Raw genomic sequence first — 72089 nt, 5'->3', positions numbered from 1 at the left:
GCTTGACCTTTGATGCTAATTCTCGTGGGCAAGAGGTTTAGCATCGCGTTCAGAGCTGCTTGTGGTGTACTTCTAAAAGCTCCAGTTATCAGGATCGAGGCTGCCCTTTGCACCTTGTCTATGCTGCCCGAGTTCGATTTATGTCGAAGCGCATGCCACCAGACAAGACATCCGTAGGATAGGATGGGTCTCACCACAGTATTATACAACCAGTGTATAATAGCTGGATTTAGACCCCAACTTTTCCCAATCGAATTCTTACATGAATAGAGTGCGATCATACCTCTCTTCGTCCGTTCCTCGACGTTCCTTTTCCATCTCAGTTAAGAATCCAGGATTGTACCTAGGTATTTGGCCTCAGGAGATAGATGCAACTGCACTCCATCCAATGTTGGTGGTATGAAGTCGCCAAGCTTACGCTTTCTGGTGAACAATACCAGTTCTGTTTTCGTTGGATTTACACCAAGGCCATTTGTGGTGGCCCAACGAGACAGCTTTGATAAGGCTCCTTGCATAAGCTCCGAAATAGTGGACAAGAATTTGCCAGTTATTAGTAAAACTACATCATCCGCGTATGCGACAACCTTGATGCCCTGATTGTCGAATTCCGCCAAAATATTGTTTATCACAAGTAGCCACAGCAGCGGTGAGAGTACACCTCCCTGGGGAGTACCTCGTGTTACTGTCTTCCTTGTTGTCAACTCCCCAATACTGGAATTTATGATCCTGCTCTCCAGCATTCTCTTTATCCAGCAGATCAGGGTTTCCGGGGTGTTGACCGATCTAAGCGAGAGATGAATGGATTCAAGTTTTACGTTGTTAAAGGCTCCTTCTATATCCAGGAAAGCCGCCAAGGTAAAGTTTGAGTTCTCCATATTTCTCTCAATGAAACCCACGACCTCATGAAGAGCAGTTTCGACAGATTTACCTTTCATGTAGGCATGCTGCGAGTCGCTCAGCGAGGCAGTGTCTACAAAGCTCCTAATCTCCAGATCGATCAGTCGTTCGAGTGTCTTGAGGAGAAAGGAGGATAGACTAATAGGTCTGTAGTCTTTCGGTGCAGAGTGACTGGCTTTCCCCGCTTTGGGGATGTAAGTTACCTTTACCTCTTTCCACAGATCTGGTACGCAGGAAAGAAACAAACAGGCCCTAAAGATCTCCAGAATTTGGTATATCTGCGGTGCAGCAAAATGAAGCATTGCAGGAATTACTCCATCTGGACCAGGTGACTTATAGGGTTTGAATGTACTTACTGCCCACTTTATTTTGTTTCTGCTTACAACCTTATCAATGAGGCTCTCGTCCACTGACTCTTGGACTTGGAAGTTGTCACATTCAATGTGAAGGTTACTGGCATCCGTGCAGTCAGGGAAGTGGGTCTCAGCTAGAAGGTTTAGAGTCTCAAGACCTGAGTCTGTCCACGTGCCGTCCGGTTTTTTGACACTACCGATGGATTTGGGGTCCTTCGAGAGTATCTTACGGAATCTGGCAGCGTCGTTTACCCCTTCTACAGACTCACAGAAACAAACCCATGACTTCTTTTTGGCGCGCTTGATTTCACTCTTGTATTTGGTGAAACTCGCTTTATACGATTCCCAGTCACTGTCAAGTTTCGTCGAGTGCGCCTTGTTGTACAACTTTTTGGTGTTTTTCCGTAGTTCGCCAAGATCCTTGTTCCACCACACCGGTTGGGATTTCTTCCCAGGATAAGTTAATGGACAGGCATCCTTATGGCAGCGAAGAAGGATTTCTGTTAGGTTGGACACCTTACTGTTAAGCTCAGCAACTGTTTCTATCCTTCCGGGGAGTGTCAGTTGATGGTTCGTCAGATCAGTGAACCTTCCCCAGTCCGTCCTTCTCGGGTTCCTATAAGGATTTTGGCGGACTCCGTCGAAAGAGATTTCAAAGTATATCCTCATATGATCCGAAAAGGAGCATTTGTTGGATACCCTCCAGTTCCTGACGACAGAATCATCTAAATTAGACAGGGTTAGATCAATGACCTCCTCCCTGTCTCTAATTTTAAAGGTGGGATCGTTTCCTATATTACATATTCTTAGATTGTAAGATAATATAAAATTGAAAATCGACTCACCTCTAGTGTTTGTGTCTTTGCTGCCCCAGTGAAAATGGTGGGCGTTGGCGTCACATCCAAGGATAACGTTACAAACGCCCAGGTTCTCCTTCAGCAGCCTGTGTACCCCCTGATTTGGTGGATCAGGGTCCTCATACGGCATGTAGATTGAGGACAGGAGAGTGGCCTTCTCCCTGCCGTTCTCCAGTCGCACCGTGCACATGTCTCCATTACTGTAATTAGATAGAAAGATTAGATTGAGGTTCTTCCTACCTACCACACAGGTCCTCACCTTGTCCCCTTCGGACGATGCGAAGACCTCGAAGTTGGCATTGTTCAGTCCAGAGACCTTATTTTTATATATATAAGGTTCCTGGACTAGAACAATGTCTACCTCTGAGTTCGTGAGGGACAGGAGTAGTTCGGCGGCAGCTGCTTTACAATGATGCAGATTAATCTGCAAAATGCGTAGCACCTGCCGCCTGCCTACTCCTACTGATTTCCGCGAGGTGGACTCAGTCGGAACCGAACCCATCCTGAACCGAAGTTCAGTTTTCCCTCACGAATCTTAAGGTACTCCTCTCCTGAGGAGTCTTCCGCCATCTTGATGTCCATCCCTCCATTCTCCTTACAAGGGGTGAGACTCATTACAGTCCAGTCCTTAGTAAGGAGACCTGGGTTCTGGAGCTCCAGCATCCTCAGCAGAAGTTCCTTATCCACGGTAGGTGGGGGAACCCATGCTGGGAATACCTTCCTGGACGGAATCTCCGTTATAGACACCGCAGCAATTTTTGCCCCCTCCCAAAGTTCATCAAAGCCATTAACTGTCTTCTTAAGGTACTCTTGCGAGCTCCTATTGAGACATTTAATGACTTTAACTCCCTTGTGAAGGAAGGCGCCACCAAACTGGCGGTCACCCTGGTTCGCCTCAGTGGACACAATGGCTAAACGAAGCCGAGTCTCGAAGAGCAACCAGTGACTTTCGCTGATTTTCCCGAAGGGGTCAGCTCGGTCGATGATTGCAACTAGGAGCTCGTCATCGTTTGCCACCGTGGCCGTTTTGGCGTAGGGTTTCCTACGTCCTCGCTCACGTGCCTTTGTAACAGCTTTTCCTGAGGAGGTGGACGCCTTCTCAGTACTGGTGCTGCTTCCCTTGGCTTTGTGAGCAAGGACACCAGCATAGGAGTTCGCCGTGTTGACCGTCTGAGAGATCATCGTCTTCTTTGGCGAAGGCTGTGGGCCTTCTGAAGAGCGAACTCGCTTCACAGTCTTTGACTGCGAGGACTTGTTCTTCTTCTCCGAAGTCGATGGTGTCCCAGTCGATCCACCCGTCGTTACCCCCGAGTGGCTTGCGCAGGTCTTAGACACCTTCTGTTCGTCCGCTTTACCCTCATCAGTTGGGGTAGGATCCGGATTTGGGACAGTCACCTTCTCCAGTTGACTACTCTTACGAGAATCATTTGGAGTCGGATTATGCCCCTTATCCTTTTCCAGTCCCTTCTGGCTCGGGTTCGGCTTCGGAACAGCTTTAGGTTCCACCTTGCTGTCAGAAGCAGCAGGCTTTACCTCCACCTTTTTGCTTGTCGCCGCAGTCTCTACTGAGTCTTTGGCTGAAGCTGAAGCAGGGTTCGGGAGAAAGATTTTGTCCACCAGGAGCTCGCATCTGGGTGCATTTGGATAGATTCTTTGGAATTTCCGCATGTACTTGAGCTTGCTCTTGATGAACATGATCTCTCTCCTGGTATGCGAGCTCGCGTCCCTTCCCACGAACTTGCGCAGATACGAAGCTGCACGCTTGTAGTGCCTCGTATCTGAAGCCTCTTTGGCGGAAATTGCGACTGCGTCGGTGTCCGTCGATGAGGTTTCCTTGGATTCCCCAACGCAGGCCGGAGACTCAGAGTCAGTGGCAATTGTTGGAGCTTCCGTTGATTCCCCCTCGATGGTCATCGACTTAGAGTCAGTGGCTGTTGATGGATCATCTCTAGATTCTCCATCAACATCCATTGACTCCGTGGCAATCTGCCTTCGAAGCTTAGTATCGGCTGGTGCCGATACAGGACCAGACTGGTTGCGACTTGTCTGTGGTTGCGAACCCAGGTTCACAACCTCTTCGACCACATCACCGTCAGTGGACATGTCGTCATCAGACCTTCTTGTTGACTCAGCTGGGATCACCGTAATGTCCAGTTCGTCGTCAGTGAGGGTGAGATTGTTGAGCATGTCCTCTGGTGGTATGGTCGGAACAAGTCTCTCCAGTTGGTCAAGGAGTTCCCTACTCTGTCTCTCCAGACTGTCCCCAATCACTTTGAGATGTAGGTCGTCCCCGCCCAAAACTTCGGTCCTGTCAGCCGTGGACTGATTAACACCAGTTTTGGCTAAAGCATTATCCTTTTGAAAAACCGGTCCGTCAACAATATTTCGGGTTGTATATTCTGCACTTGTAGCAGTTACGGCTGTAGGTGCCAAGGCATCCACACCTGAGACAGCCGGATCACAATCGCTTGATCTCGACGGTACGTGGCTTGTGATCTCACCAACGCTTACCGCCGGTACTGGGTTATTAACTCCCTGCACCGTAACTTTACTCCTTTTACGTCTTTTACCCATCTTAGTTGATTTATTTAAGGGAACTACCCCGATCCAATTTTGGTCCACGGGGGGTTTGAAAGAGAAACAAACCCCCAGGGTTTCTGAGATATGTGGAGACAGTAAACACCTTCAGTTTCCCTCGGGCGCTGCCGACCCCGCATATCTCAGAAACCCCCTTCCCATCCGCCACCCGGGAAGACGCGCCCAGTAGAAGATTGGCAACTCCCGTGGGGCAATACATGGTTGGAGACGGGATAAAAAGCACTATCTGTGGTAATATTTTCATAATTTGCGCGCTGGTTTGCCAACATTTTATACTAGGGCCTATGTGGAGTTTTGGAGGCCCATATCTCAGGAAGTATACATTTCCGCAACATCACGAAATTTATCTTATGCAAATTCAACAGCGAGCCACATTTGGTGAGGTATTTTAATTAGGGGTTTCAGTCCTAAGAAGGTAACAATTTTTTTCTAAAAAATGCACCCATGACTAATTTTAGTACCATTTAGTGCGTTTTCGTAGCTTTATTGTAGGTATTTCCAATACGATTTCAGCCCTCAGCGACCTTCATACCAAATTTCAGAATTTGTACGCATTAAAAAAACTTTTTATATTATCGTTTATGCAATACCATCATTTCCATTTCCATCTCTCTCAGTTCCCCCGAAACCAATTACATTAGTACGAAACCTCCTTCTAATATTTCAAAATACCTGCTAAACCCTTTACACAATAACAAATTGTACAAAATTCTGTACCATTTAGTACTCTTCGTAGTATTTTCAAAGCCATCTCCATACCTTAACCCCACATACCAACAGTGACTCTAAGAAAAAATGTCAGAATTCCAGCTACACCCGATAACAAATTTAGACCGTTTTAGTACTTTATAAATTGATGGTAGGTATTCCTTAAAACGTCCATATATGTACTAACGTTACACACCAATACTCACACCAACTCCAAAAAATACAGATTTCAGATCTGTCCCTACACTCAACAACCAATTGAGTACCATTTAGTAATTTTCGTATATTTATCAAACGTACACTGACCTTAGTCGATGGTCAGACTAGCACGATTTCAACATGGCGACGTCAAGTTTATAGGCGAGGGGTATGAAGTAGTGAAACCCATGTACATGGTTTTCTGTGTTTGTTGTGTTGCCTCTTCTTGTTCTTCGTTGCAAGATTTTTTCTTCAATTTTCTTTCATTTTTATTTTCTCAAGCAAACGTTAACAACAAAACAAACATAAATATATTTAATAAAAACATTTCATAAATGAAATAGTGAAAATTTAACTATTAATATTAATTTAATTATTAATATTAATTATTTTGTGTTGTTTTTGGTTTATTTATGTCTTTTTTTGTTTTTATTGCTATGAGAAACACAACAAACGCGAATGGTAAAATAAAGAGGACATGCAAAAATCTTAAATTTCACGTTAACGTGTGTGGACATTAACGAAATTTGAAAAGAAACTTTAACGAAATTGGTTTCAAGAAACCTTACTAGTCTGACCATCGACTTAATAAGAACAGAAATCTTAATTCCAAACCTCAGCACCATTTAGTACTCTTCGTACCCATAACTACGAATTTCCAAAACTAAGTGAGTCCTGCACCCAAATCCACAAAACTACCTCAATCTTAATTCAACATTTCAGGATTCCAGCTCTGGTCATTCACTCAAATCCAAATTTAGTGCCAATTAAGGTACCAATAAGTAAGAATGGCTGACTTCCGTATCGAAATGCGTTGAAAATGCGTATTTTTGATATTTTGAAACACGTAGCTTCGTAGTTGTTAATTGCAACGTCGTTATGAAACATAATGATTCGCACATTTTCAGTCATTTGTAATGCAACTGACGAAATGGAAGTCAGCCAATTTCCAATGCTACCTCAATCCTACACTCCAACAGTAATCTTGGGCCTAATTATGTGATTCGATATCGAGTTGTTTCGACCTGAGTACTCAAAGTTGGGATGACAACATTCGTTATCGAGTAAAATTATCGAGTAATTGAGCATAAATTTGCGAGTAATTTCTCGAGGCCAAATTACCTATCGTAAACAAATAAATGAACGGTTTCTTATTGTCTTTTTGTTTAAAATGTAAAAATTGTTGTTTGTTGTCGTTTTATAGAAGAAAAACGATGTTAGTAAATAATTGGCAGCATTTTGTAGACAATATAACATGAGATATTGGGAAAAGTCCTTTGCAGTCGTTTTTAGAAATTGTGATAAATTTAGAATTAAAATGCAAGCAATCATTAACCAAAAATTAGTTTTGCAGTCGTTAAAAAATAAGTTGAAAAATAAGCATTTCTGCAAAACATTTCATTTTAAACATTTCATTGCCCGTTGTTTACCAAAGGAAATATTCTCTCAGAGAGGCTAATGCAAAACACCCACCAAACTCTCTCTCATTTATTTTGAGAGAGGATCATTAAGGTAGATGTATTAGCAATCCGTTGCAACAATGTCAAAAAGATTTTGCAAGAATTATTAATTTTCTTATCACAACTTCATTACGAAATTATTATTCAATATATTGTTCAACAACTTCCACAAATATATAAATTTTTCATTCATAATTTTGTTTTTTTTTGGTTCTTGCTTTCATAAAAACACTTTTTTTACATCTACCTTCATAATACTCCCTATAGTACACATAGGTTTTCATAGTTCGATTACCGGTTACTCTCGAAACATTCGATCAACGATTTCGATCGAATCTCGTCATGCCGCTTTTTTATCGTGTCGAAATCTTTTTCACGAGCAAATACTTGATCGAATCGAATAACGTAATTAGGCCCAAGGATTCAGGATTCCTTCTTTCTCCGTCCACCACAAAAACGTTTAATAAATATTCTTTAAATGACTTTTTGATTTTTGATGAAAGCTCATTGAAAATATGTTGTATTTTATTTTATTTTTATTTATTTATTTCAAAATTCATACATGATACAAAGCCTCAATGGCCAAATAAACGTATCTCAAGACAAAAAACCTGAGTTATAAAATAATAAATTCAATTTAATTTACTTGAATACATTAATATATAACAATTAATTATTATTTAAATGCAGATATATATATATATATATTTTCGGCTCCCCAGCCATAAAATATTAAAGAAAAACAATAACAAAAAAAAAAGATGTCCAAAGAGTAGTAACTCAACATGTGCTGATTTTTTAAAGAGTGATATATATATATATATATATATATATATATATATATATATATATATATATATAATATTATTGTTCACGTAGCCCTTGAATGTATCTAAGGATTTTCAAAAGAAAAGAATTATTGGTGTGAGAAAAAATACGTAGTTCTAGTGGTAAATAGTTCCAAAACCGTGCAACTCTGACTAAGAAAGACATAGAATACACATCTTTCCAAATCAAAGGAATAAAAATTTGGGGATTTCTAGTAAAATGTAATAAAGTAAATCTTCTCCTTAGGGCACTAGGTATACCATTCTTTATAAGGTTATAAAAAAGCAACATACAACGGTACTTTATGAACATATCGAAGGAGCAACCTAGAAACCGAATGACATGACCTGATACATGACTACTTCGAGGAAGATTAAACAAAAAACGTGTAATAGTATTGACAATACACCTCAATTTGTCAATATTGCCGCCAATAGTACCAGAATACACCTCAAGTCCATACAATACTTGGGACATCAAAAGAGAATTAGCCAGCAATAACTTTATTCGGTGAGAAAGATATAAATTAGAACCATAAATCCTACGCAATATGCCCCAAACTTTACCAGACAAAGAATCAATGTGGCTTTTGAATGAAAGATCAGAATCGATAATTACTCCCAAGCATTTATGTTGTTGTACGAAGTCAATTTTAGTGTGACCCAAGAAGATATCAATGGGTGGTAAAGAACAGTTATGATTGAAAAAAGCTAAAGACTTGGTCTTAGAAGGATTCACCTTTAATGAGTTTCTTGTAGCCCAACGAACAAAGCAACTTAAGTTTGAATTTATATTATATTCAAGCATCTTAGAGGCGTTACGTCTGCCATTAAAAAGCAAGAATATATCGTCAGCAAAAATAAAAGGTATGCATCCAGAAGAATTAGTACAAAGAGGAAAGTCATTCATATATAAGATAAAGAGAAGAGGACCAAGAACAGATCCTTGCGGCACACCAGAGAATAAAGGTAGACAACTAGACTCACAACCATTCATTACAACAAACTGACTCCTGTCACATAAGTAGGAAAAAATTAGTTTGCAGGCAGATTTCGAGAAGTTAAACTCATCTCTTAACTTAATTACAAGATAGGTATAGTCTATAGAATTGAAGGCCTTTGACAAATCTAGGGATATAAGAATACTCAACATATTATCATTTATGGCTTCGCGAATAGTGTCAGTAAGTTGAAGCAATAAGTGAGTAGTATTATGCCCCTTGCGAAAAGCAAATTGACACTCATTTATTCGACTTGAACAAACCTGAAGCATTTGATCTTTAATGATATGTTCCATAATCTTAGAAATAGCAGGTAAAATAGATATGGGTCTTAAGTCATCTGAATCCCTAACCGACCGGACTTTAGGAATGGGCACCACTCGAGCAGTTTTCCATGCAGATGGAAAAACTGAAGTAGTTAAAATAGTGTTCATAAGATTTAAAATAAGTCCTGAAATATACGGAAACACTAATTTGATGAAATATATAGGTATGCCATCAATACCAATAGATTTAGATTTAATCTTACTCATTGCTTCAATCAATTCCCCTTCATTTACACAACGAAATGAAAATGACAAATCAGAATCTGTGATGTCATCAATATTGAAGAAAATATTATTAGTTCTATCCGAAGAATTAGCAAATGACTGATTGATAGTATTCACATCAATATTGATCCCTTCATTGTCATTTCCCACACAACCATGACTTTTTAGAACCCTCCAAAGCCTGCAAGAATCCATATTTCCATAAAGTTTCAAATAATGAACTCTTCTCTCTTTGCGTATAACAGACTTAGCCTTATTTCTGTATTTGCAATAGATTCGCCAGTTTTGCTGAGATGGGTTTCTTTGGAATGACAAGAAAGCTAAATCCCTGATTGATGTAGCAAACCTGACTCCTCTACACTCCATCCAGGGATCACCAGAGCACCTAATTTCTTTCCTAACAATAGGAACAAAGGAAAAGAGGGAATCAAAAAGTGAACAAATATAGGAACATTTAACATCCACGTCAGGACTTTCTAAAACCAAATTATTATCAAAAGAAGCAAGGAATGAATATAAACCGTCCCAATCAATGTTCCTATAATCACGGAACTGAATATAATCTGGTAAACGATTATAATTAATAGAAACCGAGGCAAATATAAGAGCATGGTCTGAAATTGCAGGACACTGAACCTGATTCGTGTAGTTTAAGAGAGTGCAGTCACTGACCAACATGAAGTCAATAAGAGATGTCGAACGACTACCTAAGTCAAAGTGCGTAGGACTAAAGTTGTGTGCAATACCTAGATTCAATCTAGTGCAAAGTGACCGAAAAATGTTCGCTTTTGAAGGATTATGTAAATTACAGTTGAAATCTCCAACAGTTAATATATTTATATATTCAGCAAAAATTTCGCAATGAAGACTTTCAAAAACGTCTATATTACCCGAAGGCAAATATACAACACCGAAAAGAAGCTTTGTACCCGAAAATTGCAACTCTATAAAAAGAGATTCACAATGCAAAACCGATGTCTTAAAAACACATTTGTATCGAAGACCACTGGAAACATATACTCCAACACCGCCGCCTCTACTGGATACTTGACGGTCATTACGGCACACGTTAAAACCCGGAATAGATACAGCAGAATCCAGTATGTCAGAAGACAGCCATGTCTCGGAAAGAGCAAAAATGTCGAAAGTATTATTATTTAAAATACATCTTATTTCATCCAATTTAGTAGCTGGCTTTATGCTTCTACAATTAAGATGAGCAATTTTCAAATTATTTTTATAAGGATGAAGCAGACTTTTCAGATATGAGTTACCACTCACTATTGGACCGAGATTTTCGTTAAAAGACATCAAAACCATTGTAGATAGGGAGCCAAGAAAAGAAATATAAATGCGAGAATTTTTTGCAAACACTACGATTCATTATAAACAAAAATTCAATCAATGAAACAGCTCATCGCAAAGAATAAAAAAAAAATGAGATCAAACAATAAAATATCAACATATTCATCTGTATACAAATGCAAATGAAATAAATGAACCAGGATCCAACTGAAAAAAAAAATCTCAGAGGCAAAATGTAAATTACAAAACAGTTGCAGTTGTATCCAGGTTTTACATTATGTGAAAAAGTACAAAAAAAAAAAAGATCAATTATTACTCGTGAGTAGTAAAGAACAACCAGAAGCATCACGTTCAATCTGTTTACCATCAGGCAGTGTAATTTTCGCTCTCGCTTTATCCCCATTAACGATTCTATACTTGGAAATAATATTCTGCCGACGAAGTTTATTACAAACAGCATTCAAGTTACTAGCCTCAGGGGAAAAGTGGTCATTCAAAAATACCCTTCTCGCAACATCTCCGCAATCAGCTGGCAGAATATCAGATACCTTTAAGGATCGACTCTTAAAATATTGTCGCATGATCTCATCACGAAGTTCTGCACAGTTAAGCTTAACTAAAATATGCTTCCTGTTATTAATGTAGCAGGCTAAACCGACATCACGACGTTCCACATTCACATTATAAAGAGCTGCTATAGTAATAACAATTGCAACCAGATCACTTAAACCATCAGGCAGTCCAGTTATAAGAAAGTCAGCACGATTCAACCTACGGTGCAAAGCATTATTTTCCGCTTTCAGGTGTTTATTTTCATCTTCTAGTGCTTTAACACACGTCTCAACAGCAGTAACTTTTTCATTGCACCTAGCGATATCACTCTTTATTTCATTGAGGCAGGACGTCATTTGCGCACTCATATTTTCAATAGATGCCTTAATCGAACTCAGCTCTCCCTGATGTATAGAAGTGAACGAATCCAGCTTCTTGTTAATAGCTTTTAAGTCATCTGATGTTGCACCACGGCTATTACGATTGTTAAGGTTGGATTCACACGCGTTGCATATATAGGCACTGGCGGTAATTGCCTTAAGTGCAGCAAGATCTTTTTCAGTTAAATTTGCACAAGGGCCATGCACCCATTTACCACAAAGATTGCACTCTATAGAGCCTGGGATTTTAGTTACAGGTTCATTACATTTACCACACAATGTTTGCTTCTTTGGTGCAGGCATATTGTTTAACAACAACAGATGAGTGACAGAAAACAGCAACAACAGCAACGCACTTCCAGTCAAAGGAAAGAATAGCGGGAGAATAGCAGGAATAAAAAAAATTGCGTAACTCAGACCAAGTTTATATTCTGAAACCACAGTATTTGGCTTAGATATTCTTTAGATTTTAATTTATCCGTATAAAATAACTTTTCCGCAAAAGCACTGAATTGTTTACAAAAGCCAATTGTTGATATTTAAGATAATAAACAATTATGCGATCAGCTGCAACCGAACAAACGTTTACTCAGGCATAGGGTTGCCAATCAACCTAGCTCAAGTTTCATTTTTAACTATCCTTGCAGTACAAATTTAAGTATTATCATGCTCACAACTCCATCATAGTTGACCACATGTATCATAAATGTTCGAAAATGGGTCTGGAAGAATGTCTCTACGTAGAAAATTGTAATTAAAATTTAACTCAAAGGGGTCAAAGGGGCATGATATCCCTGACTTTTATACTGCTGTATAACCTCTGTAGTCCATTTTTTTATACTTATTCGAGTTTTTTCATGTTTATAATGGTTTATGAGTCTTTTTTCAGACGAAAAAAATAAAAGAATTTTTTTTATTCTTCTTTGTTTTTTGTTTCGTTCCTTTGTTTTGTTTTCTTTTCTGTTTGTTGAGACTTAATTGTTTACCCCTTCAGTATACTGTTTCTTCATTTCACTTGGCAAAACCTGAACATGTGTTGTCTTTGTCAATATTCATAAAATTATACGTGATATATATCGTCACCATAAATGCCCGAAGACGTAACCCACAAAACCAAAACTTTACAGGAGAAGCAAAAAACGTTATAAAATTAAAAACTGTTTTATGGAATATTAATCTTATGAAGGCGATTATATGGCATATTATCGATCATATACGAAGGGGAATAAGTAGTGAAACCAAAACCGCTGAAGTGCTTAGTTTTGAGATCCTCCATAACAACAAAATCTGCAATATTATCCCATTTTTCGAAATGCCATTTCTTTAATAGGATCGTTGTTTTTGAACGTAGAAGCTTGAAATTTTGCCAGAGCATGTATTTTAGCTCTATATATCAGATTACGTCAAAAAACGAATTTTGATTTTCATGTCGGTTACGTCTTCGGGCATTTATGGTGACGATATATATGATATACGAGAATTATATAGAATCAAACCGTTATGTTTGGAAAAAAACAATCAGTGCTTAATCACCTAGCTGTTCAAAATATGATCATTCTAATCACTTTTCAAACACATACATGACCCTTTTTTGATTAAGCCATTTTCAATCATCAGATGATCAAAATGTGACAATAAATAACGAAAAAATAGTCACATTTTAAACACCTGTTGTATTTTAAATTGAACTCTTTTTAGTCATTACAGGGAGCCACTTTGGAGTCCCTTTCTGATCATACAAGCTACTTAATCAGTTTTTGATCACCAAAAAGGACTCTAAAAAGACTCCGCAATGTGATTTTCGAAAAAAAAAAACAATTTTCCAAATGCTAGCTGGGTACCTATTATAAAAAAATAAATGCTTATCATTTTAGATTTCTAATTAATATGGGTGTATATTTTAGTTATATTATACTTTCCAATATAAAGCAAATTTTCAACATTGATGATTTTCTTTCTTTCTTTATCATCATCAGAACATTAATCGATATCTTAAATATAAAAAGTGCTTTCGCTTGAAGTTGTATTAATTTTAATAATTCTTATTATGGAATTATATATGTATGTATATATGTCATTCACAGGAAACGTCAAATAAACAGAAAGAAGACTAAAGCGACATCACAAATCAAATAGGAGAATATTTAGAACGAAAAGGCATGTTCGAAGGAAATAAGATGCATAATACATTTAATCATCATCCTGTAATTCCAAAAATTGAGTACAGACATCGCGACTACATTCACCTTTGCTATTGAAAAGGAATTTGTAATAATGACCATCGGCACATATAGCTGAAAATACGAAAAACGAAGTTAACACAACGTACATATGTAAGTATATATGTTAAAACTTCAAACATTACCTATTACAGAATTTGAATCTGAGCCAAAAGCACAAATACATGGTGGTTCTTTTGGTATGGAAAATTTTACAAAACTCCATTGGCTTGAAAAGTACTTGGGAACAATTGGTAGCGATGATTCTTTTGGTTTAGTATCATCCAAATTAAATACATGTATGGTTCCATGATCAGATGACACCACCAACATAGTGGATGCATGGTTGAAATTAATGCAATATATTGTGGCTTGATTACTGCCGCGTCGTAGTTCGTTGACCTTTTTACCAGTTTCTGTGTCAAATATACGTATCAAAGTTCCCTTTTCACTAGCTGTGGCCAATCTTGTTCCCTGTAGATTGAAAGCAATGCAGCAAATGTTGGCTTCGTGTGCCACAATTTCCAACGCAGCTCTTTCGGTATTGCCCAAATCAACAATCTGAAATTAAAAAAATCTATTATTTATAACAAATCGGGTATGCAAACATAGTATGGACATTTACCTGTACATGTCCGGTACGACGAGCTGGGAATGCCAACAAACTTTTATTGCTATGCGGACACAAAACACATAGTCCGTGTGGATTAGAATTTGTTTCAAAGACATGCAACTGTCTAGGTTGTTGGGTAAAAGTAAAAACCTTTATAAAACCTGCGAATACAACAACAATGCGATCTCGTCTTAAACGAACCGCCTTAACTGGCTGATTAAAGTCTAAAGAAATTGCTGGAGCTTTTTTTAGGTCATCCCAAATAATGAGTTTATTTGGGGGATACAATGGACGTATTCCTCCACCAACAACGGCCAAATAGTTACATCGAAACAACATTTCAACATAACTGAGACCTCCTTCTGGATAATATTGTCGTTCTTTTTCTTTCAAAGGGTCACTATTGAAAACTCTAAATCCCGAATCCGTGGCACAGGCGAAACATCCTTAAATCGAAAATTAAAAAAATTGAATCAAAATAACTCAATCTAGAACTACGAGAACTGTTGACCTACCCTGATCTTGATTAAATCCCACATACTGCAACCCATTTCCGTACGGATTGTGATCCACCAAATCCATGACTTTCCCTTTCCGTTTGCTGCTGATATATTTTTGCTATTCTTTTTGCGTACTTTGATGATAATTTGTTTATCGATTATGAGGTCAAATCTAAAAAAATTCATATAACTACAAATTCCACTTGTTAAAAACAACTTTCTTACATATTCAATATTTCTGGTGATTTCTGATACTGCTCCAGTTCCTTTTTTCCTTAAATCATTCCAAAACAAATACAAATATTCAATGTTTTTATCTCTTTTATGAAAAAAATGTATATTTTCTGTTAGGGATACGCAAGTCGACTTTTGATTAATCGATTCGATTTTTGTTTCAAAGACAAAAGCTCTGTTCCAGAACCCGCAAGAAGCTACTATTTTTACTACGATAACATTTTTTTCCTTTATGTTATCGAAAATAATAGTAAAAATTAGTAGATTCTTGCACTTCTAGAACAGGCCAATATGCTCTGTACCAGAACCTGCACGAATCTACAATTTTTTTACTACGATAACAATTTTTCTTTTATATTATCGAAAAAATAGTAAAAATTTTGTATGTTCCAAAATGCAAGAATCTACCAACTTTTACTGTTTTTTCGATAACATAAAGGAATTATCGTAGTAAAAAATTGTAGATTCTTGCAGTCTGTAACATATGCTCCGTTCCAAAACCAGCAAGAAGCTACTATTTTTTACTTCGATAACATTTTTTCCTTTATGTTATCGGAAAAAATAGTAAAAATTAGTAGATTCTTGCAGTTCTGGAACTGACCCATACAAATAAATACAAAAAGTGGTCTGTTCCAGAACTGCAAAAATCTACTAATTTTTACTATTATTTTCGATAACATAAAAGAAAAAATGTTATCGTAGTAAAAAATTGTACATTCTTGCAGGTTCTGGAACAGAGCAAAGATTTAACGCTATCATTCATCAGTGAATGGCTTTTGAATTCAAATATGTGTGTTCGTTTACTCAAAATTTGTACAAATTGTTACTGGATGTTGTTCGTTTACTCTACAGTACAATACAAAAGAGCTTAGTCGATTGCAAGAAGTTACTGGTACAAATTTGTACAAATTATCGACTAAACGAACACACCTAATGTCATGTTCACACGAGCTCTTTGTTCGTCTGTCGAAATACATACACGAATTAACACGTTTCCACGACACCATTCGTCATTCACAGTAACGTACTTAATTTCTTCTCACTTTTTGTTTCCTGTAGTGGAATCATGGCACAATAATACAGGTACAACGGCAAAAACTGCTGATTATCTCATTAGTTGTCAAAATGCATTATTGTGAATAAAATTACATACAAAAGTTAAACAAGCAAATTCACAGTAATGCGTTATTTTGACGCTTGGTGTGGTAAATGGCCCGATTATTGTTATAGATGTAAAGGCCTGCGTACATAAGCTGCCTTGCCTGCTTACCTAGCTTACTTCTGATAAAAGAATAAAAAAGAAAAGGGCAACCCAGTTCGAAATTTTCTCGGCCTTCTTTATTCTTTTATTTTTATTATGTCAAAAATGAAGCAGGAAAGCAAGGCAATCAGGCAGAGCAGCTTATGTACGCAGGCCTTTACACCTTCTTATTCCGCCATGAGTGGAATTCTGTAACTTAGGGGTCGATTTGCATTGAAACAATGATTTCATCATATCCACAATTCGATTATGTGGAGAAACGTTGACACTTCATTCAAACCCAATTGTTGCTCTTTGGTCTGTTCCTTTACTTTTAAAAATGGTAAAACCGGCAATAGTAGTAAAAGTTGTAAATTGATCCCATATGAATTGTATGGTGCCTGAAGTAAAGCAACGCTTTTCGAGTAAGGCTTGGTTTACATTTACGAAATCCACTCGATTTCAACTGTCATTTCCATTGCTCAAACGTCAAATAAAATCCATTCGATTTCAGATGAGTTTTCATTTGACGTATACACAAAGGAATTGACAGATGAAATCGAGTGAATTTCGTAAATGTAAACATAGTCTAAAAAGTTGTAAAACCTGAAGATTCTTGCACGTAAAGGAACAGAGCTCTTGTGTTAAGTGATGTTGACGTTTTATGGGTACTTTACACAATATGTTTTTTGCATATGAGTTGTCACTTCTCCCATACAAACTGTATATGCAAAGTGACAACTCATATGTTAAAAACATATCGTGTAAAGTACCCATTAGGAATTCAGGAAAAACCAGGGTTCTAGAATTTGCTTTTATCTAGATCTACCTCTTTACTTATACCCCGTTTATATATAACCGGATTTAACAAACCGACTGGGTTTTAAATGTCAATTCCATTGCTTATATTTCAAACAAATCCTTATAAAGAAGGTTAACCCTGCAAAAAGCTGTAATATTAACAGCATATTATACCATGAATAAAACAATAGTTTGAAATATTTGGTCTGTTCCAGTACTGCAAGGATCTACTAATCTTTACTATTTTATTCGATAACATAAAAATATTTTTATGCCTGTTTTTTAATAAAATAGGATCTCAAAAAAAAAAAAAATAATAATAATAATAATAATAATAATAATAATAATAATAATAATAATAAAATGAGTTTTATTATTAAGAAAAAACATCGTTTTTAGGTTGTAAAATTCGTTTGTTTATTCTGTCAAAAACCTTGTTTGTTTGGCTAGGTTTACTACGTTTCCGACGTATGTAATATACGTCAGAAATTTATGTCAGATACGTCATAATTGCAGACAGACCATCTCTGAACAGCACACACACATACACAGATTGTGTATATAATTTTAAAGTTTTAGGAACACTCGAAAGAAAAAAATTAAAATGACAGATAGCTTTAGCTAACCTTTTTAATTAAACCATGTCCTCCGACAATTTCGAAACGATCCAATTTTGGGCACACTTTGTCCTCTATCAAGTGGGCAAGTTTGTCATGGGACTTTTGGAAACTTCCCTCCGCAAAAAATCTCAACGCAGCGCACACTTTTAAAAGTGGGGGTATTGCTGTTGATCTGTAACTTACTTTGAAGTCATCATTTAACGTTTCCACAATGTAAACTACGGCATCCTTTTCAATCGAAAAATGGATTCGACTTGTCCCTTATATGTCATGTCCTGTACATTTTCTTCATCATCAAAAAATAATTCCACTGAACTTATCATTTTAAAATAGTTTTTTTTGGCGAATTGTGCCTTTTGGATTAACCCACTTAGCGCCGAGAATTTTTTTTGCGAGAAAACTTAAAATTGTTTATGAAAAATATATTTTTGAGGGTTTTTAAGCATTTTTTAAGAAATAACTTTTTTCTCTAAAACGTATAGTTTTCCTGCAATCGAGCCTTCTTTTGAACGTGCCAAAAACTTTGGAGCGTAATATTGGTGTATCCTTACATGCCAATCCCTTGGTTTTTGATTGAGAAAATACTCTTACTATATTCCTAACAAATCCCTGACTTTATATGATTCTAACATTTATGATTAAATTTGTATCGCATATTTAAATTTTTCATCAAAAGTCGAAAATTACAAAAAAGTCGATTTTTTTGAATAGCTTGGGTTTTAGGTCAATTGCGTGGAAATGCGTAGGTCAAATGAAGCTCGATTGCAGGAAAACTATACGTTTTAGAGAAAAAAGTTATTTCTTAAAAAATGCTTAAAAACCCTCAAAAATATATTTTTCATAAACAATTTTAAGTTTTCTCGCAAAAAAAATCTCGGCGCTAAGTGGGTTAATATAAGCTTTGCTCCTTTACTTTTTAATGGTAAAAATGGTAAAGGAGAAAACTGTCAATGAACAGTTTTACCAGAAAAGTAAAGGAAGTAAAGGAAATAATGATAATTCTGGTAGCAATGTCAAAAAGAAACAAAAAGTAAATTTTTTTATTTTACAGTTTTTAATTTTGTTTTGTGAGCGTTCGCCTTCTTCTTCTGCTTTTTGTTCACTTTTTACCTTCATTGTCAAATAATCGTCAAAAAATATCGAAAAAAACAGTTCTGCCATTTTTTACCTGAAGAAATTCGGCTGTGGTAGAAGAGAAAGGTATTTTTGCTCTTAAAATCTATATTATCGATTGTGCCATCGATTTTTTGCCAGCTCTAGTTCAGGGCCTTCATTCTGTTTCTATGAAAACGTGAAATGAAAACTTTTATAAAGGAAAAACTGTCAAATGAAAAAAATATATAAAGGTAATATTTTTCATTTAAAATTTTCATAGAACAAGAATTCATCCCCAATTATTATGTCGTTTCGGTTACTTTTCCAGTACAAATTATCTTGTAAGCGAGAAGGGTGTTATACTGTTTGTAAAATATAACTGTTTGAAAAATAATCACAAAGTATAGAGTAAACGAACACGCCTATTAATAGCATTACTAAAAGTTGATTGATGTAAACATGAGCTGTGTTCCTTTACTTACCTGAGGTAACCATTTTTCCCATTTTTAACCTGCAAAGCGTTCCTTAACCCCGAAAAGTGGCAAAACTGAAGCAATTTTTAAGAGAGTGAGAGTGGAGAGAGAGCGAAAATGGCTTTCTCTTCTACCACAGGCTACCAGCAAAATTTCTGCAGGTAAAAAATGGCAGAACTGATTTTTCGACTTTTGTTTGACGATTATTTCACAAATAGACGATAAACAGAAGAAAAAGTCGAAAACTAAATTAAAACCTGTGAAATAAAAGACGAAAATTGATTTTTCCGTTCCTTTACTTTTCTGGTAAAAATGTTCATGAGAGAGCAATTTTGAGCAACTTTGACACTTTTCTCTTTTACCACCCTTACCATTAAAAAAGTAAAGGAACAAAACTATGGCTAATCGCCCGTTTCCACAGTACGTCGTTCGTAATTAAAGGGCTGTTTACACCATTTATCAATGTCATATGAGCTGTCATTTCTTTCACCAATTCGACATTCTCTATGTTTGTCAAAATTGACGTCATCCATACAACTTTCAATTTGTGCGTTCATACCTACAAGTGTTATTTTCCTATGACGTAGCCTACAAATATAAAAACAGCTGTTTTTGTCATTGTTTACATTTATTGTTGAGTTGCAAATTTGCGCAAATTTTAATTTTGGTTGAAGGAAAATGAATATCTAGCATGTCTGTTGTGGTAGAATAGGTTTTTGGGGTTATAGAGGCATTCATGTTTTTGCCACAAAGCAATCATTTCCAAGACTGCTTCTTTCGACCAATCGATCTGAAAATAACATTATAAACACCATTTATTTACTTTTTGTAAATATTTAAATATACATAACTTTCCATTTTCTTTTTTAAAAGATTTTGTTTTTCAATTTTTTTTTGGGAATGCCAGAAAACAGCTGATAAATTTATGTTTACATACGAGAATGTCGTATCAAATAGAGCGCCCCCTAAATGAAAAATTTATAATGCCTATTTTTCTGTATGGCCTCGAAGTGTATAGTGGTAGTTGTGGTTATGTGTTGCGTAAATTGCGGTTGCTGTTCAATAGAGTTATACGTTATGTTTACTCTTTAGGTTGGCGTCAGCATGTTTCGTCCTTTGTACGAGAATTTCTTGGTTGTAGTTTTAAAAATTTTGTAAATGTTAGGAATCTTTGTTTCTTTTATAAAATGTTTAAATTGCAAGTGCCTAAGACTGTTGTGAATTTATTCTCTGTTGGTAGATCGGTCAGAAACTTACAATTTGTGATTCCAAGGATGACACCGATTTTGGAAAAGATTTTTTTTGTAAGAATTGCGCGTGTGTTTAATGTCCTACCGCCTGAGCTTAAAACGTTTAGTTTTTCTTCCTGTACTTTTAAGAGGAAGTTTGTTGCTTATGTTCGAGCTAATGAAATTCAAATTTAACTGTGTTTTTATTTTTTTCTTTACGTTGCAAAACTGGGATTTTAAAGTTAACATTTTTATTGCGTTGTAATGTTAGGGAAATCGTATAAGTCTGAATTGTTTCAATTTTCATTAATGAATATTGTGAGTAGTTTAAGTGAAATACTGGGATTATATCCCCTTTTCATTTTTGCTAATATTTAATAATTTTCAATGCAATTTACTCTTATTATATTTTTAAATTTTATTATTTATTTTACTATTAAGTTTCATTATTTTCAATTCAATTTATTAGTAGCATATTTCTAAATTTTATTTTTTATTATATTATAAAGTTTTTTGATCTCAGAGTAGTATAATTTCTGTTGTTTTGTGTAACTAGATGGCAAAATGTGCTTTGTTACTATAACGTTAAATAAATAAATAAATAAAATAAATAAATAAAATTTACATATGAGTTGCCAAATCATTTTGATAGATGAAAATTTTCATAGTGGTCACACTATGTGTACATCATTCGCAGGTAGAAAGTTTGACATCTCATACGACATTGATAGATGGTGTAAACAGCCCTTAAGCTGGATGTGTTTTCAGCTTAAATTAATTATGACAAAGTACAAAATTTAAAAAATATAGGGTTTTTTTAGAAAAACTGCAAAACATGAATGAAAAGTAAACGGTTCAACGAATAGTATACATTCAAAGCATAGCAATTTTTCTATTCTCTTTCATTGCAGTTACATTTTTTGCCCATTGTTTCAAATTCGCATACAAATCTAGAAACAAAAGTCAAATACCTGCCTGAAAGCCTGTATACACAAATATTGTTTTGACATGTCTCTCTCTCATTAATTTTGTAAATAGAAAGATATAAAAATGTACAGAATCTACCAAAATGTTCAGTATTAATGGAGAATATGAATGAAAAGTGTGCAATTAAATGCAAAATATACATTCGCAGGAAAGGTTAATGTTTTTCCTGCTGATTTAATATACGTTACACGTGTTATGGGTACTTTGCACGATATGTTTTTTACATATGAGTTGTCACTTTGCAATACCGTTTGTATGGGTGAAGTGACAACTCATATGTAAAAAACATATCGTGTAAAGTATCCATTATGTGTTAAAATTCTCATGAAAAATAAATTACGAATGGTGTCGTGGAAACGGGCTAATACGTATTCTGAGAGGCGAACAACGTACTTCAAACGCTCGTGTGAACATTACATAAGGTTTAATAGTTGATTCATTAGATCCCTACGACTGGTAACTAACGCCGTTATTCATTCAAGCATATCGGCTTTGTTTTCGCATTCTTCAGTTCTTGATTACATTTTGTTTAGCGTTTTAGTTTTTATTTTATTAAATTTATTTATTTTTGTAGTTGTTTTAATCAATAGAAATGTGTGAAATCAAAAGATAAACAACGGCTGCATTGGAATACATACAAATCGAATGAATACTGATAATATTTTATTGGAAAATATTGGGTGAAAAAATAGTTTGCATCTCGGTAATCAATTTACGAGAGAAGAAAAATCGAAAAAATCAAAATCCGCCTTCTAGAAACGCGTTTTCTGTGTGCCAGCATTGTCGTTCGTCGTGGTTGTTGTTGTGGTCTTAAAGTTATCTCGGGACGTTGTTGTGTGGTGGTGTTTAACTTGTGGCTGGCTTCAATGTTTTCATGTGTTTGTTGTTGGTGGATTTATTTGTTGGCCAAAACAAACCTAGCGTAAGCCGACTTTTTTCCTATATTGTTGTTTTTGTATTATTCTCGTCGTCCGTTGTCGTCACTAGAGGAGCAAGCCCAACTAAGCTACATCAATACAGCTACTGGGGAGAAAAACAGGATCAAGATTAGTGTGACCGCAGAAAAATCAATTTCAAGTTTACGTCTCCAACTATTGCAACTCACCTGTGCATACACACATCTTCATAAGCCAAAATACCGCAAACCTAGAGTGGAAAAGTTGCACTCTATCTTTTGCTGTTTGTTTGTATTCTTGAGACATGATTTGTCGCATCAACGTTTACTTTGCCAAGAAGCTAGACTAAAGCAAAAACATTAAATATTGTTCATTTGCTATTGGCAATCTTCTGAGCAAGGAAAAAAGTGGAAAGTGATTTAACAAAGATTCGCATAAGCAGTAAAAGCATTATTCAGAGTATCGACAAACTCTATTCCTATGTGTGAAAAAAGTCTCAAACCAAAAAACAACATTAAGCAATCAAACGCTAACATCATTAGCTGCTTCACCTTTGACGTTTGCCTTTGCCTCACTCATCGTTCATTGTCTTCGTTTTCTTCATTGCCGTTCGCACACAATTAAGTAGATTTGGTTGGTTTTCTACACACTCTCTCTTGGCTTGGTACTTTGTCATCATTGCAAGCAAGCATCATTATCACCACCATCACCAGCCAACGCTTGTACTACCAATATGTTGCGATTCTTAAGTCGACGTAAAGCTCGTAATAATTATGTGGAAACTGCTAGTGCAGATAATGCAAATGATCGTACCGATGGACGAGGAGGAGTTGGCGGTGCTAATTCCTCGCAGATTAAACCGCAAAGAATACCGGTCAATAAGAACAAAATCGATTGTCGAGTTATACTTTTGGATAACACTGATCTGTCTATTGAATTGTCGGTAAGTGAAAACAATTGGTGGTGCATGAATTACGTGATATTGAATAAATTCCAAGTATTTGGCTAAGCTGGGAAAAGTTGTAACGAATATCTGACGCCCCCTTTTTACATATAACTATACAAAGTGATGAAAATTAAAACCATAGAATGTTAATAACGAGCATAACAGTGATTTTTTTCATTTTTGTTGTTGTGAATATACAACACGTATATCCTCTCCTTTTGTCGTTAAAAAGTAAAATGATTGTATGTTGAAAGACGGGGAATAGATCAATGCAGAACACGGAACATACAGAATGTAACGTCAATGATACAATTTGGCATCACACGTCGAATTTGCTTGCAAAGGGAAGTTCATTAAAATATTTTTTGACATTTTGGTTGCAAATTCGGCCTAAAGTCCACATTTCCCGAGATATGGGTGCTGACATTTTTGTCTTGAGATACGTTTATTTGGCCATTGAGGCTTTGTAGCATGTATGAATTTTGAAATAAATAAATAAATATTGGTTTTAAAGCTTATGGAGAGTTGCTGAAGGCCGGCTACTTAAGAAAGTTTCGAAAAAAAGTTTCAATCGTGTAACTTTAAAAGAAGATATTATTATTTATTGGTGGCATTGAAAAGTACCCCTCGTGAGCTTTAACACGAGTCCCATATTGCATAGGTTTTAGTAAAAATGGTGATAAAAGTAAAAAAGTCAAGACCCATATCTCGGGAGTGTGGACTTCACCACAGAAACTTATATATCATTGTGATCAGAGTCGCAAGGGCTACCTATGGTAAAAATTTCAGTTCGATCCGAGAGGTGCACATAAACAACGTATTGGTGTTAATGTACAACATTTCCGAAATGTAAAGACCCATACCTCGGGGAAGCATGGACTTCCTCCCGGAAAACTATACATCGTTGTGATCAGGGTCCCTATGGGAAAATTTTCAGACCGATCCGAGATGTGCCCTAAAACGACACTTGTTCCTAATAACGGTGTCTTTTAAGTTATAATTTGTAATCAAAATTTACTGAATGTAGTCTCATTACTCAAACTTTATTTTTTTTTATTTATTTTCTTTGTAAAAAGTCAATAGGCATTTGAATAATTAAAATCTTGCTAAAGGTCACTGAGGAAGTTTGTTCAGTAACATTTAGCAAGAAAAAGGCACACCAATTATAGAACATTTGTTTAGACGTCTCTCATTGGCATGAACTGGACGGATAAAATTACCATGCTAATATACCTTGACACATAAATTCTATAGATTTAATTGTCAAACTGTCACCAGTTTGGCATTTGCATAACATGGAATACAGATCATCAACTTGCCTTAGTAAAAAACAGCACTAAATATTTTGGTGTCGCAAGACTGCACAAGATATTCATTCATATTTACAAGTGTATTTCCCACAAAACATCTTCACCAACCAGGAAGTTCGAATAATTTTGCTTTGCCCAGACCTTGTGTGACAAAAGCGCAAATTGTTAGCAATCTCTGTATCTTATTTGGAGAACGTTATCAATTTGCAAAATTATTTTTTATGTTAAGAAACTTGTACAATTTCTTAACGCCTACGCCTGCTTTATTACCTATACGTTAACTTATCAATACTCATGTGCTTACGCATAAACACTTCTTTTAATATTTAACAAACCGTTTTTTTTTTTTGTTTTCAGAAAAAAGCAATGGGCAACTTTTTATATGAGCAGGTATTCTACAATTTGGACATCATTGAGAAAGACTATTTTGGTTTGCAGTTTATGGATGCCAATCATGTTAAACATTGGTTAGATCCTACAAAGCCAATTAAGAAACAAGTCAAAAGTAAGTTATTTGGTTTTGATGAATATTTCAATACCTTAATTTTGTATTTGCCTGAATATTTTTTAGTTGGTCCACCGTATACCTTCCGTTTGAGAGTGAAATTCTATTCCTCCGAACCCAATACTTTGCGTGAAGAGTTAACACGTTACTTATTTTTCCTACAATTAAAAAATGATTTGCTGGAAGGTCGTCTCGAATGTCCTGAGGATAAAGCCTCTGAACTGTGCGCTTTGGCATTGCAATGTAATTATTTTAAAATGCCAAGACTTGAAAAGTTGGAATTTCATTTGTTATTTACTTTTTAGCGGAATTGGGTGACTATGATGAACAAGTCCACACGGCAGCTACTGTTTCGGAATTTCGCTTTGTTCCTGATCAAACTGAAGAATTGGAAATTGCTATTTTGGAAGAATACAAAATGTGTCGTGGTCTTACCCCAGCGCAAGCGGAGTTGGCTTTTCTAAATAAAGCCAAATGGCTGGATATGTATGGTGTTGATATGCACACAGTTCTGGTAATTATATTTGCAAAACATTTCACATTCAATATACTGATGATTTGATTTTTGTTCTCATTCTAGGGAAAAGATGGATGTGAATATCATCTGGGTTTAACACCTACTGGTATATTAGTATTTGAACGTGATCAAAAAATTGGCCTTTTCTTTTGGCCAAAAATAAGCAAACTCGACTTTAAAAAGAAGAAGCTGACACTAATTGTAATTGAAGACGATGACGAGGGTCGTGAACAAGAACACACTTTTGTGTTTCGTTTGTATAACGAAAAAGCATGCAAACACTTATGGAAATGTGCAGTAGAACATCACACATTCTTCCGTTTAAGGGCACCCGTTAAGGGACCGTCCGCTCGTCAGAACTTCTTCCGCATGGGTTCACGTTTCCGTTATTCGGGTCGTACAGAATTTCAGGCTACAGTTCAGAGTCGAGCTAGACGTACCGTACAGTTTGAACGTAGACCGTCTCAAAGATTTGCCAGTCGTCAATCGCATCTGATGCGTGAACGTCAAAAAGCTTCGCAGGAGAATGCTGCTTCTGCATTGGCTTCTGTGAATGCCAGAGCTGCAGCCGCAGCGGCAGCAACAGCATCACCCTCAACACAACCTCCATTACCCTTGACACCAGACAATCTAAATGCAACCGTAGATTCCATTCTATCAACAGCCACAGTTGACAATCAACCAACCATGAACACTATAACACCTTCGCCTTCGATTCAAACGGTTATACACAACACTTCGGTATTTGATGATGCCATATGCGGAAGTTCTGTTCACTCCGGATCACAAAATAATGCCTGTGCATCATTAGGCCGAAATTCGATTAGATCGAATTCGAGTACTGATGACCCGGCATACAGCAAAATTGGATCATTGGGTAAAGCAGCTGGTTTAACTGTGAAGTAAGTTTGTGTTAAAACACTAGTTTAGATTGTCGCATTGGTGATTATTGTTTATATGTATTTAATTGCAGATTGGATCCCGAATGCTCTGGTGCTACAAATATTGCTCCTTATTCTCCGAATAATATCAAAAACTTTGAGGAAACAAATCCTTTCCGAACCAATATTTCACACAATGGATCATTTGGCAAAGCGTCTATACATTCGGGTTTAAGGTAAGTTGCTAGTTTATTTTGCTTATTGGTGTTTTTAGTAAATTGTGTTATATGTGTAATATGCATTTGTTAACAATATAAAGCTACACTAATATGAAATATAACAATATTAGATTAATGAACACTTATTAAGTATAGTTATTTCATTTAACAATTATTTCGTTTAATCACTAAATATGAGTAGATTTTAAACAAATAATATGTGCATAGTCAAACGGTTATGCATAGTGATGCCAAAGTAATGTAACTTGACTCATAATAAGCACCAAATCATTTGCCAATTTAAAACTTTACCTTCTGTACTAAGAAAAATATAATTTTGTCACAACATCTTGGCAAATGTTTAGTGTATCTAAAATTGTTAATTTGTTATATCAAAGTTGTTGTTTTGATGTATGCTCATACATATGTAATAATGTTGTAAAACCATTCATTATGTTTTATTTCATTGTGTGACGCCTTTTTACATTGTCTAATTATGATTTTAAAATGATGCATATTAATCATAAAAATGTTTTTTATGTTTCGTTTTTCTTTTTGTTTCATATTTTTGTGTATTTTTTATGTACAGCATTAAGAGTGGCTTGTCGGATAAAGATAAAGAGCTAGATTCATTACTAAAGTCCATTGTTAAAGACCCATCCCCATCAGTTTTAGCTACTGAAGCAATTAACGATGTTAACAGTATCAGGTAGAGTAATCCAATGGATAATATCGATCAGTTTTTAAATGTTCTTATAATTAATTTGACTTTTTTCTAATAAATAATGCTTATTGTGTTTTTTACAGAGTGACCATTAACAAAACATACGATATGGATCATAATACCGAAACATTGAAACGTCTCTCGAATTCGGAAAAACCTAACAATCAAGTGAAGTTGGCAAATGTTGGAGCAGGTGCTTTACCTCCGGGACATATTAAGTGTAATATCCTAAAAGGTAGGATTTGAAATGGGCATTTAACGCTAATTACAGAAGCTAGGTATAGGTAGAGTCATAGCTGACATAAAAACAACAGCAAAAATTTAAAATAGATATTGATTTACAAAGAATGTATAAGGATGTAAATCTGGGATGATTATTGTACAATAACCTCCCATACTTTGATCCTAGAACTTATTACACCATAGAAAGCGAACTGAATATGAAAAATTGAAAAGACATATCCCTTCCTAACACTACTTACGAAGAGATAGCATTGGCTTCATTCAATGGAATATATCTAGCTTTTGAAAAAATGTTTGCTACCATTGGCAGTGACTCTACATTTTCCAGCACTACACAAAATCTTCATCACCATAACAGCGAACATAACAAATGTTGAACTTAAGCGTGAATTTCGTTATTTATCTAATTCACAACGTAGTTCCAATCGCCCACATAGTTTGTGTGATTTCATATTTGGAACTAGAACAGTGAACTAGGAACTAGATTGTCCAGCTGTAAAGATTATATACATGAAATTTAAAAAAAAAACTCCATGTATTGGTAAATCGGCAAAGCTCATTGAAAAAGTAATCAGGACTTTTTCAAAGAGTTTTGTCGACTTTTTCAAATAGTTTTGCCGATTTACCAATACATGAAGTGTTGTTAAATTCCATGATCGTTAAATTCCATGATCGTCAATTCCACCGAAGGAATAAAGCCATTGGGTAATGGCAGTGAACTACAATAAAAGTGCAATTTTGGGGTAGTCAATGACGTTCTCACAAAAATGCAAATAAAAAAGTGGGAAGTCCAAAAAAGGCACAAAAACATTCAAAAGATCTTTGACCGATAAGATGTGTTTTTCGGTAAATATCAGTTTTGTGAAAATCATAAGCTGAATCATATCAATTCGTTGTCTAGTTCGAGATGTGTGCGTCTTACCCTAAATAAAAACTTTAAACATTTCAACATTATAAAGGGGAAAGTCGTGCGATTCTCCAAATATTTTTCCTTACCGGCAAAATCGGTAGAAATTGAAACGCAAAATCTTGAATAAAAACATATAATAGCAACATTATTGCTGTCTTAAGTCTTAATCATAGCTTTATTTTGATCGTTAACTTTCCGAAAATAATCCGTGAAGAAGGTTTGCCTTGTTGGGGTTTATGGGATTACCAAAGAAAAACTTCTAATGGAGATTGTTTCTTTGGTCACTCTTATGGGAATTTCGAGGCGACGATTAATGTTTGGGTATAAAAAGTTTTTTTTATTAAAGAAATAAAAAAAAAAATGTGGCGAGGATCGAAACTATAGCCTTTCCTGCCTTACCCCTTGGTTAATCCCAAGGTCAGACTATTTTGAGAAAACAAACTTGCAACGCTATCCCAATAAAAACGCCACCAATGTTCTGATCGGTAAATATAACAATTATGGACGCCTAATTAAAGAATTGCACTACTGATCATGTTTTTATATTGGAACATTTATGATTTAACAGGTCTCGATGTGTTTTATGTACTTAATTTTTTCATATTTTGGTAACAAAGCCTTTAACACCACCTATGTTACTTAAAATTGCCTAGACTACTCTAGTTGGACTAAAGCATACAATTAAATAAAATACTATGAAAAAAATAAAATATAACAAACTATTTGTATTTCATCCTTTAACTATAAATTATGTTTATTTGTTTCCTTCCTTTTACCAGCTCGTGTCGAAGAAGAGCTTGGAGCTAACACAAATGCTAAACTAACAAATCAGATGTTTGTGCCAGCAGCTACATCGATGAGCAGTAACAACAACAACATCAATTGTAATAGCAATCTTACGAACAATATTATCCACCACAGCGAAGGACCGGACTCACTCAATGCCACCTACATTTCAGTTGTAAGTACAACATTCTAAATCGAATTGGGTTTATTCTATGTACGTATGTATGTATATGCAAACAGTTTGTATGTACCAAAGCAAGTTAGCAAGCTAATGGCTCAATATGCCAGTCATTTATTGCTCCACATAACTATACTATTTGGTATGTGTGTGTGCGCAGGCGAATGTGTTACGTACTTTATGTTAATGTTTTGCTTTTGTTTTGTTTGCCTATTTTATTGCCAAGCACTTTCATTTTATTTACATTGCTATTTTTGTGTTTTTGTTTTATTTATTTTTTTCATATTTTGCGTTGTTTTTTATCTCAAAATTATAACGTTGAATGCTTGTGTGGCTTGTGTGTTATGTGTGCCATAACTTCAAAATCGCCTAATAATAAACACCATCTACAAGGGGGGCGATAAACTGACTTTGAGCATAACGGAACAGAAGCCTACCACTGCCGTGAATTCTGGTAATAATTTATTTGGTTTTCCTGGCACCACGAGCACATGTTCTAGTAGTAATGGCCAAAATACGTCAACTACCACCACACCAACATCTCCATTTGCTAATGCCACCTTTATATCAGAATTCAACACCAGCACTCATCAGCCATCATCAACCACCACTTCTCCACCAAATTCTCTAACCATTATGAATACCACCATACCATCGTCGTCCAATCATAACAACAACAATAATATAAGTAACACTACCACCAACAACAACAGTAGCACTGGCTCATCTACAAGCACCATCACGAATAATAGTTTGTCCAATGCATCTGTTATTGGCACGTCCAGTAGCAATGCAGAGACGGCAAGTGCATCGACATCATCGCAAACAAAATGCACAACTCCCACACTAACGTCAACAACGGCGGAAATGTTAATAAATGAGATATTCATTAATAATATTATCAATAATAATGTAAAAGCCAGTACTGAGATGAACAACAGCAGCGTCAAACAAACCAATGGCCTTAGCGAAGTCGATTCTTCGGCTACATCCTTGTCTCGGACGACTACTAATAATCCCACTCCATCGGTGGGCACCCTATTGTTTTCTACTTTAAGCGAACAGGAACGTCAGCAGAAACAACGTGATGCCATAAATAAACAGAATTCAATGTATGCTCAAAAGGCGAATGAAAAGCCCGAAAGTATTCCAGATATTAAGGTTTGTTTTGCATTTCTTTTTATTTTTTTTGTAAATTCATGATTTGCTTTATTGTTTTTTGCATATGTGTTTCAGTGTGTGTTGTGATATGTTTTAGTCATTGTCCTGTGCTATTTGCAATATATTTGCTTTGCTTTTATTTGAACAAATTTATATGGTGTCTTTAAATAAAAGTACACATACCCATCTCTATGTGATACAAATCCAATCGTTTCGATTTTATACCTCGCCAAAATTAAAAGAAAAAAATTATAAATTTACACTAACTACTAGAGTCCATTATTGTTTATAGGATTCCACTGCGTGTAGTTTGAATAAATAGATACTTTTCTTGTTTAGTAAAGGGGTATAAAGCAGGTCAAATTAACCCTATTTGAAAAGTTACTCGCAACGTGTCGTAGTCTCAATATTTAATAGAACTATTATAATATAATAATTCGAACGAATAGGAATTTGAATCGCCTTAGAGGTACAGGCCATTAGAATATATATCATATATCTAGGTATAATATTTTAAATTAATTATAATTTTTAAAATAAATATTCTATGGACTATTTCCGTTTTAATTAGATATTTTTGAAATTTTGGAACTATAAATGAATTTCGAATTTCAGCAAGTAAAATAAACAAACATTTCTAAAAATGACCATTTCGGGACGGCCCCTCACAACTACAAAAAAATAGAACATTTAGTTATTTATTTAAAAGGATTCTAGCTTTTGGCATGTGAAATGTTTGTAACATAAAAAAATTAGAGATAAACTGTCTTCATAAAGTATACTTTGTACTTATGAGTGGAATGAAAACACTCTTTCATCGGTGAAATGTCTTTAAGATTTTTTATATTACTAATATCTTTCTATTCATGTTTCTTTTTATAGCCCTATACACAAAAACAGAATCACCACAATCACGTCATAACAACACAAAACGATGCTATGGTCTCACCTTGGTTGGTGTCCTCAGAAGTCGTATCGGCGCCCAAAAACAAAGAACCAACGATCATCAGAAAATCTGTTATTACAACACAGTTGTAAGGCGAATATTAATGTAGTTTTCCGTTCATTAACATTATGTTTTTGGATTCTATAAGTATAATTAACTATTTATTTTTTTACTTAAACAAAAAGTGATCTTTTTTGAACATAATTTGTGTTAGGATTTTAATTTGCATCATGGAAACAAAGTGAGAAACTACTACAGCTGAGAAAAGATTTCGAAAGACAATGATGATTTTTTTTAGATTGCTAGGATAACTTTGAAAAAGTTACTTAGTTTATAAGTGCCTTAAATGCAACTATTATTATACTACATTCAAAACAAAACTACTTAAAATAAGTACTTAATTAAAACGTCCGACTTACATTCCAAAATCTAAACAATTTATTTACATGGACCATCGTTAGTAAAGGCATTTATTTTATTATGTACGTGTATCCTGAATTTACTTACATTTATCTAATTGTGTCTATTTAAAAAAACCACAACATTCCAATTTTTGAATGTAATTTTGATTCCTTCCATTATTGTGTATTTGTATTTTTTTCTATAATTTATATAAGTAGATAATGTCTTCTTGCATATTATTTTATTATTTGTTAGCATTTCGTGTGTCTTATTGTATTTTACATATACTTACATATCGACATATAATGCATGTTTTACCATGTAATAACTCATCCGTATACATACATTGCAATGTATTGAGTTTTGACCCTTAAAAGTATTATTATAACTGAAAGCAATCAACGAAGATAAAAGCATATAAAAACAATCAAATTGAAACAATGGCAATTAAATTCAATACAATAAACAACAACAACAACGATATTTTACATAAGCCTATATATATTTAGATATATAATTATTATAAAACTTATATACAAACATATTTAAATAAATAAACATTCCCCATATACAGCAAAACTATTTTTTTTTTCGTTCATTTTGTTAGGTAACACGGTTAGAACACGAACATCACTTAAAGGACAAGATGAGATTATTAGGTACTTAATAAGCCCACAAAAAAATATGATGATGTCCGCAAAACGGCTTTCAAAAAGGTTTCGTAGGAGGTAAATAAATAAATAAATAAATAAATAAATTTATCACAAAACTGTCCAATTTTAATCAAAGGGATTGGTAGTTTTCCTAAAAAGGAAGTCATGAGCATTTTTTTGCGCTGCTCAATCCTTAAGAACTTATTAGGAGGTACATGTGGTAAATGGTGATTAATTTTATCATTTATATTACACTGTGCAACACAGAAAATGCAAAACAACTTATAATGGACATTTTCTGAAAGTATATATTAAGACATCAAAAACCCTAGTTAGGTTTTGATTTATTAGATCGGGTTTGGATTTTACAGCAACAATATTCATAGCAATCATGAATACTCACGAAGGGAGCTTCTCACGAGTGAGTTGCAGCTCACTTCTCACGTCTCGACCTATCACAAATGACAAGGGAGGAGCGAAAAAAGTGAAGAAGGGTTCACAAGTTGGAAAATTGAAAATAGTGCCGCATTTTGTGAACCCTTGCAATATCTAAATAATCGTAATTTTTTATAAAACACTACTATATTTTAAATTAAATTAATATTTCTAAAACAAAAAATACTTTTTATCAACAATCCACTTTAAAAATACCTGGTAATTGATAAAAAATTGCTAAATGTTTGACATGTGGCAGCATCTGTAACAGCTGTTTTTTGTTTTGACAAATATGTAAAAATTGTTTTTTTATTTCTGCAATTTGCAAAAAGTGATCAAACATCGTTTAAAGGTCATTAAATGGCAAAAAGAAATGAAAATGTTTAATATTGCATTATGGATGATGGCCGAAACGACAAACGCTGATGAATACAAAGAAAATCAAGCAAAATTTTGTGGAAGTTGTTCCATGTGATGCCAATATCTCACTGGATCTTTTGTATAGTTCAAATTAGGGTGTCCAAAACCGAAACCGGTTACCCGGTTTTGAGTTACAAAACCGAAACCGGTTTTCGCCAAAAACGTCATTTTCGGTTAACCGAAAAAACCGGTTATTTGTGTCGGTTAACCGAAAAAACCGGTTATTTGTGTCGGTTAACCGGTTTTAAAAAATTAGTAAAATTTTTAATATTTCATTGCAATTGTATTCTTGGAGGTAAACTAAACTTAACTAACACAAGGTACTGCAAAGTTTTACATGCCAGATACCTTTAAATTTGAAAAATATTTTGTATAAAATGTAGAGTTGTGTCAGTTTAGTTCAATACGCAGTTCCAATGGTACACACTATTTGTATGAGAAATCTGCGTATACGTGACATCACACGTTAATTGTTATGAAGTTACTCATACATTTTGGAGCTAATGCAGTGAACTAGGAACTAGAGCTATAGTAGTTACAATTTAAAACGAATGTTTGGTCCAACTTAGTCATTATTCAAATAACCGCCGAGTTTTCAGGCATTTCACGATAATTTAAGTTTGGCAAAGCAAGACGAAGAATCCGAACTTAATAAAATGTAAACTTTATTCTTTTGGTACACAATTTGTAAGGACTTTTACTATCCTTAGGGCAGAATTTCGATCTTATTTTTGCTGTCCCCACTTCGAGGTTTATTGTCAAATAATAAGGATATTATGAGATAATTATATAATAACGAAGTCGTTATACTTAATTTACCCCTTGCCGCACATTTTTAATCAAATATATATCAATTATAAGCACATTTGTACCTATTTAACAAAACCGGTTAACCGGTTTTGAACATTTTTGAAAACCGAAAACCGGTTTTTGAAAAAATAGAAAATTTCGGTTAACCGAAAACCGTTTTGTTCGGGAAAACCGGTTTTTTGGACACCCTAGTTCAAATGAAGTTGTGAATGATCCCATTTTTAGCATTTGATGGAATCATTTCACCAGCATTAGGACCAATTTTATGAATGCTAAGTACAATTCAATTAAATCCCTTTCTTCAACATTTAAACCAATTTCATAATGTTATCTTTCTTTTTGTTATGTTTTTATTTATAATATTTTTATATTTAACTTTATGAATTTAATCCTTCATATTTTGACTCCTTTGATGCCATCCAAAATGATTTGGATCTTTTGGTGGGTAACGGTCTTGTAAAAAGAATGGGCGAAGGTGGTAAAAAGGTGACATTTCACTTGCACTCATGCTTAAATAGCATCTTTGGCATCGAATATTTTGCTGGGAACCTTAGCGAACAAAGAACAATTCAAAGGCACTTACGATATGTCACTCGAGTTGCCGCAAAGTTTGTAAGTACCTACATGCATATGTACATTAATATGCACATTGTTCTATCGAGGAACAACAATTGCAGAAAGGGGTTGCTCCTGATTGGGTCCTCTCCCATTCTTGTTGCCATCCTATGATTCTGAACCGCTTCCCATATCTGAAAAATATTGGCCAACTTAAACTCCGCCTCCAAATTACGCCAAACCCGATTGAGGTCTTCCTTGCTTCATTAAAACACGGATGAACATGTATAGTTGCCAAAAGAATTTCTAATTGTTTTTTATTTGTTACTTTCAACGTAAAACACAAATAAATGCAATTAATTATCATTACAAATTCAAAATATTCGTTTTCGTCGATTTTTTTCTATAAAAAATTTCCATATTTACATTTTTTTGTTCAACTCACCTTGAATTCTGTAGTGAGACAAAATTGCCTCACATTCTCACTTTTTTGACATTTATGATAGCTACTTTTCTCACGAACGTGAGTTTTGTTCTCCCTTATGATGTTTATAATAAGGGAGGAGGCAAGAGTGAGAAAACTCACGGTGAGATGATGTTTATGATTGGGCTGATTATATCCCTAAAGAAGTTGAACTTAAGTGTCGAACAGATGAACTAGGAACAACTGAATCTAGCGGACGAAAATCGACAAAATATATGAATGTCTACATAATTTCTGAAACTATGGTTAGTAGCGCATTGAATAATTAGTTCAACATTCCATATATGTATATATGTCTGGGATGACTCTTTCAGCATCTGTAATTCAGTATGGCAATGATTTTATGTTCATAAAATATTTAGTGAAAGTAAATCTGAAAATCACTACTGCTCTAGTAATAAATTTAGCTTCAAACAAATGTAATTAAAAAAACTTGCCTAATAAACATATCGTTTTAACACGTCCACAGGTAAAGGTAAATAAAATTAAACATTTTATTAAGAATAAAAACTTTTCAATATATATGAATTTATGGAAACAGAATACTTTTCATAATTATTGGTGTGTCTTTTTACTTACTAAATGTTGCTAAAACAAAATTTTCAGCAACTTTTCCTTTATACAACTGTCAAAATTTGAAACATTTATAATAATTATTACAAATTATCGAGTACGCAGACACACTTATTCACAGACTTATAGAAAATATGAGTACATAAATATGTCAACCAGCATTAGTTGTGTAAAACAAAAACATTACAATTTATGTGTAATATTCATTTAGGAAGTGTATACGGGTTTTTCATCTGGATAATTTAACTATGCAAATGTTTTTTTTTAATTCTAGAGTTTTGTGAGTAGGAGTATTGGGATTTAAGCTAATTTTATATTTGAATATATTAGACGAAAAACCGCTTATTTTGGCCGATAGCGCACCAAATCAGAAAACGTACTTTACCGGCGGAGTGGCGAGGATAATAAACTGAAGAAACAATGTAATTTATTTTATTTAATTTTCTCCACAAAAAACCAGCATACACCACATGCCAATTGCGGTGAAATGTAACGGATGTATGAAATGTCTTCACTATCTTATCCTTCAGATGTTGGGTAGTTCGGGGATATAATCATTGCTGCTGTCGCTAGTCGAAGTGAGAGGAAGATTTCATGTCAGAGGTAGCGGTTGATCCTTCTTTTCTCTTGACCTAAATCTACGTTTAAATGTCGCATTTTCTTCTACTATGGCTAGCTTTTAGGGGGATTACCAATCATAATCAAACCTTCAGATGTTCTAACAAATGAGCGTAATGGGTTTCGCCAAACCAACTTCAATGACCCCAGAGCCGAGATCTGTTTCATTTGCCAGATTTGCATACACCAGCTGTCAACATCGGTGAGATATTATGGATAATGTTATTCTTCTGCCCCAGAAAATCTCTCAGCGTACCACAAACTTCAACAGCAGAATCGTCATGGTTGGTCAATGTCATCTATTCTCTTGCATTGTTTGCCTGAAATTAGTTTGATTTGAGCTTTGAGACTCCGTCCAATAATGAAAACGCGAATATTTATCACCAGAAATAGTTTAATTGTCTTCTAAAGTATTTTCCAGCATGATTTATACAATTTTGTATGGCCACAGTTTTTTATTTATGTGCGGCAATAAAAATAAGTCATAGGGTGCCAAGTCAGGGCTGTACGGCGAACGACCCATCAATTCAACGTTTTGGTCCGTCAAAAAAGCTCTGCTTTGTGCCGATATGTCAGAGCTCGAATTGTCATGGCGCACAATGATTCGCGTTCTCTTGTTCGTTTTTCGAATTTCTTCGAAGACGTCAGCTGTACCACTCAAATTGACGCCACATGACCAGATTTGCCGAAGAATCAGACGAACATTTGCTTCAAAGTTCTTTTTCCTCGAACAACATTCTTTGGATTTGGCTCGGACAGGTTTTCTTGCAATTTTTTGCTAAAAATGTCAAACTTTCCAAAGAAAATGTCAAATAGAGCTTTTCTAGTAGCCATCATAGTATATAGTGACCACACAGTACAACAACAGATCTGTCCTTCATACATACACGCACACGGGAACTTTTCCAAAATTGTCAAATAATTTTGATACCAGTAACCATGAGGAAGGCATCGAAAAGGATGGGTCTAACTTCGAAACTGTTTAACCTCTACTATGATGACATTTGAGAAACGTTAAATTATGTATGTTATACACAAGTAAGAAAGTATGAGTCAGTCAGCTGTGCCGACAGATATATACCCTCAGCCTCGAACCTAAAGAAGTAAACACAATATTTTTGACATCTATAGTCTTTAAACTGCACTCTTTCCAAACTTTGTGTGGGAGGTTTCCGAAAGAGCCATTATGGACTTGCCGCAATGACAACCTGCTGAAAAAAATTAAAATATATCGACGAAACTGCACTTTTCACAAATTACTTCATATTTCAACCTGATACATGACTGGAGGAAATAATACGATATGCAAAGTTTGGACCAATCAAAAATTCACTGCGAGAGTCATCCCAGCAAAAAAAGTCCTCCCAAAATCATGGGTTTTGTAAGGGATTTTTGGCAGCCGTAACTACTCGCAAACCCCCTTTCTTCCCCATTATTTTTACAAGGGCATGTCGCACTCAGTTTGTAGTTATTTTATGACCACTAGAATAACTAGTTATTCTGTGGCCACTAGAAGTTGAAAAGTAAGTTGAAAAAATTATATTTTTAGAACAGTTGATGTACAGATTTTTTTTTATTTCATCACACTTCTTACTTTTATTTTACTTTATTTTATTTCGCTCGCTGTGCGAGTTGAACACACGAACCCTCTGATTTCTAGCCAAAGACACTACATACTATGCCACGCACACGAACATTAAGGGATGCTTAAGAACTTAAATGTGCAGCGCACATGTGCACCACGAATTGTTATTTTTTAATTAAAAAAAACTCGTGCCGACAGTGAGCGTTGAACACACAACCCTAGGATTTATAGTCGGACACACACTCACTGTGCCACCGTCCTCATTACTTAGTGAGGAGCAAAGTAAGTAGGTTTGCCTTGTAATTTTTTTAAGAAGTATCCCATTACTTTTCAGATTACTTGTAATGGGAAAAGAAGGTTGTTTACATTACTTTGTAATGGGTTACGTAATGACTAATGGATCCGAATTTTTGCTGGGATCTTGCGGATTTGCCACATTAGTTGGCGCCGTCAGGGTTTCTTGGAGTTATTAGGTCATTATCTCATGAAGTATGAAAATTCTACTGTCGTAAACTTCATTTTTTCCGAATTTTGTGGGGGTGGGTACTGTGGATCGCATTGTCCATATTCAAACCCAATCAATACCTAGAAGGAATAATATGATGTGCAGTGTTTGGACAAAATCGATTGCTCCCATCGAGAGTTATAGTTCACATGAATTTGCAGAATAATGTTGAACTTTTGTTGTGGGGGTTACACGTTGGAGTGGACTGATATGACCAATCATCGAACTTAAACATAGTTTGGGCAAAATATTACGAAGTTATTTTTTTATTTATTTATTTGCTTTGTAATTGAAGCCAATTTATAATTTTGGGGCCAATTTAAATAATTACAAATAGACAGCCAAAATTGTTAACTACTCTAAAAACAATATTTTATATGTAATTTATCTTAATTCTAGAAAATGGAGAGCTAATTATTTGATTACTATTATATACTTGCATTTGTTGAAAGTTATTCATTACATCATAGCTACTCCAATTTGTTTCGAATCGGTTGATCCGTTCGAGAGTTATCGTGCGCACCAGCCAGACAGACGGACGGACATGTGTAAATCGATTCCAAACTGTCTGAAACGAATTTCGTCCGAACATACTTGTGGTCTAAATCCATTATTTCGATGAGGCACATTTTTCATAGCATTCAGTAGTGTTTATACCCTCTTTTGCCTAAAGGCTGACGGTATAAAAATACAACATTCATCCGCGTGAGAAAAATGCAAATATTCGCACAAATTCTACGGTCACTGGCTACATACATACATTGCCATTAAATGTCCAGGTTTACGGTAAAACAATTCCCACAACTAACTAACCCAAGATACTTAGGCCACAACGAAAGCTGAAAAATAGGAAGAAGATCCTCCATCAAGCCCCTGATAGCCAGAACTGGGTATTCCTATAAATAAACCTTGTTGACCTCTTATAAGGCCGATCATTGGTATTTTTCCGCTATTTAAATGCAACGCAATGACTTGTCAGATAGTCTCTAAGAGAAATGCAACTGGGTGGCACATGAGTAGAATAAGATTCTTTCCATCAGCATTATAACAAATTTTCTTTGCAGTACGAACTAAGAAACGATCTCCATTCCTCTCTGTTTGTATCTTTAATTTCCCAATCTGGCATATGGAGTTTTCTGATGTCGTATTTCACTTGTTCGCTCCATCGCACTATAGGTCAAACGGTCCATTTTATTATCCAAAAGTCTTAAAGTTAAAACAAGTATTTGGTTTAAGTTAATATAGCGTTTTTAAATTCAGGGAGAAAAATGGAACAACGTGGGCCAAAAAATTAACCCTTTATGGACCAAATACACAACTGGTACCTTAAACCTTTGGGGGCAAAAAACTGGAAGGTCTGTTATTTGTCTACAGAATTGAAGGCATCGACATCCGATAAGTTCAGAAGCTTTTTTGTAGTGTTTCGTTTTAGTTTTAATGTGCATATGCCTTAAAATTATTACCTTGAAAATCCCACAATATGATTTGACATATTTTGACTATAACTGTATATATTTATAAAAGATTTGTAAATAATTTGACTTAAGAACACAGCAGAATGCTGTACACTCCAATTTGGCTAACATTATTTGGTAAGAGGTTTAACCCTGACTTCAAAAAATCAATATTATGGTAACCTAAAAAAAGTTGTATAATTCTTGTCGAGCAAATTTACGCAAAATCACATAAACTTTTCTGCATTCGGCACGAGTTAATGAACCAATTTCAATTTTCACTTTCATTGCCGAACGTTGCCGAGACTTTAAAAGCGTACATAACCTCAAAATGTTCTACTTTCTTCGAAAATTCAAAGTTAACACCCATTTAATAACTATTTATACACATAAATGATGATAGGAGGGTATTTTTGATAAATAGATATCGAATACTTTCTAATAAAATCGTTACTTATGCTAATACTGTGATTTTGTTTCACCCTGAACGTATACAAGTAAACATATTTCGTTAACAAGTTTTTAAAGATATTTGGATAATACATATTTGGCAGCCTGCCATGTAACGGTATAATTTTTCATACAAAAACAAAATTTATTTTTATTATATTTGAAGTGTTTCTTACAAGAAAGTAACACAAAATAAGTGAAAATACAAAGTGCGAAATCTGACTTTTGGCCAGAAAAATGGGCTATTTGACCTATAGTACATCCTCTTGACCTTCCAGATCTGCGTGTGACGCCATGCGGCCCGCATTTATACGCCTTTTTGGCGGGTTCATCATCATATATTCTTACTGCATTGCATAGCCAACGCAATCGTTGTATTTCGATACGTTTAACTATACTGATGTCGTTGAATAGCAGATACAGTTCGTGGTTCATACGACGCCGATATTCATCGTCAACGCAGATTAGCCCGTAGATCTTTCGAAGAATTTTTCTCTCAAACACACAAACCACTGCGCAAGTACCCATACCATACAATAGCAACCATATAGTCCGGTCAAAATAGACATTGAAATAGCAAAAATTCCCACAAAGCTGAATTTTGGTGGAGAGCTAGGGTTTGCCATTAGAAGCGACGTCCTAAAAGTCCCCATCGATCCCATGTGTGCAAAAACATTTATTCGGGGTCAAAGGTCAAAATTTAAGGGTTTTTAGGTTTTCGGATTTATTTTTTGAAAACGGTTGATCTAATCAAAAAGTGACTAAAGTAAATATTGTAGACAGAAAAATTATCTACAAGTTTGACCCTTATAATTTTTTTCTTGGAAGGAACCATTCTTGAGATATAGCTGTTCTAAAAAACACATGATTTTTATGCACTTATAAGGGAAATATGCACATATTCAGACGAACCGGCTAAAATAAGCGAAGTAATTGGGTCTGTCCCCCCAAAAAATATATTTTCTTGAAGAGCGAAATTATAGCTATCTTCTAAAAAAAATTCCAACAAAATCGGAGCGTGTTTAGTGGAGTTATTCAATGTTAGAGTCATTTTATGCAAAAATAGCCCATTTAACCCACATGTATAATCGAAAGCCCAACGGGAACGACCCCAACGAAAACTCTCCGATTTTTTTCAAGTTTTGTCCGAAGGTAGGGTTTGTTGCGCTGATTACGGAAATGTATAATTTTCAACGGTTGCGAATCCGGTTCGCCGGTTATTAGACCCGAAAGGCCAAATTTAAAAACCGGGTTAAATCCGGTTCTACTGAACCGATTACTGCAAAGTGGACATCGTTTGAAAGCTTACGGAAGTATCTAACACATAGTGTCGTTACTTTAACCGGTTCGCCTCATAATGTACTTACGGGGCTAATTTTTTATTTGACCTTTAGATCGAGATATCTCGAAAACGGTAAGTCTTTTTTAAGAATTATAAAGACCAATCTTGTAGACAATTATTGATTCTACAACTTTTACTTTAGCGAGCTTTTGCTTAGTATTACCGTTTTTGAGAAAAATTAAAAAAACTGAATAATGCCTCCAAAAATGACCTTTGACCCCGAATAACTTGTTTTGCACACATGGGATCGATGGGGACTTTTAGGAAGTTGCTTCTAATGGCCAACCCTAGCTCTCCACCAAAATTCAGCTTTGTGGGAATTTTTGCTATTTCCCCCTTATACGAATGTCTATTTTGACCGGACTACATAGTAGTTCACAAATGATGTTGTTTGTTGTGTTTAGGTCGGTGTCGAGTTAGACGAAGTCTTGAACTACCTCAAAATTATAGGAACCAACGTCCACAGTTGGTCCGAGTTCTATGGAATCAACTTTATCTTGTCGCCGTTTGCCGCCAGACCCACTTTAGCAGATTCGCCGTCAACTTTTTTAAATGCATCAGTTACTTCTTTTACTGATCTCCCATGACGTCTATGATATCATCAGCATAAGCACGTAACATGTGGCTATTGGTGTAAATTGTGCCATTTCTTTTTACATCTGCATCTCGTATGTTGAATAGGGCACACGAAAGGCCGCCCCCTTGTCTGAAACTTTATTTGGTACTAAACTATTCGGAGAGGTTCTTTCGTATATTAACTGAGGAGGGTATCAGTTATATTCATCTTACAAGGCCGAATGAGCTTTGCGGGGATACATGGCTTGGAATACGGTCAAAGGTCGGAGACTGTCAAGGCTGATTTATAATCGACAAAAAGGTGGGAGGAAAGGCTTACAGAAGGTCGGCCATTCAGAGTACTGTTAACAACATTTGACAACAAACATAATAGATTTTACATTATTGTGATTTTAGTTTCTTTGTATTTTAAATCACAATAATGTTTTTGACATCAAACATAATTATCAGCTGGGCTTATTGGCCGACCTTATGTAAACCTTGGTGGTAGGTGTCGATTTGCATCTCTTGGGTCTTCTCCAGGATTTGCCGCAGCGTAAATATCTGGATTTGTCAGGTCTAAAGCCGCATTGGTATAACGCAATTATTCCGTTCGCCATAGGATTTGGTATTTAGCATAACATCCATGATACTATCTTGCAGGCAATATGGAGAGGACTTTTGTCCCTGTAGATGCAGAATACAATCTTATCTACTTTCTTGTGGACGGGACAAGGGATGTTCCGTTTCCGGGTACGCGTTATTTTCTGTCAGATGGTGCTAACTAGCTGATGCATACACCTTATCAGCGTGTCGCCTCTGTTTAGAACACTTTGGCTGGTAGGCCGTCAGCTACTGCTGCCTTTGGCGGCTTTTTCATCTAACATGTTTTATAAAACATTCGTCATTTAAGTTGTCTTTTCCACAGAATACCTGTCAAATAAATTACGTAAATTCCCAAAACACCTGTTTTAAATGTAAGCGTAAAATGCGTTTTATTATTCTTCAGCCGGTTTGTTGCTGTCTTTACCTCATCTTGGGGGGCGGTAAACATTCAATATCATTTTCTGGGATTGGATCTGTGGTATATCTTTGTCGTTTTCGCTAGTATTGGATACCAACAGTTTAGAAAAATGTTCTTTCCACATCCCGAGCACACTATCTGTATCAGTTACCAACTTACCTTGCTGGTCTCTAAAGGAGGATGTGCCTGTATCAAAGCCATCAGTTTTATGTTTCACTCTTTGGTAGAGTTTTCTCACTTCATTCTAGTTTCTGTACATCTCGATTTTTTTACACATCCGCTTTTCTATTTTTCCTGCGGAAAATACTTTTCTCCTCTCTTTTCTCCTTATACCACTGTCGTGCGTTACTCGTTTCTATTGAGTGTAGAATAGTCTACAATGTAGACTCTACAATGTAGACCATGGATAGGCAATGTGCGCTTACTGAGAGCAAGTGAGCGAAAACTTCAATGTAAAATGCATTGAAATGTATGCTCACTTGCTCTCAGTAAGCGCACATTGCCTATCCATGATCTACATGCGACATTTTTCTCTTCGGTAACAGCACGACACTTCTGGTCACACTGCGGATTCACAGATCATGGCCCTTAAAATGTTTGCGGGTCCGTCAACTTTTTTCCTTAATTTTTCATAATATTCTGATTTTTGGTGGGATAGGTTACTAGTCCAACTGTGCAATTTTTTTTCAATTTTTTATAAAAAAAATATGAGTATATCTTTGCATATAGTTTTTACAGAATTCGACTTCTTATCTCTGGAACCGTTAGTCAAAAAAATCTGAAAATATACTGAAATAAACAAAATCAAAATCACTTTTTGAAAAAGTGTCCGATTTCATTCAGAAATCCCCGTACACTTGCATACGGGCAAAATGTGTCTCATCGAAATAATGGTTTTAGACCCTATCATGTTTGGACGAAATCCGTTTCAGACAAGTTGGAGTCGATTTTGCACTGTTCGTCCGTTCGTATGTCTGGCTGACTGGATAGATAACTCTGGAACGGATTAACCTATTGGCTCTAAAGGCCTGCGTACATAAGCTGCTCTGCCTGATTGCCTTGCTTTCCTGCTTCATTTTTGACATAATAAAAATAAAAGAATAAAGAAGGCCGAGGAAATTTCGAACTGGGTTTCCCTTTTCTTTTTTATTCTTTTATCAGAAGTAAGCAAGGTAAGCAGGCAAGGCAGCTTATGTACGCAGGCCTTAAGATTCTTAGTTAGTTAAAATTCTTAGTTTTAGTTCGAAGATGAGCCATATCGGTCCACTCCTTCAGGTGCCTCCCCCGCAAAAGGTCGAAAATGATCAGAAAAATTGTTCGCACGATAACTCTTGAAGGGAGTAATCGATTTGGTCTATATTTTGCACATTGTGAAGTTTCTACCAGACATTCATGAGGTTCCAATATAGACTCTATTGGTCCATTCCTTCGGGTACCACCCACACCATATTTCGGAAAAGTTCAGTTTAGGACCTGCCTTCGAATCGCTTTGTTTGTTTAATAACAATTTGTATTCGCTGGTCCCATTACGACAGTACAAGTTTTATCAGGGGCAAATCCATACTTCCTGAGAAAATAGACCGAAAGGTGTAAAAAAATCCCCTATGGCGCCATGTATAGTGGTTGGAGCGCACGATAACTCTCGAACGGATTTGCCAATTCGGTCTAAAATTTAGCCATCGTAGTATTTGGTCCGAACTTAGTTTAATACCGAAGATGAGCCATATCGGTTCACTCCCTTGGTACTTCCTACACAAAAGTTCGAAAATGTTCGGAAAATTTGTGCGCACGATAACTCCTAAAGGCAGTGACGGGTTTGGTCCGTACTTTGCACATCTTAATATTTCTATGAGACAGGTATCTCCTACAGAAAATTTAGGAAAAATACAGTTTAAGGCCTGCTTTGAAATCGCTTTGATTTTTGTTGTAACAAATTGTATTCGCTCGCCCTATTATGACGGTACAAGTTTTTTCAGGAGCAAGTGTATACTTCCTGAGAAAATAGCCCCTATGGCGCCATGCATCCCTATGGCACCATGCGCCCGTATATCAGCCGATTCGGTGCAAAATTTGACCTTCGTAACATATTGCCCAAAATAAGTTTAAGTTTGAAGATGGGCACTATCGGTGCGCACCTTCCGCTATGCCACTAAAATAGTACGCGTTATATTTGTTGAACAGATCAACCGTCCGAACTTTGGATCTCTTAATATTTTGTCCAAATATAGTTTTACTTCAGAAATGGTCAATATCGGTCTTCTCTCTCTTACGGTACCTCCCCCACAAAAGTTCAACATCTTTGTTTAGATGCTCGAAGTGTTTGAAGATCCTTTGGAAATATACACCGATGCTACTCCTTGTGGTCCTGTTTAAGCGATATTATTTTTTTCGTGGGCAATTCCATGCTTTCTGACATCGTGGCCCAAACAAAATCTCTATGTCAAACGGTGACCAACTGAAATTACTGGTGGGCACAATATCTATCGAAAGGAATGACTCCCAAAATAAGATCGACATCCTCCGCAACACGTTTGAGCTTCAAACCAAATACGTATATTTTTTGTCTTGTCGGTGTTACATTCGATATTGTTAATAGATGAACGATTCAATTCACACAGGCTAAGGGTAAATCTCTGTCGGCAAAGCCAAGTGATACTTTTTTACTTGTTTTTTCATAAATGGGGTAAGGAATTTCAAAATAATGTTTTTATATGTTAAAATTTTAGTGTAGGGTCAAATGCAATATTATTCTGTAGTGCGCTGCGCATAGGATTTTAATTCGCCTATATCTGTTAAGACTTTTCAAATTTGTTCTTCGTTATACGGACCGCTGGTATTTCGGATAATATTTCATATATGAGAACATTTGCTAAATTAGTTCGAATTCAAAAATACTCAACATCCTATGTGCATGATTTACCAACAAAATCTAGTCAACAACACGATAGAATTCCATAATAATATACATGTGGTATGGTATTTACCGTGCATACATACCTACAAATATCCATATGAATGTATCTACATACATACACAAGTGTTTATATAGGCCGACGTAGTATGTACTCGTATGCGTTAGAAGATTTCGTGATACAAGAAATATGCAATATATATCGATGAATATTTTTAGATTTTCAAATAAATCGCAGACACATACGTGAGAATTTCTTAACCCACACAAATGTATACATAGACATCGTATTTCCTCTCACCCATGTACATAGACACACACACACACACATCCGCCACCCAAACGAAAGGTCATATTGGAAAATGCAAACCAGAAAGAAGGTGAAACCGAGGAAATGATCTAATAGGATCGGTGATTCATAAAACACCACCGTACACATCGTCGGCGGAATGGCAATGTCCTCTTGATGTGATGGGCTTCCTTTTGGTTTCAAGTGCTTCAAGGGACAGCAGAGGAAAACATTTTATTCCCTATGATAATGCAGATGTTGTTTACAACATTCGCCTTGCTCAGCACTTGAAAGTTGTATTTATTTGTTTGTTTTGAAGTCTTGTTATGGTTACAGGGCCATGGCGGACAGTGACGCCAGCCGCCAGATGCCAACCATCTGGTGGCCATATTTAAGTATTTTTAGACTTGACTCGAATGATTTTGGATTGATGGCAGCTAATGGTGAATACATCGCAGCCGTCCTATAAAACTCCACGAGACTCCTTTATGGCGCATGCGTATGCTGTAGTTTTTTAGACCTACACCAACAGATCTATCCACCCCCGTCCACCCCATGGCAATGCAAAGGGGGCATAAACAAAAAAGACCAGATTTATTTTTGGTTTTTATTTAAGTGTTGTGTTTATCTCTCAATTTATGTTTTCTTTATTTTCTCGCATAGTTCTAAAAAAATTTACAATATCTTTTGTTCTCCTCTTTCTCAGGTCCATGATTTTGTTTTGTTGTTGTTCTTCTTTTGATTAAACTTAAAAATAATTAAATGATAATAAAGTGGGGGAAGGGGGGAAATAATAATAGAATAGTTAAAGTTAAAATGAAAACTGTAGAATAATTATTTGTTGTTGGAGCGTTATGACCCTCGAACACATCGATTGCATCCTTGGGAAGGCAATGATGCTGGTGAAGAGAAGTCTCAGCAGCAGCAGAGCTTTCGTCAGCGAGTGTTTCGGTGTGTGAGGTCGCCGCCAGTGATGTTGTTGTTGATGTTGAGTGCAGCTGGTGGGGGGCGTGTCGCTTAGAAGCACTTGCGGTGGACAATGCCGGGGCCGGATTCGTCGTATTCTTGCTTGGAGATCCACATCTGTTGGAAGGTGGAGAGGGAAGCCAAGATGGAACCACCGATCCAGACGGAGTATTTGCGTTCTGGGGGAGCGATGATCTTGATCTTGATGGTGGATGGGGCCAAGGCAGTGATTTCCTTTTGCATACGATCGGCAATACCGGGGTACATGGTGGTACCACCAGACATGACAATGTTGGCGTACAAGTCCTTACGGATATCTACGTCGCACTTCATGATGGAGTTGTAGACGGTTTCGTGGATACCGCAAGATTCCATACCCAAGAATGAGGGTTGGAAGAGGGATTCTGGGCAACGGAAACGTTCATTACCGATGGTGATGACTTGACCGTCGGGAAGTTCATAGGATTTCTCCAAGGAGGTGGAGGCGGCAGCGGTGGCCATTTCTTGTTCGAAGTCCAAGGCAACATAGCACAATTTTTCCTTGATGTCACGAACGATTTCACGTTCAGCAGTGGTGGTGAAGGAGTAGCCACGTTCAGTCAAGATCTTCATCAAGTAGTCGGTCAAATCGCGACCAGCCAAATCCAAACGGAGGATGGCATGGGGCAAGGCATAACCTTCATAGATGGGAACGGTGTGGGAGACACCATCACCAGAATCCAAAACGATACCGGTGGTACGACCGGAAGCGTACAAGGAGAGGACAGCTTGGATGGCAACATACATGGCGGGGGAGTTGAAGGTTTCAAACATGATTTGGGTCATTTTCTCACGGTTAGCCTTGGGGTTCAAGGGGGCTTCAGTCAACAAGACTGGGTGCTCTTCGGGGGCGACACGCAATTCATTGTAGAAAGTGTGATGCCAGATCTTTTCCATATCATCCCAGTTGGTGATGATACCGTGTTCAATGGGGTACTTGAGGGTCAAGATACCTCTCTTGGATTGGGCTTCATCACCGACATAGGAGTCCTTTTGGCCCATACCGACCATCACACCTTGATGGCGGGGACGACCTACAATTGAGGGGAAGACAGCGCGGGGAGCATCATCACCAGCGAAACCAGCCTTGCACATACCGGAGCCGTTGTCGACGACCAAAGCAGCAACCTCATCATCACACATTTTGGAGTTTTTGTGTTGTTACTGTAAAAATTCGAGGGAGGGAAAAAAATGTTGGTTAGGAATTGCAAGATTTTCGAAGTGCGGTCGGAAGTAGGTGTTGGGTGGTGTTTAAAAAAAACGTAGTGGTGGGGAGACACACAGACAGCGGGGTTGTTTTTTTGAAATGTGTTGGAATAAAGATAGAAACGCGATATGGAAATTTGATTTTGAAATCAGAAAAATGTAACGAAAAAGGCAGCACGTAGTGCGGTTGTGTTTTTACTATTTTTGAAAGAAAAAAAAAAGAAATCGCGAAAGAAATGTTTGATTTTCGAAAAGAAAAGTGCACGGGAAATGGGACTCCAGAACTGTGGAATTTTGATTTTGAAATTAAAAAAATGTACTGCGAAATGTAGAAAAACGGTTTGTGTTTTTACTTTTTTTAAACAAAAGAACAAAAAAAAAACGATAATTTTGATTTTTGAAAAAAGAGCACGCAAAATGTGACTCCAGAGCTGTGATCAGTTATTGTACTCTCCCAATGGGTACTATTATTTTTAAAATTGTATTGAATTGTTTTTGGATGGCTAATTAGTTTGTTTTTATAATCGATATAATTATTCTGTATGTCAAATATAATTGTTCTATATTTTTTGATGTGATTTTTTGTTTTTTCCTGGATTTCCTAACATTTGTTTTCTTTTTTCTTATTTCCACAATATTTCCGTTCAATTGAAGTGCAATTAGAAAATCAAAAAACTAATTAATTTCAATTTGTAATATTTTCAAATAATTAATTTGAATATTAAATATTTTCAATCCGAATTATTTTATGCAATTTCAAAGCGCGAAATATTAAAATAATTAAAAATGAGTTCCATCTTTTTTGAATTCAGTTGCTATAAAAATTCGGTAAATTTGTATTCCAATTGTAAAGTTAATTAAAATTATTTTTAATTTATAAAAAAATATTTTTTTTCAAATTGTTTCAATCACGTAACACTTGCGGAAATAAATTTCATAATTTTTTTTAAATTGCATTTTCAATTTTGTATTATCACTTTTTGTTTAACAATTTATTAGATAATCCAGGATATGTTAATTCTGTATTCCAAATGTCTTGGGCGTAATCCTTTTTTTGGTTGTGATTATGTGCAAAGATATCACTTTTCAAATATTCATAATTTGTCCACCACTTTGTTTTTTCAAATACCACACAATTTTATTTTTCTTTTAGTTTGATATAATTTTTTTCAAATATTTTTTTGAATACTAACCGTTTACAAAAGAAAAACTAAGAGACTAAATCAACACTTTCGCTGTAGAACTGCGAGTGACTGCTGGATTCTGGTGTGCTAATATTTATACCAGACATTGGAATTTGTGTATCTGAACCATTGGTACATATGGTTTTCATTACTCACACAGGCTCACCTGGGCCTCCCATACTCTGACACAAAGGCGATGGCCACTCACACATATGGGAAAAAGGCGCAGGCGTTGCATAGTTTAAGGAGAAATTTCAATACTCATGATTTTGAAATTCATAAATTGTGAGAGCGTTTTCAGAATTTCTCAATTTTTGTTTCTCATAATTCGTGAGTGAGAGAAAATGTTTGTTCTCTTTCCGATTTGAATATTTATTTTTGAATATTCGTTTTGTTTATATCCTCCAAATGTGATTTTTTGGCTTTTTTTTCAAATCTCTCTAAAAATTTTAACACATAAATGCATTTGACCATCGATTGTGTGTGCGGGACATATGGGATGGGGGAGGGGAACTACATATGGAAGCAGAGGGGTGTTATATGAAAAATCCAACAGCGCCAAACTTTGCATTATTAAAAAAGAATTTCTCTCGATAAAACAAATTATTACATATCACGAAAGAAATGTCTGTTGTTGTTGGTGGTTTTTGTCTATATCACAACATTGGAATCTCATCCCATACATGGGAATGGGTTGGTTGGAAAGCGTTGGGCAAACAGTAAATCTATCAAAAGTAACAACAAATGCAATTAGGCAATGCAATGGACATTGGAACTTTACACAAATTCCAAATATTTATTTATAAATATGCAATCCTAATTATATTTAATTTTGCTTAAAAAAATAATTATAATTTTAATTTTCATTAATATTTCTTATTTTAATATATCCAATACAAGGGATAATTTTCTTCATATTTTTTTCCCTGATTAATTACTCTCTGAGATCGATCGATCAATTAATTAATTATAGGTTCTCTCGCTCTCTGCTCTGAAACGGAGAGGCATTTTATTAAAACGTTAAAAGAGCATCATCATTTTTTTGGTGTGTTTCTTCTTTTAAAAAACATAATTATCTAAAAATAATTTAAAAAGTAGGTGGTTGTTCCGAATTATTAAAAATCTATTTGTTGTTGTTGTTGAATTTCTTTATAGAAAATTCCAACAACAACGACAAACTATTAACTAATACCATTGAATTCATTTTGTTCTGTTCTGCCAGTGATTTGTTTCTTTTTTTGTGCTGGCAAAGGAGAAATATTGAAAACAAGTAGAAGAAGAAGAAGCAGCAGCAGAACGGAACGCCAATTCAATTTTCATAATTTCTGAAAATATCTAAATCAGCTTTGGTTCATTTGAGAGCAGTACAAATTTAACAACAACTACACACAGATGTTGTCAACAATCAAAAATTACAAAAACATTTGCAAATGAAAGAAACAACACACAGCGCTATTGAGACATACATATTCCCAATATACCTCCCTAAAGCGCTTTGCTCACCTCCCACCTCCCACCTCCCGCCCTTGGACATTTTGCTTAGATTTTGTTGAAATTTGGCTTTAAATTTAATTAAATTATTTTTGGTTATGCTTTTCTATTTTTAGTCTTCGCCCGTCAATATAGATTTGAATAAATCGCATAGTTTAGGATTTTTTTCTTGGTGCTCTCCCATTCGGGTGACAGCACAAAGAATACCTTTTGTCTTTGGATAAATATTTAGGCGATGATGCATAATCGACGCCACCGCAATTCTAAAGAGATTTTAGAAGCCAATTTGTTTACACCTGATGGGACATGTTGTTATTTTTCAAATTGACAACAACGATGACGACTAGTGTGTCAACACGTTCAATGGTCGATCTGAAAATTGTCGTTTATACGCGCGAGGTTAAATAAGGGTGCAATCCTTTTGAATAAAATTCGATTCCTTTATTCATCTTAATTCAAAGGTGTACTATTGACAAAACTTCTGATTGGTAATTGTAAGAATAGTTTTTTCCTCAAAACCGTTAGCAAAAAGTGTTTTTTACTTTTCTAAAGAAAGATATATGCATTTCTAGGAAAGAATTATCGATATAAGATTTTTTAGGAGAATTGTTTAGACATAATGTTATACTAAATGTTTTCTTAGGTACCATATTATAGTTACATGTTTTATTCAATTAATGAATAAAACATCAAAAAAGCCCAAAACTAAGACAGCAATAAATAAAACAAATGAAATCTCCTCTTACACATTTTCATTTTTTAATGCCGCTATAGATCACAATTATAATCGAGAGACAGTTTTAAGTATAATGATGAAATTATCATTTTGGTTGATATTTGTTCCTCAAATTATAACTAAAGTGTAACAAAATTTGATTTTTTTAAATGATGGGAAATCGATCAGATAATATTCGATTTGAGATATCTTGTAATCCTTACGTTTTAGGTATATGGTGTCTTTGGCAACTTTGCGGGGAATATTTTTGTTAAAAATATTAAACCTGTTTTGGTTGATTAATGGGGTCTTTTTGGCCCTTTTTACGAAAATCATTCAAAAACTCATTTAAAATGTTATCATATAAGATCAAAATATACCACAAAATTGTTCGTCATAAAATTTTATTATAGGTCTAAGAATACACAAAATCTGTAAATTATATACAAACGCCAGGAATCTTTAATAATTAAATACACGTTTTCGACTTAAGTCGCACCTCATCTGATTTTATTCAAAATTGTCATACAAAACATAATTTTAGCGGGATAACATCAAAGACAAAAATATGTTGCATCAAGTTTTAATAATGGGCACCAAAGAAATGAAGTAACAGTAACAAATTTTGCCAAATAAAGAAACACTAAAAACATGTACCAATTTTGTATGAATTTTACGGTGTTTATTTAACTTGCTTTGGTGTCTGTTTAAATCGAGTAAATTATGTTTAACGCAGTTGCAGTAGGTGACAATACATGAATATGAAACCAAAATCAATATGAATCTATTTTTTCCTATAGTCCCCATATAGCGGTTCCACCAGATTTTAGGTGTGTTGAAGATTTTGTCTTCAATTTTTGTCCGAATTGGCTGTAACTTGACATTTGGAGTTCCTCATTTGTACAGAAACTCCCCCACCAAACATTTTGGACATGGGTCACATTTTGGTATAGCCCCTTATAACGGTACCACTCGATTTCAAGCAATTTAAAGTTATCTCTATTTTCGGCCTAAATTTAATGTAATTTGGTTATGGACTTATCAGTGGTCAACAAGTAAAAAAGTGTCAGTCGGCTTTGCCGACAGATATATACCCTCACCCTATGTGAAGTGAAACTTTCACCTATGGACAGATCGAGTATATTTAAGGTCTCTTCAGAATTTTGTGGCTCTTTTTAGATATTTAAACTTGCCGACAAAAATGAGGATTAGGAATTACCTGCACTAAGACACAAATGTTGAACTTTTGTGGGGGAGGAACCTTTAGACAGGACCCAGCAAAATAAATTGGAAGTAGTGCAATGTGGACTAGTTCTGTCACGGCATGTTTTGATGCAGTTCAAACGGAGTCGTGAAAAAGGCACTCCAGTCCTCACATTTTAACTGCATTTGGATGCAATCCACAGAATCACATCCACTTGTCACAATTTAACAGCATCCGGATGCAGTCCAAACGGAGTCGTGAAAAAGGCACTCCGTTCGCTACATTTTATTAGCAGATGTTAGAGATCCCTACATGTACATAAATCAGTTTGTACATCTCTACAGACAGCGGATACATTTTACAAAAAGAGATAAGCGTGTTAACATTTCCAAACATTTGTTAATACAAACTAAATAATATTTAATTTGTGAACATTCTTCCGGTAACTCACGACAAGAAAATTTCCGAATGGAGTGCTGTTGGAGTACATGTCGAAAACTTAACTGGTGATGGGAAGACCCATTTAGCATATGAAACAAAAACAGTTCAGCTTGAATTAAATGGATAGCGGAGGAAACACGCATGTTTGCGATTGAATTCAATGGAGAATTTTCATAATTTGTGTTAATGTAATAAATTTCTTAATATTTTTGTTTTACACAAATAATAAATGCATTTTTTGTTATGGGATATTTTGTAATGGCTTGCACAATTTCCGCAGAATGCCTGTATCAAAACACGTGCTTTGGACTGCCTCCTATTCTACCCCAAAGGGTTAGTTAAAATGCTATGCCAAAGGGTCAGTTGAAATGCAGTGCCAGATGGTCAGTTTAAATGCAGTGCCAAAGGGTCAGTTAAAATGCAGTGCAGTTGGAGTGCCTCTTTCAGTAGTCACGCTCTTGTAAAAATCATGAGTGAAAATGCATAATATGATGCACTTCCAGATCACTTGTACATATCATTTAACTGCCTCTTTGGAGGCAAACTTTTTGCTGGGGAACGATATGGGCCATTTTAGAACTTAAACTAAATTTTGACAAAATATTAGGAGACCCAAAGTTTGGACCAAATTGGTTGCCCCATTCAAGTGATATCGTCCTAGCATTTTAGTGAAATTTTTTAAATATTGTGGAGAAGTACCATGAGTTATGGACCGATATAGCCCCATGAAACTAAGTTTGGATATAATATGACGAAGACCAAATGTTGGACCAAATCGGTTGAACAGTTCGAGAGTTATCGTGCTCTCCGACCGCCACATATCTTGACATAGGGGTTTTTTACACCTTTCGGGCTGTTTTCCCAAGAAATATCGACTTGCCCCTAAAAAAACTTTTACCGTCGTAATGGAGGTAGCGAATGCAAATCGCTTCAACGAAGATCAAAGTGATTCGAGAGCAGGTCTTAAAGTGAACTTATCCGAAATTTTGTGTGAGAGGTACCAGAAGGACAAATATAGTCCATATTCGAACCAGATCTATATCTTGTAGATATATTAGGATGTGCAATGTATGGATTACATCGGTCACCCCTTCAAGAGTTATGGTGCGCACAATTTTTCCGAAAATTTTTGAACTTTTGGGGGGAGGTACCTGAAGGAGTAGACCGATATGGCTAACCTTCGAATTTAAACTATGTTTGGACAAAATAATACGAAGGCCAAATTTTCGACCGAATCGGCAGATCCGTTCGAGAGTTATCTTGCGCTCCAACAACTACACACGGTGTCATAAGGCACCTTTGCACCTTTCAGGCTATTTTCTCAGTCCATACGACTTGCCCCTGATAAAACTTGTACCGTCGTATGGGGGGTAGTAAATACAAGTTGTTGCAACAAAAATCAAAGCGGTTCGAGAACAGGTCCTAATCTGAACTTATCCGAAATTTTGTGTAGGAGGTACCCGAAAGAGTGGACCGATTGAGTCCATATTGGAACCTCATCTAAGTCTGGTAGACATTTGACGATGTGCAAAGTATGGATCAAATCGGTTACTTCCTTCAAGAGTTATCGTGCGTATCGTAACTTTTGTGGGGGAGGTACCGAACTTAAACTAAGTTTGGGCAAAATATTACGAAAACCAAATTTTGGACCGAATCGGTTGATCTTTTCGAGAGTTATCGTGCGCTCCAGCCAGCCAGACATACATACAGACAGACGGACGGACATTGCTCAATCGACTGCAAATTGTCTGAAACACATTTCGTCCAAACATACTTGGGGTCTAAAACCATTATTTCGATTAAGCACATTTTGCCCGTATGAAAATGTATATACCCTCGTTAGCATAAATGCTGAGGATATAAAAAGATTGCAACAGATTATATTCTTATATTTTATGTTTTAAGTTTAACCGCTTTTTCTTCAAAAAATATTTCTTAATGCTTAAATATTTCTTAATAAATATTTTTTTGTGAAATCATAGAAACATTGTAGGAGTACTTTGGCATCTGAGCAATAAATACAAATTCTGTTAGGGATACTCTGATATTACTGCTTATTATATTAACGTGATTTTGTAGGATTTTGTTTACTTACTTAATACTCTCAGCTTTATGCTAACGAGGCACAGTGGTGGCGCTTACATGGGAAGGTGTGACAAAAATACTTCTACATATTATATCGAACCGAAATTTTTGGTGCCCGGACATAACACCCAAAATGATTTCGGGCGTTTCGGGTCCAAAATTAGTTGGGAGTTATGTCCGTGATGCAAAGCGGACATAACTTAAAAAACAACTCAGAAAGATTTTTTCTAAATTTCAAAATTATTACAAATTAATTTCAAAATTATTTTTTGCTTATTTTTAAAATTAATAATTATTTTCTATTGATCTGGGAAAGAACCTTTATAAATTTTAGAGAAAAGGTTAGAATTTAAGCGGAATTGCACATTAGAAAATGTGCCTAACAGTGTCGAAGTATCCACAAAATCCTCATGATTTTATAAAATTACTAGCAAATGCCCGCTACTTCGTATGCGGAAAGGAAACGAAATATATATTAGCAATATTTAATACGGGAATGGTGAATACTGGAGATTTTATTGTACTAAGACCTATTTTTATTACCAATATTTTTTCGATTGTAGCCAGAATTAAAAAAAAAAAAATCTGCCGTATCGCATCCCTACACAGCTACCATATTTTTTATTTCGAATTTCCAAAACTACGTATCATATTGCAAATTGCAGGTTTGACTCCTGGTTTTACCCCTTCACTAACACAGCATTCCTTTCCAGTACGAATTTCCAAACACTTCACAACAACAATCACGCATATTCACAATTCAAGGTTCTTGCTTTAGCGGTTTCGCCCAGAACCCGAATAGGTCCGTTAAATTTTCGACATTAAAAATGGCCATTAAAATCCACGTTTTCGGATATCCCCATATAACGGTACCTCTCGACATAGTATATTTTTAAAGAAGAACAAATGTATATTGTCCAATTTTCTTTAAATTTGGACCTTGAATACTCAGAGGATATAAAAGTTTAATTTAAAAAATCTCCACTTCAATCCACGTTTATTAGAAGAGATATTTTGAAGATTTAGAATATTTTGAAAATCTTCTGCACATTTTCCAACCGAAATTCGGAATTTGTGGCATGAAAGGTTAGAAAACTTCTTTACAAAAAATTGTACTTAATGTGCACGGGTATGTCAACCGTATATAACGGAAAATTTTTTGAAGGCATTTCAATTTAGGATTTTTTAATATCCTGGGGTAAATACCTTCTAGTTAACAAAATTGTCGCATTGGACCACGTTTTCAAATTTACATACCAAAGCGGTCAGAACAAAAAACATTTTTTGAAAAGATACTTCACGTTTGACTACTTAATTTCAGTACATTATTTAGAAACTCCTTGGCGTTAACATCAAATCAATGGAACAATATTCAGTACAATTTTTCAAACTCAGAACTTTGTCTCAAATTTTAGAGCTGTCTTCATAACAAATATTTTTCCATTTCGTATTTTTTGTACAAATAGCGTATTTCCAAATTATATAATCCCAGTTTTGTTCCTACATCCAACACCAATTTATGTACCTTAACTATTTAAAATGGTTTTGGTATCATCATGTTACCCAACTTATCGTACACATAGGTAAACGTTTCAAAAATGACTTCCTTATATTCAACATATATTCTAACCCCAATCCACTTATCCAGTTTTACCAGTTCCCCTGAAACCCATTTGAGGACAATTTAGTAGTTTTTGTATAAATAAGTACGAATTTTCAAAACCTCCTCCCTACCTCCACTCTAAACACCAATTGCTAATCTAATACCGAATTTCAAAATTCCGTACACGATTTCCAATGTAGTTCCATTTAGCACTTTTCCGTAAGTACGAATTTCCAAAACTACCTCAATCCTACACTCCAACAATAATCTGTTCACGCAAATACAAATTATAGCGAATTTCGTACCATTTAGTACTACTTCGTGCACATTAGTACGATTTTCCAAAGCTACCTCCATATCTCAATTCTATATTCCAACAGTAATCTGAATTCCAAATTTCAGGATTCCAGCTCTTCAAATCCAAATCATACTAAACTCACTACCATTTAGGCCTTTTCGATCTTTGGTACATTTTTCTTACTCTTCATCACTGACCCCCATTCCAAATTTCAGGATTCCGGCCCTATTCGTTAACCCATATCCAAATTGTACTATATTTAATACCATTTAGTATTTTTCGTATACTTTTAATTCGAATTTCCAAAAACCTTTCTTTTTTACTCTCCATCAGTGACCTTCATTCCAAATTTCAGGATTCCAGCTCTATTCGTTCACCCAAATCCAAATTGTACTAAATTTAGTACCATTTAGTACTTTTCGTGCACTTATAGTTCAAATTTCTAAAAACCTTTCTTTGTTACTCTCCATCAGTGACCGTCATTACAAATTTCAGGATTCTAGCTCCAACCGTTCACCCAAATCCAAATTGTACTAAATTTAGTACCATTTAGTACTTTTCGTACCCTTGCAATTCGAATTTCCAAAAACCTTTCTTTTTTACTCTACATCAGTGACCTTCATTCCAAATTTCAGGATTCCAGCTCTATTCGTTCACCCAAAGCCAAATTGTACTAAATTTAGTACCATTTAGAACTTTTCGTGCACTTATAGTTCGAGTTTCCAAAAACCTTTCTTTGTTACTCTCCACCAGTGACCCTAATTTCAAATTTCAGGATTCTAGCTCCATCCGTTCACCCAAACCCAAATTGTACTAAATTTAGTACCATTTAGTACTTTTCGTGCACTTATGGTTCGAATTTCCAAAAACCTTTCTTTATTACTCTCCACCAGTGACCCTAATTTCAAATTTCAGGATTCTAGCTCTATCCGTTCACCCAAATCCGAATTTTACTAAATTTAGTACCATTTAGTACTTTTCGTACCCTTATAGTTCGAATTTACAAAAACCTTTCATTTTTACTCTTCATCAGTGACCCTCATTCCAAATGTCATTATTCCAGCTCAATCCGTTCACCCAAATCAAAATTGTACTAAATTTAGTACCATTTTGTACTTTTCGTACCCTTGTAGTTCGAATTTCCAAAAAGCCTTTGGTACATCTTTCTAGCTCTCCATCAGTTACCCTCATTCCAAATTTCAGAGTTCTAGCTCCTACCGTTTGCCTAATACAAAGGGTACCATATTTAGTACCTTTTAGTACTTTTCGTACACTTCTAGATCGAATGTCCAAAAACCCAGCCTTATCTCACCCCTACACACCAACAGCAACCTACACCCAAAATTTCAACTTTCTAGCTTCAGCGGTTTCGTCTGGGCGCTGATGAATCAGTCAGTCAATCAGTCAGTCAGTCAGTCACTCACCTCACTACTCTTTTATATATATAGATTTCTAGGTTTTTTCTTGTATAGATAATTTTAATATTAAAAATCTGTTACTTAAAAAGTGTTCATTTGTATAAAAAAGTATAATTTATATGGAAAATTATAAATTATTTTTACTCGTGCAATTTCAATAAATGTTAAAATCAATGTCGTTCACCCATAAACGAAGTGAAACATAAACAATAATATTCTAGTCATATCGGAATGGAGAATATCTTTGGTCCTTCGACCGACATGAGGTAGTAGCATTCTGTAATGACATGATACTGTTGCCAGACAAGCAACAAGAGACTAGAAAGAAATGATTATTGTTACCAACACTCGCAATTGGTATGAAGAATAAATAATAAGGCAGTAGGAGTTTATGCATTATCCGATCCTATGCTGCGATCAATGAAGGGGCTAACTCTTTTTACCGAGGCTCTTATAACAGAGTTATAGCCGAGTTTTTGATTAGAAAATTTACCGATACCTCTTCAAAACTTTTCGATTTCGCTGGTCACGACCATTCAATTTTATATAAAATTCAGAAGCGATTTCGATTTCAAAGTAAAGGATCAGCTAGGTTAGAAATATCTTCTTAGTGCGGTTTATGGAACAAACGGTTTATATTCATTCTCTCTTGTTTAGTGTAATCCGCATATAATTTTATTATTTCCTAGTGTGTGTCAAAGATTTCTTTTCCAGATCTTTACGAACATCGAAATAACAATAATTGAAATAATTAATAATTTAATATCCTCTATCCAGAATAAAGGATATGCAACGTCAATTTGGGGGGTGCTTTAGTTTGTCCGCTTTTATTTTCGACCTAAAATGTTTTTTTTTTGAATTTTAACTTTTGTTTGTTACATTCTGAATTCCTTATGTTTGTGTTTTCCAATAATACATACATACATATGTTCCCAAACCATCCCCGAAGGGACAAGGGAGATTTCTCTCATATCAATGAGTACATGCCGATTCATATTGGCTCAGTGATATGGGACCTACTTGTTATTGCCCTACTTTTTATTGTCCGAACAGCGTGTCCTACGACACCACTTGTAGAGAAGTTGTTCAGGGCTGAAATACTCAGGAAATGTCGCCAGCATTACTGAGGGGGAATTTTATGCGTTTTTATAAACATCGAAACGAAATTTGAAAGGTCCTGCTGCTTCCAGTGGCTTGTTGCCTATATACATATTTTAAATTTTATTCTAAATGATTTTACCTTTTACAGTGGAAATAAATTAATTCCTAACTCGATAATTCCTTATTCGCGATACGCCTAATAGACAATTCGCTCTTCTTTTGTACAGTTGCCCTAATTACACAGTCAGAGATTTTTTTTAAAGAATTCTTCAACATCATGGTCTTAATGGTGGGACTATGTAGGTAGTAGGGAGATGAAAGTTGAAAGATAAATAAAATTCTAATCCCAATCATACAACAATGTAATTTATTTTTACAAATTTTATTGAATATTGTTTTCAAATTTACATTTCAGTTACAGCAGATATGAATCGTATATATAAATAAATTATCTCTAGCATGAGAAACACACACACACACAACGTGTTTGTTTTTTTGCACAAACCACAAATATTTTGTTGTTATTCAGAAAGCCAAACTGCTGAACATAATGAGATTTCAATTTGAATTCGTTACATATTTAATGTAGACATTAATCAAATTTATAATTGTAAGCGACAACAACAGCAACAACAATGGCTGGCAGCAGCAATATCTAAGAACACTCCTCCTGTCAATTTTCCCATGTTTTTGTTCACTTCACCTGTTCAGTCTTATGCCGATCATCATCATCATCAGCAGCGGCACCATCATCATTACCATCGAGTTCTTAGTCATTTCATAGATAATTCCTTGCAAAAAAATGAAAAGATTTTCTGATCTTTGCATAAATATTTGAAATGACACAAGAAGAAGAAGAAGAATGCGCGTCTATTTTTGGTACAAAGTACATATACGAATACAACAAAAGCAACAACTACAACAAGGAATTATTTAATAAACATAAAACACACATCGAGGTAAAAAAATAATAAACAAAAAAATGGCAAAATCCATTTCGAGCAGCGGCGCACCTTTTAAGGATCGAATGCACCACAACACAAGACGTTCGCTCACAAATTGCAGGCAATAATTATTTGTGATCACTTCATCATGGCGTAGCCTAGCAGCCAGCGTTCATCCAGCTGATGATCATGACGAACGAACGTAATAATGACGATTTACCAAATGGACTGATGTGGTTTGTAGACCCAATAAATAAAGCAACGAACAAATGTCAGTCACAGAAATATGATTGGAGACTAGAAACACACAAACGCCAGCCAAAATAAATAACATTTGCGGTGTCTGTTAGTTGGGGGGTTTTTTAATGCGCGATAATTATTTTCAAATTGAATACTTTTGTGGCTAATAAAGAAAAAACACAAATTCATGGGTTATTTTATTTATAAGGTTATAGTTTGTTTACTACTATTGTTAATCCTAACGATATCATGGCACAAACAAATTGTTAACGAGGCAAATATTAATAACAATTATTGTTGTTATTTCCATGTTCATAAAGATCTGGAAAAGAAATCTTTGACACACACTAGGAAATAATTAAATAATATGCGAATTACACTAAACAACAGAGAATGAATATACACAGTTTGTTCTATAAACCGCACTAAGAAGAGATTTCCAACCTAGCTGATCCTTTACTTTGATATTGAAATCGCTCCGAATTCTTTCTGAATTTGATATAAAATTGTATGGTCGTGTCCAGCGAAATCGAAAAGTTTTGGAGAGTTATCGGTAAATTTTCTAATCAAAAACTCGGTTAAAACTCTGGTATAAGAGCCTCGGTAAAAATTGTTAGCCCCTTCATTGATCGCAGCATATGATCGGATAATGCATAAACTCCTACTGCCTTATTATTTATTCTTCATACCAATTGCGAGTGTTGGTAACAATAATCATTTCTTTCTAGTCTTTTGTTGCTTGTCTGGCAACAGTTTCATGTCATTACAGAATGTTACTACCTCATGTCGGTCGTAGGACCATAGACATTCTCCATTCCGATACGGCTAGATTAGTATTGTTTATGTTTCAATTCGTTTATGGGTGAAAAACATTGATTTTAACCTTGTTTTAAAATTTATTGAAATTGCACGGGTAAAAATAATTTATAATTTTCCATATAATTTATAGTTTTTTAGACAAATTAACACTTTTTAAATAACAGAGTTTTTTATATAAAAATTATCTATACAAGAAAAAACCTAGAAATATATTTTTTAATTTTAAAAATTGCACTTTCTTCCTCGCAATGCAACATCTTCTGAGCAAATAAGTTTGGGTTGAATTTCTACAGATATGTACGATTCTGACACCGGTGGTACATTTTCTTTGGCCAGATGTGAAAACATTATAGTCCTTGGCAACTAATTCATCAACATCTTCAATAGTGTTATGACTGTCTTACAACCTCGTATCACTGTATCAAATTTTGATGCGTTTTTACCTAACATTACCTATTAGATAAAAACTTAATTATAAGGTGATTCGATAAAAAATTTTACACAAAGTCATCTGAAAATTTTTCTATATGAGCTTTTTTGATATCAATCCTTATACATATTTGAGTCCATTTTAAGAAAACAAAAACTCGTAAAAGAGCCTCCAAAGAATTGGGGAACCAGTACCCTTAATGTGCAACTAAGCTCATCAGTTAACTAAGCTCATTAAAGCTCCAATGAATGCCCGATCTCACAATTAGGAGGGTTGGCGTTTTTTTTTATTTGGGATGATGACTTCTATTTTGCTTTTCAAAATATGTTTTGGTTTTGTTTGCAAGTGAAGTAGCTCGAGTTTAGAGTGTTTCTTTGGACACTTATATATTTGAGCGAGCAATTGACACTTGGGTATAAAAAGTTTCTTGTTGAAAAATAAGAAACAAGGGAACTGATGAAGGTCTGTGGCGAGATCTGAAACTATAGTCTACCCTGCCTTACCCCTTGGTAAACATCGCCAATGTTTTTTCCCTCTAATAAATAAAAGTTGTTGTAATAAAATATTAAAACAACGACTATGGGATTAAGCCTGACTATTTTGAAAAGCAAAATGGAAGTTGTCATCGCAAATAAAAAAAGGCCAACCCTCCTAGTTTTTTTAATATATTAAATGCATACGATTTATCTATCTATATATCTATATATATAAAAGAGCAGTGAGGTGAGGTATTCACTGACTGATTCATCAGCGCCCAGACGAAACCGCTGAAGCTAGAAAGTTGAAATTTTGGGTGTAGGTTGCTGTTGGTGTGTAGGGGTGAGATAAGGCTGGGTTTTTGGAAATTCGACCTAGAAGTGTACGAAAAGTACTAAAAGGTACTAAAAATGGTACCCTTTGTATTAGGCAAACCGTAAGAGCTAGAATTCTGAAATTTGGAATGAGGGTCACTAATGGAGAGTTAGAACGATGTACCAAAGGGTTATTGGAAATTCGAACTATAAGTGTACGAAAAGTACTAAAATTTACAAAATTTAGTACCAATTGTATATTTTGAACGGATATAGCTAGAACCATGGAATTTGGTATGGAAATCAAGGTTGGGAAGTGGTGTTAATGTAATTAAATGGTTTTGAAAAATCGTACTAATGTGTACAAAAAGTACTAAATGGTACTAAATTAAGTACAACTTGGATTTGGGTGAACGGATAGAGCTGGAATCCTGAAATTTGGAATGAGGGCCACTGATGAAGAGTAACAATGAAAGGTTTTTGGAAATTCGAACTATTAGGGCACGAAAAGTACGAAATGGTACTAAATTTAGTACAAATTGGATTTGGGTGAACAGATAGAGCTGGAATCCCGAAAATTGGAATGAGGGTCACTGATGTAGAGTAACTATGAAAGGTTTTTGGAAATTCGAACTATAAGTGTACGAAAAGTACTAAATGGTACCACATTTAGTACAATTTGGATTTGGGTGAACGGATAGAGCTGGAATCCTGAAATTTTGAATGAGGGCCACTGATGAAGAGTAACAAGGAAAGGTTTTTGGAAATTCGAACTATAAGTGTACGAAAAGTACGAAATGGTACTAAATTTAGTACAATTTGAATTTGGGTGAACGGATTGGGTTGGAATCCTGAAATTTGGAAAGAGGGTCACTAATGGAAAGTAACAAGGAAAAGTTTTTGGAAATTCGAACTATATGTGCACGAAAAATAATAAATGATACTAAATTTAGTACAATTTGGATTTGGGTGAACAGATAGAGCTGGAATCCCGAAATTTGGAATGAGGGTCACTGATGAAGAGTAACTATGAAAGGTTTTTGGAAATTCGAACTATAAGTGTACGAAAAGTACAAAATGGTACTAAATTTAGTACAAATTGGATTTGGGTGAACAGATAGAGCTGGAATCCCGAAAATTGGAATGAGGGTCACTGATGTAGAGTAACTATGAAAGGTTTTTGGAAATTCGAACTATAAGTGTACGAAAAGTACGAAATGGTACTAAATTTAGTACAATTTGAATTTGGGTGAACGGATTGGGTTGGAATCCTGAAATTTGGAAAGAGGGTCACTAATGGAAAGTAACAAGGAAAAGTTTTTGGAAATTTGAACTATATGTGCACGAAAAATAATAAATGATACTAAATTTAGTACAATTTGGATTTGGGTGAACAGATAGAGCTGGAATCCCTAAATTTGGAATGAGGATTACGGATGAAAAGAAACAATGAAAGGTTTTTGGAAATTCGAACTATAAGGGTACGAAAAGTACGAAATGGTACTAAATTTAGTACAGTTTGAAATTAGGTGAAAGGATTGAGTTGGAATCCTGAAATTTGGAATAAGGGTCACAAATGGAAAGTAACAAAGAAAAGTTTTTGGAAATTCTAACTGTAAGTATACGAAACGTACTAAGTACACTTTGGATTTGGGTGAACGGATAGAGCTGGAATCCTGAAATTTGGAATTAAGATTACTGTTGGAATCTAGAATTGAGATATGGTTGTAGCTGTGGAAAATCGTTCTAATGTGCCCGAAGCAGTTCTTAATGGTATTAAATTCGATACTAGTTGTATTTGCGTGAACAGATTACTGTTGGAGTGTAGGATTGAGGTAGTTTTGGAAATGCGTACTTATGGAAAAGTGCTAAATTGAACTACATTGCAGATATATGAAAGTAGTTATTGGAAAGTCGTGTACGAAAAGTGCTAAATGGTACAAAATTTGGTACATTTTGGAATTTGCTATATGGTACAGAATTTTGTTCAATTTGTGATTTTGTAAAGGGGTAGAACTGGAATTATGAAATTCGGTATTAGATTAGAAATTGGTGTTTAGAGAGGAGGTAGAAAGGAGGTTTTGAAAATGCTTACTTATTTATACAAAAAGTACTAAATAGTATTATAATTGGTTTCAGAGGAACAGATAAAGCTGGAAAAGTGAATTGCGGTTGGTATTTATGTTGAATATTAGAAGTAATTTTTGAAACGTTTACCTACATATGTGTACGAAAAGTTTGGTAACATGTTGGTACCAAAACCATGTTGGTATTGTGTAAACGGTTAAAGTGAGAAATACATACTATAGGGGAACGAAAAGTACTAAATGGTACTAAATTTGGGTTGGGTGTAGGAACAAAACTTGGATTATATAATTAGGACAAAAAACTACGAATTGGAAAAATATTTGTTAAGAAGATCATTCTGATATTTGAGATAAAGTTCGGAGTTTGAAAAATTGTACTGAATATTGTTCTATTGATTTTATGCTAACGCGAAGGTGTTTCTAAATAATGTACTGGAAGTACATATCGACGCCTCCAAACAATAGTATGCTAAGTCGACTTAGCATGTTTTCAAGTTCTTTATATTTTTACATTTTACGTCCTTTAACTTAAATTCTGTCAAATTTTGGTAATGATCGGTCAATCCGAACAGAAGTTATAAACAAATGTTTACTCAGAATAGTAGTGAAGGTCAAAGAAAACTGTAAACTTTGAGAGCTTCTCTTGCAAAACTAACTTTTCAGACTTAGCATACTATTATTTGGAGGTGTCGATATGTAGTTAAACCGTGAAGTATCTTTTCAATTTTTTTTTTGTTTTTTTATGTTAATTTGAAAACGTGGTTCAATGCTACAATTTTGTTAAGTAGAAGGTTATTATCCCCTGATAATAAAAAGGCTTAAATTGAAATGCATCAAAAAAATGTACCGTTATATGCGGTTAACATACCCGTGCACATTAAGTAAAATTTTTTGTAAAATAGTTTTTTTCTAACCTTTCATGTCACAAATTCCGAACTTCGGTCGGAAAATGTACATAAAATCTTCAAAATACTCTAAGTCTTCAAAATATCTCTTCTAATAAAAGTGGATTAAAGTAGACATTTTTTAAATGAAACTTTTGTATCCTCTGAGTATACGAGGTCCAAATTTAAAGAAAATGTGGCAAAATAGATTTGTTCTATTTTTAAAATACACTAAGTCGAGGGGTACCGTTATATGGTGATATACGAATTTTTGTGGCCATTTTGAATTCCGAAAATTAGGTTCGTACAATTTTCGGCATTCGTTGAATTTTCTGGTTCTTGGCGAAACCGCTGAAGCTAGAACCTTGAATTGTTGTGAAAGGGTGAGATAAAGTTTAGTGTTTGGAAACTGTGTTAGTGAAAGGGTAAAACCAGAAGTCAAGTCTGAAATTAGCAATATGAGTAGCTGTTGGTGTATGTCTGTGATATGAGGTCGTAGTTTTGGTAATTCGAAATAAAAAATATAGTAGGGGTGCGATACGGCAGTTATTTTTTTTTTTTTTTTTTTGGGAAATTCTAACTACATTATTCAGTATTAAAAGGAATTAAATCAATTAAATGTTGATATTAAAAATAGGTTTTAGTACAACAGAATCGCCAGTGTTCACCACTTCCATATTAAATATTGTTCATATATGTATATGTTATTCCCTTTCCGCATACGAAGTAGCGGGCATTTGCTAGTATATATATATAAAAGAGCAATGAGGTGAGGTATTCACTGACCGACTGATTGACTGACTGATTCATCAGCGCCCAGACGAAACCGCTGAAGCTAGAAAGTTGAAATTTTGGGTGTAGGTTGCTGTTGCTGTGTAGGGGTGAGATAAGGCTGGGTTTTTGGAAATTCGACCTAGAAGTGCACGAAAAGTACTAAAAGGTACTAAAAATGGTACCCTTTGTATTAGGCAAACCGTAAGAGCTAGAATTCTGAAATTTGGAATGAGGGTCACTAATGGAGAGTTAGAACGATGTACCAAAGGGTTTTTGCAAATTCGAACTACAAGTGCACGAAAAGTACTAAATAGTACTAAATTTAGTACAATTTGCATTTGGGTTAACGGATAAAGCTGAAATCCAGAAATTTAGAATGAGGGTCATTGATGAAGAGTAACAATGAAAGGTTTTTGGAAGTTCGAACTATAAGTTCACGAAAAGTACTAAATGGTACTAAATTTAGTACAATTTTGATTTGGGTGACCAGATAGAGCTGGAATACAGACATTTGGAATGAGGGTCATTGATGAAGAGTAACAACGAAAGGTTTTGGAAATTCGAACTATAAGGGTACGAAAAGTATTAAATGGTACTAAATTTAGAACAATTTGGATTTGGGAGAACGAACTGAAATTTGTAATGAGGGTCACTGATGGAGAGTAACAAAGAATGGTTTTTAGAAATTCGAACTATAAGTGCACGAAAAGTACTAAATGGTACTAAATTTAGTACAGTTGGGATTTGGGTGAACGGATAGAGCTGGAGTCCTGAAATTTAGAATGAGGGTCACTGATGAAGAGTAAAAATGAAAGGTTTTTGGAATTCGAACTATAAGTGTACGAAAAGTAATAAATGGTACTAAATTTGGAAAAGTGCTAAATGGAACTACATTGGCTACAATTTGCATTTAGGTGAACGGATAGTTTTTGTTTAGTTTAGTTTTTGGAAAATCGTGTACGAAAAGTGCTAAATGGTACAAAATTTGGCAACTTTTGGTATTTGCTATATGGTAGAGGTGGAATTTTGCAATTCGGTATTAAATTAACAATTGGTGTTAAGAGTGGAGCTAGGGATGAGGTTTTGGAAATTCGTTCTTATTTATACAAAAAGTACTATAATAGGTTTCAGGGGAACATACAGTGCTGGAAAAGTGAATTGGGGTTAGGATATACATATGTTGAATATAAGGAAGTAATATTTGAAACGTTTACCTATGTGTACGAAAAGTTGGGTAACATGTTGTTACCGAAACCATTTTGGTATTGTGTAAAAAGTTAAGGTACTAAATTTGGTGTTGGGTGTAGGAACTAAGCTGGGATTATATAATTTGAAATACGCTATTTGTACAAAAAATACGAAATGGAAAAGTATTTGTTATGAAGATCACTCTAAAATTTGAGATGGCCAATCAAACTAAAACATTGCCCAAAAGAAATGGATAATGGAACATGAAACTTGAAAAACAACTCTTTTTCTCTCCTTTAATGCAAATTATATTAATACTAAATAATGCAAATATATATTAATAACATAACGTGTCGCAAAATAAAAACTAGTGCCCAAAAGAAATGTTGTAGGGTATCACATGGTCGGCCCCTTCCGACAATAGCCCTCTCTTACTTGTTTGTTAATATGTTGTATATCTTAACATTGGAACTCCAATGTGTATGATTGTTATTAATTAGGAAGATTATAATAACAATCATACGCACTGGGGTTCCAATGTTAGGAAACAGTGGTGGATATGATTTTCTTTAGTTCGACTAAATTTATGGTGCCCGGACATACAGTCTGTCGCAAAAGTTAGTATACACCGTTGAAACCAAAATGTATTAGGGATAAATATCACTTTAACTTATAGAAAACAACAAACAGTTAGCTTTATTTGATAGACAAGAAGGTTGTCTTCCGTAATAACAATTAAAAGTGCGCAATATTTGCATACATTAGCAAATGTACGGTTCGAATGCAAAAATACCAAAATTTATGTCGCAAAAGTTAATATACAACAGAGAATCCTGGTGGAACTGTGTAAAAAACTCTTGATATTTTTGAACAAAATGAAACTAAATCTGTACTTAAGACCATAAAGAGTATATTAATTGGTTTTAATGGCAGTTATAGTTCTTATAGTGGCAAGTCCAACGTACACTTGATCGTAAATCCACAAAAATTGGTCATCTACAAATACAACAACTGTAGCGACAAAATTCAGGGTGGTTTGTCCTGTCTATGAATTCTAAAGCCATGAAATGCTCAGAAAAGCTCTAAAGTTTCAATATGAGGCGATCTAGATCAAGTTTCGACTTGTCCTTTTTGAAAAAAACAGGAATTTCTTGAAGGAAACCCACACTTTTGAGGCCGTTGTCCTTTTTAAACATGTAATAATCCTTAATCCTTACACATAAGGACTTTCCTTTTCAGTTAATTTTCTCACAAATTATGTCCCTTTTCACATTCCCACCAAAACTAAATAGTAGGAGAACCACAAGTTCTGGTGTAAGCCCTACAGTGATACTCCACCACCACAGAAGGATATGATAGGCAATGTAAAATTTTAATACAGAGCTTTCTCTGCTGTTATAACGCATGGATTGTGCAAAAACGTTCTGAAAAGCTGTGTTTGCTTCACTTAGGACCAAAAGACAACTAAATGCATCAGTTAGAAGAATTTTATTAGACATTAGTAGTACATTAGACACTAGGGACACGAGAAGCATGTCCGATACTGCTAAAAGGCCGGTAGGACAGTATAACTGTAGGGCTTACAACGGACCTTGAGGTTCTCCTACTATTTACTATTGGTGGGAATATGAAAAGGGGCAACATTTGTGAGAAAATTAACTCAAAAGGAAAGTCCTTATGTGTAAGGACAAAGGATTATAACATCTTTCAAAAGGACAACGGCCTCAAAAGTGTGGGTTTCCTTCAAGAAATTCCTGTTTTTTTCAAAAAGGACAAGTCGAAACTTGATCTAGATCGCCTCATATTGAAACTTTAGAGCTTTTCTGAGCATTTCATGGCTTTAGAATTCATAGACAGGACAAACCACCCTGAATTTTGTCGCTACAGTTGTTGTATTTGTAGATGACCAATTTTTGTGGATTTTACGATCAAGTGTACGTTGGACTTGCCACTATAAGAACTATAACTGCCATTAAAACCAATTAGTATACTCTTTGTGATCTTAAGTACAGATTTAGTTTCGCTTTGTTCAAAAATATCAAGAAATTTTTACACAGTTCCACGAGGATTCTCCGTTGTATACTAACTTTTGCGACATAAATTTTGGTATTTTTGGGATTGTACATTTGCTAATGTATGCAAATATTGAGCACTTTTAATTGTTATTACGGAAGACAACCAATTTGTCTATCAAATAAAACTAATTGTTTGTTGTTTTCAATAATTATAGTGATATTTATCCCTAATACATTTTGATTTCAACGGTGTATACTAACTTTTGCGACAGACTGTAGCTCCCAAAATGATTTTGGGCGTTATGTCCGCTGCGCTTTGCGGACATAACACCCAAAGTTCGTTGGGAGTTATGTATCGCGCTATTTTTTTCAAAAATATTTTTGCCTGCGGCGCTTTTCAGAAAGTATTTGCGGATTTTAATAAAATAACAAATGTTATTTGAATTTTAACAAAAACTTTTTATTTTCCTGTAGGCAGCATTTTTCGTTTAAAATAGGTTTGAAGGCAAATTCGTAACATTTCGTTTGTAATTCGAGAATTCCATTTGTAATTCGAATTACATGTGGAATAATTCGAATTACAAATGAAATGTTACAAATTGCAAATAACATGCTCGAATTACAATTAAAATAATCCGAATTGCATCTGAAAAAGGTGTAGTTTTATGAAAATAGTTTTATTTTAGTTTTATGAAATCAGAAGGATTTTGTGGATATTTTGGCATTGTTTGGCACTTAAGCCTCTTGAAATGTACAATTCCGATCAAATTGTAACTTCATCTCTTTGCCAGATCGATACACCTTTTTGTACCCTCAGCATTTATGCTAACGATGGTATATATTAGGCCGGGGCGATTTGAAAACCTTATTGGGCCCTTCGCGTTTCTTATTCCTGGGATTGAACTGAGCAAAAAGTCTACTAGACCATAGGTCTATCGTGAAAATCGAGCCTCCCGATTTTGACTTCAAGTTTTTTATCCACGTTTTTTGGACATTTTGGCATATAACAGCCAAACCATTGAGATTTTCGATCGAACACACGAACAACAATTGTAGCCAAGACAGTAGTTAAGAACTCTCTAATACATCGCAAATGCATTGGAACGCTCCTTCAGTCAGTTTTGGCCTTGAGATAGTGCAAACTTGTCGAAAAATGTCGATAAATGGCACTGTTCTACAAAA

The 72089-nt window shown here is 35.2% G+C and overlaps 4 protein-coding genes across 10 annotated transcripts in view; 1 reads left to right on the top strand and 3 right to left on the bottom strand.

Annotated features, from left to right (window-relative positions):
• LOC141390150 (uncharacterized) overlaps positions 1 to 4880 on the bottom strand; it is a 14975-nt gene extending 10095 nt beyond the window's left edge. The window contains exons 1-3 of one of the 3 annotated variants that reach the window (XM_073962831.1): positions 2502 to 4880; positions 2367 to 2423; positions 2237 to 2307 (exon numbers count right to left, since the gene is read on the bottom strand). In XM_073962831.1, the coding sequence (XP_073818932.1) occupies positions 2567 to 4681 (2115 nt within the window). In that variant the 5' untranslated portion in view covers positions 4682 to 4880 and the 3' untranslated portion in view covers positions 2237 to 2307; positions 2367 to 2423; positions 2502 to 2566. Of the gene's footprint in view, positions 1 to 2095 lie in introns of those variants that run through there. The other 2 variants (XM_073962830.1, XM_073962829.1) reach the window with 2 other exon arrangements.
• Positions 4881 to 13555: 8675 nt separating this feature from the next.
• LOC141390132 (WD repeat domain phosphoinositide-interacting protein 3) lies at positions 13556 to 15429 on the bottom strand. The gene is made up of 5 exons (XM_073962770.1): positions 15245 to 15429; positions 15035 to 15191; positions 14532 to 14965; positions 14053 to 14467; positions 13556 to 13981 (listed from the first exon to the last, which is right to left on the bottom strand). Exons 2-5 carry the CDS (start codon positions 15099 to 15101, stop codon positions 13878 to 13880), a joined length of 1020 nt encoding a protein of 339 aa, XP_073818871.1. The 5' UTR covers positions 15102 to 15191; positions 15245 to 15429; the 3' UTR covers positions 13556 to 13877.
• A 6748-nt stretch (positions 15430 to 22177) lies between these two features.
• Positions 22178 to 32900, top strand: yrt (erythrocyte membrane protein band 4.1-like yurt). 5 transcript variants are annotated; one of them, XM_073962827.1, is made up of 12 exons: positions 22182 to 23537; positions 25208 to 25355; positions 25422 to 25598; positions 25661 to 25869; positions 25936 to 26774; positions 26846 to 26989; positions 27561 to 27680; positions 27779 to 27930; positions 29628 to 29809; positions 30206 to 30266; positions 30732 to 30973; positions 31856 to 32900. In XM_073962827.1, exons 1-12 carry the CDS (start codon positions 23328 to 23330, stop codon positions 32009 to 32011), a joined length of 2640 nt encoding a protein of 879 aa, XP_073818928.1. In that variant the 5' UTR covers positions 22182 to 23327; the 3' UTR covers positions 32012 to 32900. The 5 variants fall into 5 exon arrangements, with proteins under 5 accessions (XP_073818925.1, XP_073818929.1, XP_073818928.1 ...); XM_073962825.1 differs by having other exon boundaries at positions 22192 to 22620; positions 22686 to 23537; positions 30206 to 30973; XM_073962824.1 differs by having other exon boundaries at positions 22178 to 23537; positions 30206 to 30973.
• A 14677-nt stretch (positions 32901 to 47577) lies between these two features.
• Positions 47578 to 50563, bottom strand: Act87E (Actin 87E). Its single transcript, XM_073962837.1, has 2 exons — positions 50389 to 50563; positions 47578 to 49153 (listed from the first exon to the last, which is right to left on the bottom strand). The coding sequence occupies exon 2, from the start codon at positions 49130 to 49132 to the stop codon at positions 48002 to 48004; it is 1131 nt and encodes a 376-aa protein (XP_073818938.1). The 5' UTR covers positions 49133 to 49153; positions 50389 to 50563; the 3' UTR covers positions 47578 to 48001.
• Between the last annotated feature and the right edge of the window lie 21526 nt (positions 50564 to 72089).

The sequence above is a fragment of the Musca autumnalis genome, unplaced genomic scaffold (genome assembly GCF_047663935.1).
Source record: "Musca autumnalis isolate F117 unplaced genomic scaffold, ASM4766393v1 scaffold_1, whole genome shotgun sequence".
Classification (NCBI taxonomy): domain Eukaryota; kingdom Metazoa; phylum Arthropoda; class Insecta; order Diptera; family Muscidae; genus Musca; species Musca autumnalis.
The sequence above is the reverse complement of the archived record's forward strand: the minus strand, read 5'-3'. Positions and strand labels throughout refer to the sequence as shown.

Excerpts from the sequence above, each read along its gene's own strand:
- LOC141390132 (XM_073962770.1), bottom strand. The coding sequence starts at position 15,101 with ATGGATTTGGTGGATCACAATCCGTACGGAAATGGGTTGCAGTATGTG. Across the intron at positions 14,468-14,531 it reads GTCGTACCGGACATGTACAG|ATTGTTGATTTGGGCAATAC; the intron begins GTAAATGTCCAT and ends TTTTAATTTCAG. Across the intron at positions 13,982-14,052 it reads AGATTCAAATTCTGTAATAG|CTATATGTGCCGATGGTCAT; the intron begins GTAATGTTTGAA and ends TCGTATTTTCAG.
- yrt (XM_073962824.1), top strand. The coding sequence starts at position 23,328 with ATGTTGCGATTCTTAAGTCGACGTAAAGCTCGTAATAATTATGTGGAA. Across the intron at positions 25,599-25,660 it reads GTGCGCTTTGGCATTGCAAT|CGGAATTGGGTGACTATGAT; the intron begins GTAATTATTTTA and ends TTTACTTTTTAG. Across the intron at positions 25,870-25,935 it reads TTGATATGCACACAGTTCTG|GGAAAAGATGGATGTGAATA; the intron begins GTAATTATATTT and ends TTCTCATTCTAG.
- Act87E (XM_073962837.1), bottom strand. The coding sequence starts at position 49,132 with ATGTGTGATGATGAGGTTGCTGCTTTGGTCGTCGACAACGGCTCCGGT.